This window comes from Lycium barbarum, chromosome 8 (assembly GCF_019175385.1).
Source record: "Lycium barbarum isolate Lr01 chromosome 8, ASM1917538v2, whole genome shotgun sequence".
Taxonomy (NCBI): Eukaryota; Viridiplantae; Streptophyta; class Magnoliopsida; order Solanales; family Solanaceae; genus Lycium; species Lycium barbarum.
In genome coordinates, this window is record NC_083344.1 from 100788861 (window position 1) to 100860949 (window position 72089).

Genomic DNA, 72089 nt, shown 5'->3' on the forward strand with positions numbered 1-72089 from the left:
AAGCGTACACACATTGATTTATACTCAATCATAGCAAAATCATTTTTCATTTGGAAACATAATTACTTTTATATACATAAGCCCCTCGGCTATCAAAATAATACACACACACACACACACACACACACACATATATATATACACAATAATAATATCGTGAGACCATACTACCCACACATGCGTATCTACGAGCCTCTACTAGAGTACTAGACATATGGACTGCACAAGACCCCGTCGTGCCCAAAATACATATACATATACATACACAAAAGAATAAACCAAATAGCCCCTCCGGAATAATGGAGTGCTCCTGTAAATCTGCAGATAGCTCCTACAGGTCTGTACCGTCTCCCTAGCTACCTGTGGGCATGAACACAACGTCCAAAGAAAACGGACGTCAGTACGAACATTGTACTGAGTATGTAAGGCATGAATGAAATGAACATGATAGAGAAATCATAAGTCATAAGGTGAAGATACAACCTGCATAACTTTTAAGGGTGGATACATATCAATACATATATCATATATATAATCATAGGGCATGTATCATTACAGTACATACATCATCGTATCATATCGATCATCATAGTTAACCCGCGTTCGGGTAACCATCATATGCCGCCCATTAGTGGTGATCATGCCCAGCCCTCTAGGCTCGGTGTAAACATAGCAGGCTGCCTTAGCGCTGACATGCCCGGCCATTTAGGCACGGTGGAATCATATGCAGCTCGCCTTCGCGGTGACATGCCCGGCCAACTAGGCACGGTGGAATCGTATCGTCATATAATCAATCATAAACTCATCATTATTACACATCTCATAGGCATATCATAGTCTTATCATAACTTAACATCATCATACATTCATCATTAATCCTACATTAGAACTTGGAGGTAACCATGGCTATGTCGGGGTGACATAAGGTCGTGAACCACCGACTATATTATGGAGTAATCATAATCGTCATGTCTCACTTTGGAGGAACTAGCATTTTAAGGTGAGTGTACACAAGGAAAATCATCAATGAAACTATACTTAGAATCATTCGCTTCATGGACATCTTATATTACTCTAGGATTCTTCATACTTATATTCATCATCGTCATTATCATGCTCGTATCGCATCTCCTTTCTTTATCATGTGCGTAGGTGGCTTCTTATAGTCATGGACTCATAATTTCCGTTATTTAGGAAGTTTGTGGAAAATTAGGAATATTCATGCCTTAGAAGGAAAGGTTTAGCCTTACATACCTTTTCGTTTGGCTACTCTATCGCTTGAACGTTCCTCTCCAATATTCACGTTCCTACCTTCAAGAGAGTTCATACTCATATTAGATAATCGATAACATAAGCGTGTTTGAACTAAAGCTATAGAAATTTGAGTAGCATCTCCTTTATTTATACTACTTTCTCCATATCATGTATCAACTCCCAAACATCAATAACAACATTCATAATATCATCATCAACAAATTTTATCAAATTCATCATTATCTAATCCCCACAATTTCTTCTCAAGGTCATCCATAATCATGATCATAGCACAACTTTACATTCATTCTCATCTAATGTTTCTATAATTCTCTTGACATCATTCATAATGTAATTACAATCTCAAGATATGAATATTCATGATCCATTCCAAACTACTACTCAAAAATGACACTATTCCCACTTTCATGACCCATTTCCTATACCCTTCCACAATCCAAGTGTTTCAACTTTGCAATACCTTAAATAGCATGGAAATACCATAAAACGTACCTTAGATTTTGTACCAATGAGCTTTAAGTGGAAGTACTTCACTTGAGCAAAACCCTAGTTCCACTTCCCATGGAATTTCTTGACTTGGATGAACTTTGATATGTTTCTCACACTTAGTTTTTGTTTATTTGATGATGTTGATCATCAATTTCTTATGAGTTCTTGTATATGGAGTGTGTGGAAGGTTCTAGAGAATTCTTGTGTTGTGTAGAAGAAAAATGAAATGAAATAAATGTGTTGAGGTCCTTATATCAACTTTTAAAAATCTGTCCCGACGAAATTATACGGACACTTATACGGTCCGTATAAGTGATCGAGAAACTGCTTCAACAACCATCCCTTTCTGTGTCAATTTGACGGCACATTATATGGTCCGTATAAATTTATACGGTCCGTATAAGTGACCGTGAAATCACCCCGTCAACTTCTCACTTCTGTGATCATTTTACGGCACATTATACGGTCCGTATAATTTTATACGGTCCGTATAAGTGACCGTGTAATCCCATCAGTGTGGGACTTCTCTGTGACGATTCTGCGGTCCATTATATGGACCGTATAATCGGCTCTTTTCTCCGATCTTGTTCTCGTCACTTCGTTTGATCTCCAATCCTTATGGACCTTCTTGATACTTGTTTAACACCTCATTAACGATCTAAGGGACGTTATAATTCTTCTCTAAGGCACTATTAAATCATCATTAACTTGTTGCTCGTAAATCCTTTCCGACACACAACATATACCTTGCTTTGCTTAACAACTTTCGTCTCTCACCTCAAATGTCTTTGAAATCTTATTTAAAATCATCAAACATTATTTCTTACTTACTAAAACATCGTATACGTCGTGCCTTTCGTTAGTCTACTTACTGTACATCAACGAAAAATTTCCGCGGTGTAACATTTTCCTTCATAATTATGGTTTTTTCATTGTGAAATTCCAGTCTACGAAGGATAGAGATGAAATTCTAACTGATGGGCCTTATACTATGAATAGTGTTCCATTGGTGCTAAAGATTTGGACATCTGAATTTGATTTTGAACGAGAATTCCCTACGACTATTCCCGTATGAGTTCGAATGTCGTATCTACCTTTGAATTGTTGGGGACCTGTTACATTGAGTAAATTAGCAAGTCGACTAGGTGACCCTATTGTGGCTGATGAATGCACCAAGCATAAAACTAGTGTATCCTATGCTAGAATATTAGTGGATATGAATATAATGCAAGAGCTACCAAAAACAATTGAAATTACTTAAACCTCTGGCAGACAATTCTCATAAGCGGTGGTGTATGAATGGAAACCCAAATTCTGTAAGAAATGTATCACCTATGGGCATGACTGCAGAGAAGAGGTAACTGAGCATCCGAATCATGCCCAATCAGAGCAACAAATGCGGAAACAAGAAGCAAATAGAGGTAAACCATCAGCTCAACATTGGATGAGCAAAGCCACTACCCAAGGACCAGTCGTAGCACCACGAACGGCAGATATAGCTAAAGTTGCTGAGGTGGTCAAGGAAGCTGCTAAAGTTACTGATGTGACCAAGCATGTTGCTACTTTTAAGGTAAATCTGGGTGTTAAAGAGGATCCCAAACCAGCTGAAGCATATCCCAGAGTTACTACACCCAAATAGAACATGGCTAGTAGTTCCTCCCCAGCTAGTGGTGCAATGGGTAGCATGTTCTATGCTGCACTAATATAGCAAGGTGCTATACATTTAAGACCAAATGTAGTGACTCCTAGGAACAGGTTTACTTTTCTTACCAAAGAAAATATTGGTACACTTAGGCTTGACAGACCCCCTGATGGGGGAAAATCAGTTATTTATGAATGAACTGGATTTTTTGGAATGTGAGGGGCCTAAATGTGCCCTTCAAACAAAGGGAGATGGGAAATTATTTAGGGAAACATAAAATTTGTTTGGCAGGACTAGTGAAGACTAAAATAAAGGAACCTAAATCCAATGCAAGTTTGAAAAGAGTGGCAAAGGGATGGAATCTCAGTAATAACTATCACCGGGTAGTAAATGGAAGAATATGGATATTATGGAAGGATGTTGATGTTTTTGTGTCAATCTTAGAAACTCATTGTCAATTCATTCACTGTCAAGTCACTAATAGAAGATCTAGTTTTCCTAGCTACTTAACTGTAGTGTATACTAGTAATAACTAAATGGAAAGGCAATCGCTATGGGCTGGTTTATCTAGAATTGGTAGTATGATGAATGATCCATGGTGTATATATGGAGACTTTAACTCACCACTTAATCCAGAGGATAGAATTGGAGGACAAAAAGCTGTTGAGGCAGAAACAAGGGATTTTCAGCAAATTATGGATAGCCTATGCTTAATTGATATGAAAGCTACTGGGAGGTTTTTCACCAACAGATATGTATGGAGCAAAACAAACCGAGCCATTTGCAATTCTCAATGGATGGTTGCATATGGAAATATAACAGCTCGGCATAAGGAGAACTTCTTCTTAGATCACTCTCATATCCATATGTAAATCACGCCAATTGACAATCAGAGAAGGAAACCATTTAGATTCCTAAATGTACTAACTGAGGAGGAAAACTTTATGACCATTATAGCACACACTTGGCAGCAAAACATACAGGGTACTTACATGTACCAAACATAGAAAAAACTACAACTATGTAAAGGGCTACAAAAGCAGCTTAAAATGGATAACATGGGGAGTATTGATATAAAGATTGATACAGCTAGAAATAAATTAAAGGACATCCAAGAATTAATCACAACCAATTGCACCCCTGAGCTACTCGAAATGGAAAAGGAGGATTTGTTGGATATGAACAAGTGGATGAACACCCAAGAGAAAGTTTTCAGACAGAAATCAAAAGCACACTGGATACTTTCTGGAGATGGCAACAACAAATACTTCTTTAATTGCATGAAATCAATGGCTAGCTCAAACAATATTTCCATTATCAAAAAGTGCTGATGGCAGAGAACTAGTACAATAAAAGGACATTGAATATGAGATGCTATCATTTTACAAGGGCCTAATAAGTGCTTCAGCAGACAGAATTCCAACCATAGACCTAACCATCACGAGGCAACCATATTCAATTGCTCAAGGAAAAATTTACAATATGTTCTGAAGCTTCAGGCCTCAAAGCAAACCTTAGCAAAAGTCAAGTATACTTTGGAGGGGTACAATCTCAGGAACAAAGTAATATCCTGGCATTACATGAGTATGAAATAGGAGAATTGCCTTTAAATTATCTTGGTGTTCCCGTGTCCAATAAGAGGCCAAATGTTCAGCAATGCAAACCTTTAATCAACAAAATAACAGCTGGAATCACAAATTGGATGGCAAAGTTCCTATCCTATGCAGGTAGGCTGCAGTTGATTAAGGTGGTGCTATTTGGGGTCCAAGCATATTGGTCTCAACAGTTTCTTATCCCCCAGAAGGTGATCAAGATGATTGAGGCAACATGTAGAAGTTATCTCTGGTTTGGAGAAGCTAGCATAACAAAGAGAGAATTGGTTTCCTGGGATCACATTTGTCTTCCCAAAGGAGCTAGAGGGTTAAACCTTTTAAACTTGAAAATTTGGAATCAAGCTGCACTGTGTAAACTACCATGGGCACTTAGTCTGAAAAAGGATAAACTTTAAATAACATGGGTCCATACATCTATCTATACATAATAGGAGAGGCAAAAGAAGGATAGGATGACAAGTGTCATCACCACAAAAATCAAAATTTAAAAGTATAAAATAAAAATAAATAAAACTACAAGGATCAAATTAATGAACAAAAAAGTAAAAATAAAAATGAGATCACTGGAAATTCAAAAAACCCTACAACAAATTAGATAACTGCACACCATATTATCAAAAAAATAATTAATAAAAACCTAAGTTTGCAAAATTTCAGTTAACTGTACAACAAATCTTTGTAAAATAAAAAATAAAAATTACAGATAACTGCAATCAGAAAGTTATTAGGGGCATTTAATTATAGATGATTCTTAAGTCTTTTTTTTTTTGAGTGGAGGTGACTCAAGTTTTAATTATTGAGTGGAGGTGATTTTTTTTATTAGTGATTAAGGGGTTTTGACCTTGCCCAAAAGTTTTTATTTTGCCACTTTGACCCTTTACTTTATTTTTATGACTTTGCCCCTAAGTTTTATTATTAACACTTTAACCCAGCCAATATAAACCCTAAAATACCAAAATGGGTCAAAAAAAAAAGGCGCCAATAGTCGCACCCGTTTTTGCTCTTTTCCCTCCACTGTTCTTCTTGTTCTTCCTCGGTTCGTTCTTCCTCCTTCTTCTTCTTCTTCCTTTCCATCTGCCTATTCTCATTCTTTTTCCCTCCATTCTTCTTGCTCATCTTCCATTGCTACTTCCCCTGCTTCTTCTTCATCCATTGCTGCGCCATTTTGAAGAATCTACTCAACAAAAGAAAAAAACTAAACCACCAGATTTGCAATTTTTTGGCCGGATTTCGTTCATGTCTACCTGGGCATTACTTCATAAGTATTGTTGCTTCCCCTGCTTCTTCTTCTTCCATTGGTGCGGCATTTTAAAGAATTTGCTCAACAAGGAAAAAAATGAAACCAGCAAATTTTATAATTTTTTGGCTGGCATTACGTCAGAAGTAATTTTCACTCATTTGGTAAGTAAAAAATATTGTTGTTTTGTTTCAATTATTTATCTGGGTTTTGCTGCTGATTTTCCAACAATTTACAGTAGCAATTTTAGTTGTTGCAACAAGTGCTAAAGCCGCTGTCTAAGAGCTTCTAAATTTTTGCAACAACTATTGTAGTTTCTGCAGAAGCTGCTATAGTTTATGCAACAGCTATTGTAGTTGCTGCCACAATTACAACAGATTATGTAGTTGTTGCAACTTCTATACCAATTGTTGCTAAATACGTCGTATAAATAAGTTGCAACAGATTTGTGAGTTGTTGCAAGTAGTGTACTACCTATTGCAACAAGTATCTTACTTGTTGCAACAACTCACTGATCTGTTGGATTCAGCTTCAGTCCAACAGAACCCAAAAACTGGACCCAAAAAACTGTAGCTGACCCCAACAGATTAGTTAGTTGATGCAACAAGTGCATTAGCTGTTGCAACAAGTACTATACTTGTTGCAACACCTCACTAATCTATTGTACATCTTCAATTGTCTTTTGATGAACAGAACTCAAAAAACTGAAGCTGACTCCAACAGATTAGTTAGTTGTTACAACAAGGATAGTACTTGTTGCAACAGGTAATCCACTTGTTGCAACACCTGATTCATCTGTTCCAACAAGTCATTAAGTTATTGCATTTTGTTACTATACTGTCATGACTTTTTTTAAAAAAACGAAATATATTCAGGTAGCATTAACGGGGGACTCAATAACAATAGGTGTTGATTGCCATGGCGAATGGATCGAGAAGAACAATCGATATATTTGGCGATGAAAGGATAGTCACATGTTAGAGACGATAGCGATGAGTGTCCAAAAAGATGTTATGTTTGATGATTTTGTGAACCTAATCATCACCTATTGTGAAATAACTTGTGAACCGAAAAATCTTGCCATCACTTACATGCATAGCTCTTTTGAAAACCAGAGGGTCTTGCCTTTTAAGATAACCGATCAAGATCGTTTGCGTACTTATTTGAATGATGTAGTTAGGCCCATTTTAAGGGTATATATGGTTGGGAGCCCGGTAAAGAACCATAATTTAGGTCAAGACCAATAAGATGTGTTAAATAATAAATTGGATGGGGTGGATATATATATGGATATGGATATTCCAGATAATGGAAGTGGGGGTGATCCGATTACTACACCCAAAGTTGCGAGTAATACACCGTGTGCTACACAATCATCACAGTGCAGCCATGTTCAAGATGATGAAACTGGCTTTTATAAAGGAATGTCATTCAAGAACAAGGAACAACTACCAACTATGTTGAAACTTGCTTGCGTGAAGAAAGATTTTACACTCAAGAAGGTGATTAATTCGCGCACTGTGTATTGCTTTATATGTGTGCATTCAGAGTGAAAGTGGTGGCTGCGGGCTATGAAGCTTTTAAGTTCTGACAGATTTTGTATTACAACCTACGTAAAGTATCACACATGTGGTTCTGAGCATATTACTAGCCATAATCTACACACCACAGCGAATGTCATTGGTGAATACATCAAAGATAGGTTTCCTGACGGTAAAAGCCTATCTACAAAAGATATGAGCCAATCATTCCGCACAGAATTGGGTTGTAAGGTAAGTTATTGAAAGGTCTGAAAGGTCATGGAGATTGCAAAGGCTTTGACAAGGGGGACACATGAGCACAGGTATGCAGTGCTTGATGCGTGCCATTATATGCTTTGTTCCGCAAATCCAGGAAGTAAGACGACATTGAAGGTTAATGCTAATGGGAAGTTCAAGTATTTTTTTGTAGCCTACAAGGCTTGGATGTTTGGTTTTGCGCAAATGAGAAAAGTCATAGCTGTCGATGGGACATTCTTAAAGAGCAAGTACGAAGGAGTGTTGTTGTCAGCCGTGGCACAAGATGCGGAGAATCATGTTTTTCCTGTGGCATTTTGTGTAGTGGACAAGGAGTGTGAAGCCTCATACAAATATTTTTTTGAACAAATGAGAAGCTTTGTAAATGATACCATAGAGTTGTGCATAATTTCTGATAGGCATCCAAGTATCAAAAAGGCGGTTTCAATTGTCTTCCCTTTATCTCATTATGGTTGTTGCATGAAGCACCTTGGGGGAAATCTCCAAACCACCTTTCACAATACGAAGGTCGTATCTCAGTTTTATAAAGTAGCAAATCGTACAATATAGATGAGTTCAATGATCATTTCAATCAAATCAGAGATACTGTCCCTGGGGTCGCCGAACATCTTGAACGTGTTGGATTCCACAAATGGAGTAGGGTATTCTTCCCCGAAAATAGGTATTCATACATTAATTTTTCCAATAAGTAACACATCTGTTGGAACAACTACCTCACTTGTTGCAACAGGTAAGTTAGTTGTTCCAACAACTCGCTTAGTTGTTGCATTTTGTTATGACACAGATACAATAGCTGAAGCTGTTTCCAACAAGTAACACATCTGTTGGAACAACTACCTCACTAGTAGTTGTTCCAACAACTCACTTAGTTGTTGCATTTTGTTCCGACACAGAGACAGCAACTGAAGTTGTTTCCAACAAGTAATACATCTGTTGGAACAACTACCTCACTTGTTGCAACAGGCAAGTTAGTTGTTCCAACAACTCACTTAGTTGTTGCATTTAGTTGTTGCATTTTGCTATGACACAGATACAATAACTGAAGTTGTTTCCAACAAGTAACATATCTGTTGGAACAACTACCTCACTTGTTGCAATAGGTAAGTTAGTTGTTCCAACAACTCACTTAGTTGTTGGAACAACTACCTCATTTGTTATAACACAGATACAATAACTAAGGCTGCTTCCAACAAGTAACACATCTGTTGGAATAACTACCTCATTTGTTGCAACAGGTAAGTTAGTTGTTCCAACAACTCACGTAGTTGTTGCATTTTGTTATGACACAGGTACAATAACTGAAGTTGTTTCCAACAAGTAACACATCTATTGGACAATTACCTCACTTGTTGCAACAAGTAAGTTAGTTGTTCCAACAACTCACTTAGTTGTTGCATTTTGTTCTGACACAGAGACAATAACTAAAGTTGTTTCCAACAAGTAACACATCTGTTGGAACAACTAACTCACTTGTTCTAAAATGTCACTTAGTTGTTATAACATATTTAAACAATTGTTTGATATTTTGCAATAGCTATAATCGTTTGTACGTTAATGAAATACGTTATTGTTTATTTTCACAGGTATAATCTTATGACGTCAAACATTCCTGAGTCGGTGAACTCAATGTTCAATGTTGAAAGAGAATTTTCCATTACCCTTTATTTGATGCCATAAACATGAGGTTTGTAGAAAAATTTCATGAGAGGCGTATGGAGTTCATTGACTCACCAAACATCTTTGCTCCTTCAGTTGAAAAAAAAATTCAAAATTTGTCAACTTGGAAAACAAGTTATTAGCCCCTCAAATAGCCAACTACAAGTTCAGCGTCATCGGTCACGGTGTAGTTGCGACAGTCGATCTGCAAAGTAGATCTTGTACTTGTAGAGTTTTTGACCTGGACAAAATACCTTGTCCACATGCAATGGCAGCGCTTCGTGTCCAATATGGTGACGACTTTGGAAGGCGAATTTATGACTACTCATTTCCATATTATAAGGTGGAGAATTACATAATTGCATATTGTGAGAATTTGTCCTGTGCCTTCTGAAGAATCTTGGGAAGTTCCTTTGGAAGAAGGCGGACTAAGAGGAGGTGTGGAATCGGGGAATCATTTCCAACGAGAAAAAACAAATGCTCCTTATGCAAAACAGCTGGCAAAAAAAACAAACAACATGTCCAAGCCTAAAGGCTCCATAGTTGTAAATTGCATTATGTTTTAATAATAGTTATTTGTTGGAACTTTATGACATTTTAATGTTATTGTTTCTTAGCATGGTAATTTATGTTATTGGTGTTTGTGAACTTGGTTTATATGCTTATGATATGTTGATCTTGTTCAAATCACAAATGTGTGTATTCTTTGTTAATAAATTGTTGAACAGTTTCCTGCAAGTACTGAATTTGTTGCAACAGCTCACTAACTTGTTGGGCTTTATCCAACAAGTAATAGGACTTACTGCAGCAAGTAGTAACTTGTTGCATATTTTGCAACAACTGACAAGTCTTGCTGCAGCAACTAGTTAGTTGTTGAACATATTACAAAAAAAATGGGAGTTTTTAAGAAGTATCAAATTTGTTGCAGCAAATTACATGCTGGGGTTTTTTCAACTAAGTTATGTGTTACAACTTGTTTTATCTAACAAGGGTAAGGATTTGTTCAACAACTTACTCACTTGCTGCAACAGATACTACCCTTGCTGCAACAGATATTACAATTGTTGCAATAGATTCTACATGTGCTGCAACAGATACTGTACTTACTGCAACGAATACTACAGCCGCTGCAATAGATACTACAGTTGTTGCAACATATACCACACATGTTGCAGCAGATACTATACTTGCTGCAACAGATACTACTTCGTTCACCCATATTTAGTGATCAACTTCTTGATTCACCCATATTAGTGATAAAAAAAGAAAATCAACGATATTTAGTAATCAATGTATAAATATTAATCAATTTAATGTATTTTGAGTCAGTAAAGAAGATCTCCTAAGTCAGCATGCACTAAATCGAGTGATTATTAGAATGAATTGATGTGAACTACTTGATTCACCCATATTTGGTGATAAACAAAGGAAATCAACGATATGTAGTGATCAATGTATAATACTTAATCAATTTGATGTATTTTGAGTCAGCAAAAAGGATCTCCTAAGTCAGCATGCACTAAATCGAGTGATCATTAGAGTGAATTGATGTGAACTACTTGATTCACCCATATTTAGAGATAAACAAAGGAAATCAATGATATTTAGTGATCAACATATAATATTTAATCAATTTGATGTATTTTGAGTCAACAAAGAGGATCTCCTAAGTCAGCATGCACTAAATCGAGTGATCATTAGAGTGAATTGATGTGAACTACTTGATTCACCCATATTTAGTGATAAGCAAAGGAAATCAATGATATTTAGTAATCAATGTATAGTACTTAATCAATTTGATGTAATTTGAGTCAAAAAAAGAGGATCTCCTAAGTCAATATGCACTAAATCGAGTGATCATTAGAGTGAACTGATGTGAACTACTTGATTCACTCATATTTAGTGATAAACAAAGGAAATCAATGATATTTAGTGTTAAACAATGGAAATCAACCATATTTATTAATAAACAATGAAATACTTAAGTCACAATGCAAGTACATTGTTGCAACAACTAAGTAAATTATCACAACAGAAGATCCATATGTTCCAACAGATTCCTAACTTCTTGCAACATCTTCAACAGCTGTTGGATTATTTCCAACAGAAGATCCATATATTCCAACAGATTCCTTACTTGTTGCAACATCTTTAGCAGCTGCTGGATTATTTACAATAGAAGATCCATATGTTCCAACAGATTCCTTACTTGTTGCAACACCTTCAGCAGCTATTTGATTATTTGTAATAGAAGATCCAAGAGATTTAGTATCTTGCTGCAACAACTTAGTAACTTTTTCACATCTATTGCAACATTTGCACTAGTTGTTTTATTTTTACCAACAATTTAGGTATTTGTTCCAACATATTTGTGACTTGCATAAAACTACCGAAACAACTTAAACAATATATAAGGGTACTGAGCATAGAATATATATATTAAACAAATTTACATAATGTGTTCATCCACCATAATTCAAATGCAAGCAAAATATAAGAGAAATTGTTTAATGCAAACATAGTTTAAAAGAAATTGTTTATCCCCACATTAGGGCTCCAACACCTTATCAATAATTCCACAAGCCGACCTCCATTGCATCCTGCCCACAATATTGTCACTCAATAAGGTATCGAGCTTGGTCATATTCATGCGGGTAAGCAAAGCTTCAACAAAAGCAAGTGACCAGGAAGAACATGCCTTATTGGTCTCATTGCGGGGGATATCCTTCTTCCGATCAAGCTTCCATGATTCATTCAGCAACTTTTCAGGCAAGTGTGAGAACATGCTACTCTGCTTTAGCAACTTGGGGAAAAAAATCCAATAACGGCTGCATATGGCAGAAGAAAGCACCATCTTCATTACATGGGATGTTGCAATCATAAGCATTTATGATACCCTCCTCAATGATGATCTCAATAGTGAAAAAATGGTTGTCATTAATATTCATGAAAGCTATGATCCTTTTGGCACCAATCCACTCGCAGCCACCTGGGTAGGGTACATTACCTCTGGGAAAAACGAGACCATCATCGTCCCACCTAAAGAGAGGAAGTCTTTGCACATAGGGCACGCCACCTACATGTGTAGACTCATCGGCCAACTCTAAGTACCTGTTGCGAATGTGATGGTAGAAGTTGAGGTCCATGATTCTATCAGAGGAATCATAGTGCTCAGGGAAATTAAGCTACCTTATACGCATCAGCAACAAGATTTCATCTACATACTGCAGTAAAAGTATCAAAACAACCAGTCACTTGCTGCAACATGTAGTTAACTTGTTGGAAAACCTAGTGAACTTGCTGCAACAGGTAGTTAACTTGTTGGAACAACTAGTTAACTTGCTCCAACAAGTTAGTAACTTGTTGTAACAACGATTTAACAAGTTAGTAACTTGTTGTAACAACTAGTTAACTTGCTGTAACAAGTTCAACGAATTAGAGGACTTATTCCAATAGCATACTGAATTATATAGATATATACAAGTGTTGAAACTTACCCAATCCTCCCACCATACGTGCATGTCTGTCATAACCTTGAAGTCTTCGGCCCTAAATTCATGCATTGAGTACATTGCTCTCCCACTCCTTTTGGATTTGATCAAGGTTTCAAGCTTTTTCTTTTTTTGGGGATTTATATACTTGAAAATATCAATTTTTTAAGCACTTGTGGCACAACTTCAGCAGGAGGAGTAGCAATAGACTTCTGTTGAGTACTTGTTTTCCTTGCTCTACAATCAGCAAGTGCTTTGGAATGTTTTTGCCCTCTTGCGAATCCCAATAGGAGTACAGGGTAATCTGAGCTTTTTGGATGGTTGGACACCCTTCTTGGAAATCAAACTCTTTATAGCAGAATTTGTATCTTTTTGTGCCTGAAGCAACTCTTCAACCTTGTTTATCAAACCCTCAATTTTCAGCCTGCAAGTATTGCATTCACAAGCACAAGAATACACCTTGGAGGAACTGGCACCAACTGAAGAATATCTACCCAACCTATAAGGGATATTTGTGGTCTGCCCACCACCACCACCTTGGGGAGTATATCCACCAACTCCACCACCATCATCATCATCTCTTCTTTTATCAACAAGACCTTCCACTGCTTGTTTTGCAACATCAACAACATTATTAATATGAACACCGTCACCATCAACAACAGCAATAATATCAATAGCATCACCAACACCGTCACCAACATTAACATCAACATCACTATCACCATCACCACCATCAACAACACCAGCCCTTATGATGGTTGTGGCTCCAGTCAATTCTATTTTATCTGATCAATAATTCATCAGACATAGATTCCCCAAGCCCTAAACGAACAAGACACGGCATCTGCACCTCTTGTTTTGTCGTGATAAGCCTTGGGTGTACAACTTGCAACAAACAAACAAATATATTCAAATGGTTGGAAGAATTTATAAGATGTTGTAATTGGTTGACTAGTTGACAATTTAACAAATAACTTGATCTGTTGCAGCAAGTGTCCAACTTGTTCAATATGTTCCAAAAAGTGTGTAATCTGTTACAACAACCCCCACATATGTTCCAACAACCTCCTAGGTTGTTGCAGCATATTCTTTAGCTGTTGGAAAAACCAAAATAGTTGTTGCAGCTTCCTCTGACTCTATTCTGATAGTTTTCAACAGATTGTGAACCTGATGCAACAACTGAGTAAGTTGTTCCAACATCTTAGGAGTTGTTGCAACATATTCACTATATGTTAGAAAATATCAGAATAGTTGTTGTAGCTTCCTTGGCAACTGTTTTGATTTTTCCAATATATTCTGAAGTTGTTGCAGCAGATAAATGTATCTATTGCAACATGTAGTTACTTGTTATAAAATTATTCAGGGATATTTTTCAACAGATTCTGACTTACTGCTTCCTTTGGGGGGGGGGGGGTTAAAAGGATCACGATTCATTTTTTTGTTGCTGTTTTTGGCAGTCAACTATCAGGGGATCCTTGGAAAACAAACTTCTTCTGAGTAGTCCCTGACTTGACTCCGGAGGTGAGGAATGGCTTCAAATGCCCAAGCCTAGAAAAAATTATGCCACCAAAAATCAGAATAATCAATAAAGGAAAAGAATTAAAAAGATAAAACATTGAAGAAAGAAAGTTTACCATGAAGGCCCAAGGGAAGCCATAGATGTTGGAAGTCATCACATTAGGGTTCAAAGCTTTCGACAAATATTCAACAATCAACTTAAAACGTTTATGACCCCATAGATAGTTATTGATTGCCTCATGATCCTCTGAGATTTTAATCAAACCAAGTTGTATATTATTCTTTACATGCTTTGCCCAAAGAAAAGAATTCACAAACCAAACTATGCACAATGACTTCTTGTGCTTTCTTGACATAGTTTTTGACTTCAAGTCTGCTAGCAAATTCTCTACTTTGTAGCTCTTTCCAATAACATCCACTAAATCCAAATCATCATCAACCTTGGCTTTGCCTTTCTTGGCTGCCTTGGATGACTTGGGTGTCTTGGCTCCCTTCTTTAATGTAATTGTAGGAAGAGGCTGAGAAGGAGCATGACACCTCAGTCGGGTGATTATAGAAAACTCCTTGATGCCAAAACAAACTAGCATGCCGCAGTAGTTTATCCATAGCTCATCAGTTTTGCAGCAAATAATTCTTCGTTTGAGAAGACCATACACAATGGTCATTTGAAACCTTGCACTGTTGTCCTCAGGAAAATCTAGATACATCCCAAAATATGTGGCCCTGAAGAAACGCTCCAAGCCCTCCTCTTGAAGTATCTTCCTAGAGTAATCAAAGGGCTTGCCCATGACTGATTTTACAACAAGATCACCATTCAAATCACCTAGTTTATCCATCGGCATCTGCACAAGGAACTTCTCAATACTGAAAGTTTTGACAACTTCATCAGTGGAAGACCCGTCAATATCAGTCCTAATAGAAGAATCAACAGCCCTGGTCATCGACCTTTCAAAGGAAGCAGTTTTATCCTCTTCATTTTCTTCTTCAGATTCTTCATTGTCATCATTATTTTCATCATGTTCTTCTTCTTCTTCTTCATTTTCATCATTGTTTTCTTCTTCTTCTTCTTCTTGATCTTCTTCTTTTTCTTCTGCTTCTCTTTCTTCTTTTTCTTCTGCTTCTCCTTCTGCTTCTCCTTCTTCTTTTTCTTCTTCTTCTTCTTCTTCTTCTTTATCTTCTTCATCTACTTGATCTTCTTTACTTTCTTGGCCAGAAACTCTGACTTGAGAGGTTTCCCATTCAGCAATTTGTTCAGAAAGAATATTTGTCTGTTCAGCAAGATCATCTAATGATGCCCCCTTGGCTCTTTTACTAACTGTAGATGATTTCTCCCCTTTTCTTTTTTGTGAAGACATTTTATCTGCACATAGGAGATAAACAAAAACACTTTCAATTGATTTGTGCATCATTTTAAGTAAACAAATAATGAATTTTTACAACAGCTGAAGCATATGTTGCAACAAGTGTGTAATATATTGGAACAACTCCATCATATGTTCCAACAACCTCATAAGCTGTTGCAACAGATTATAAATCTGTTGGAAAATATCAACACAGTTGTTGCAGCTTCCTCAACAACTGTATTGATTATTTCCAACAGATGGATAATCTGGTGCAACAACTGGTAAAGTTGTTGGAACATATGATTGAGTTGTTCCAACAGACTAATCTGTTGGAAACCATCAGAACAGTTGCTGCAGCTTCCTCAACAACTGTTTTAACAATTTTCAATAGATTTTAAATCTGTTGCAATAACATATTCACTTACTGCAACAACCTCAGCAACTGTTTGGGTTTTTACCAACAGATTACTCAACTGTTGGGTAAAAACAAAAAAAAAAACAAAAAAAGGCTAGGCCCTTTTTCCTAAGCTTTACAAGGACAACAACATCTTTTTCACTATCAGCAATATCAGTGTATTACAAACACACAACAGTAAAAAATTGAACAAAATACACACCATTGAAGAGACACCCTGCCCATGCTCTTCCTCTTCTTCTTTAACCAAAATTCATCATTTTCATACTTTAATTTCAAAACCCTAACTTTTGAATTAGAAAAAACATCTGTTTCACTACAAACACACAACCATCACAAGTTAAACAAAATACACCAACCTCAACTGTCAAACAAGTGCTGAAGTTGCTGCAACAACTTACTCATCTGTTGGAAAAAATCCAAAAAAAATTCAAACCCTTTTTTCGAAACCCCAAGAAGAACAAGAACACAAACAGTACCAAAAATCATAATTTCACAACCACATACACTATTTAAGAACACAAAAACCCCCCAACAAGTGGAACAAATAGAGCAAATACGGGTTTTCTCAACCCTAACAGGCCCTTTTTTTGAACTCCTAAGAGAACGAAAACACAAACAACACCTAAAACCAAAATTTCACAACCACATACACTATTTACAAACACACAAACCCCAACAAGTCGAACAAATACAACAAATAAGGGTTTCTCAAGCATTGAACAACAAAATAAAAAACATTGCAGACAAACCCATGTTATTCTTCTTCTTCTCTAACCAAAATCATCATTTTCTCACTTTGATTTCAAAACCCTAACTTTAAAAGAGGAAAAAGTTGAGCAATTTTACCTAAGAGAAATGGAGTGCAACAGTGAAGACAGAGACAACTGAGAGCAGCAGTTCGTTGATTTTGCTTTTGAAGAGGTTGATGACGGTTTCAAGAAGCACAGTAGTTGAGTTTAGTTTGTGGGTTTGAATGTTTGAAGGAGCAATTGACTCGATCGTGTGTTTTGAATAAAAGCTTTGGGATTTAATATGGACTGATGTTGAGTTTGAAATAAATGGGGGGTTGGATTGGATTGGGGTCTTTTTTGTATTTTATAAAAGATTAACAAGTTTGATAAGATACAATTTCAACCCCAATTTTCTTAATCTCAAATTTAATTGGGTTTTGACTTAATGTGGTCCCTACAAGTCATCTCTGGTAATTTCATAACATAAAAGTCACCTCCATTTAAATTTTCAAAGTTATTAATATTAAGCGCATATGGCCTTTCTCTCCCATTTCTCCCTTTCTTTCTTTTCCTCCATACTTGCGACTGCATTTCAATCCTTTCCACCAACGTTCCGACCTCCAATTTTCCCAGGTAAGTTAACCATTTTTTTTAGGTTTTTTCTATTTGTTGTTGCATTTCATATGCACACATGTATAAACTATAAATGATACAAATATGTTTCAGATACATATGTGTTTATGAGTTTGTGGGGGGTAAGACAGGATTTTAAGGACGAAATGGGCTATTTGAAGGTTTATTATGGGATGAAATTGGTTATTTATTTTTTTGTCTTATTTCTTTTGCACATAACATATTTGATGAAAGTCTTGTTCAGACTCTCAAAAGAAGCCAACTTCTTCATCGCTTCCAATTTCTACTTTGCTTCAACTCTAGCCACACTAGAAATAGAGTAACTCAATCATCAAACAATAATCAACAATTTTTGTTTCAATGCCATTTGAAAATAGAGAATAAATTAACAGTCCACAGATCAAACCAAGTAGAGTTAGTTGGTGTCTGGGGTTTCGTCGACGACGTTTGTATTCTATGTTTGCAACGGAAATTCTAATGCCACGCAGATTCCTATTACTCCTATCAATCACGATCTTTATCATACTAGGTAAACTTTTGAGTTCTTATTTTATTTATTTTTCTTTTTGAATTTAATTGTGTGATCCAATTTGAGTACTGATATGTGATAGTTTGTGCTGAAGGTTTATGACAAATTGTGGTAAAAAGGACTCTTGAATGATGTTTATTGATGTAATAAGTAGGTTAGCATATTAATTACTTAGATTTGAAAACAAACATTTATGAGTATCAATTTCATTAAGGTTATGCAATTATTTCAATTTGATAGAACTATATTAAGAAAGGTGATGACTTCCTTCGTTCTTTTTGTATCAGTGTTCAGTGTTCTATTTTTAGATGGTGGCTGTGAGGCGGTGAATAAGGAGAGGCAACAAAGGGGCTGACAATAATGGCTTAAAAACTGTGGAGTTTTGTGGTCGTTGTTCAATGGAGGAGGGATGTTACACCTCGGAAATTTCCCCGCGAACGTACAATGAAAAGTTGCAAGTTTGCACTTTGATCCAGTTGGTCGTAAAGTGGAATACGGCCCGTAAAGTGATTTACGGACCGTAAACTGCTATCGTCCTCCAACCTTTCAAAAATTTCAACTTTCTGTCAAATGCTTCAAATGGTTAAAAACGACTTGGAATACGGACCGTAAATCGAAATACGGTCCGTAAACTAAGTCGTAAATTGCCATGATCTCTAGCAAACCTTTCTGGTTTTGATATGCTTAAATACGGTCGCGAAGGACGGACCGTAAACCAGAATAAGGCCCGTAAAGTGGGTTTACGACCACTGTGCATCCCGACTACTGTTCATAAAAAAAATCAGATTTTGTGATTAATATAATGGACCCTTTTTATTCATTTTCATTTCATTTCTCATCTACACCACTCAAGAACTCTCTATAAAATTCTCCAAACATTTCAACCATAAGAATACCAAGGAAATCAATTATCAACAACATTAAATCCATGAAACAAGGTGTGTGAAACTCAAGTGAAGTTCATCCAAACCAAGAAGTTCCAAGAAAGGTGAAGTAGGGTTTTGGTGCAAAAGGAAGGATTCCACTCTAGGCTTGTTCCACTATCATCTAAGGTAAGTTTCATGACTTCAACATGTTGTTTAAGGTATTGGAAAGCTAAGATGCTTGAATGGTAGGAAAACATAGAAGATAGGTCTTAAAATGGATGAATAGTGTCACAATTGAATGGTAGTTGATGGAATCATAAATGTTGATGTGCTATGATTATGAATATGTTGAAAAGGATGCTTAGACCATGAAATAAGTATTATATAGGAGGAAACGCAATAGTGAGTTATAAGTATAAATGTGGAAAAATTAGAGAGAAATGGTGGATTGTGGTTAGTGCATGTAAATGATGATTGTTGATTTCAATATTGTGAACGTTGTTGTGAGCGTTTGGGAGTTAATATAGAATATGGGAAAAGTAGTATAAACAAAGGAAGTGCCGCCCAATTTTCCTAGAAATAGTAGCACGTTTTTATAGTCGATTAACTAACGTTAATGCGAATTCTCTCTTGAAGGTAGAAACGTGACATTGAAGGAGAACAAGCAAACGATAGCTTAGTTAAACATAAAAGGTATGTGAGGCTAGTCCTTTCTTTCTAATGGCATGAATCCTGTGGTGTACTTTCTTTCTTATCCATGAACTTCTTAAGTCCCGAAAGATATGAGCCTATGTCCATAATTGGTTACACAAGGTAATCAGTTAAAGTTTAATGATTCTAATGATGTTATTTATTGTTTACACTCACCTTATATGCTAATCCCTTCAAGGTGAGGCAGAATGTCAATGATTGCTCCATAATGCAATCGGGGGATCACGACCTTACGTCACCCCGATAAAATATGGTTGATCTTGAGCCTTATGCATGTATTATGATAAGTTAAGAATATTGTGATGATATTACTATTACACCACGCCTATTTGGCCGGGCAGTCACCGCCAAGGCGGGCAGCTATGCGATACACCATGGCCAGATGGCATGGGTAACCACCACTAGTGGGCGGCATGAGATGTTACCCCGGACGCGGGAGGCCTGGACGCAGGCTCATGTTATGATTATCACACCGATCCGATATGGATGGGCAGTCTATACATGATGCATATATGATATGATGATGAGCATAAGTAAGACAGCATGACTTGTCTTCTTTATACTTGACAGTCAAATTCAGATGTGCTATACTGATATCTTCTTTACATCATTGTCTTATTTCGTTGTTTATGCCTCCCATACTCAGTACAATGTTCGTACTGACGTCCGTTTTCTTTAGATGTTGTGTTCATGCCCACAGGTAGACGGGGAGGAGAGCTCGATCCAGATCCGTAGTAGCTGTCAGCTGATTGGAAGCCCTCTATTGTCCCGGAGGTGCTTATGATTATTCTCTTGTGTGTATATGTATAGCTATGCATGTGTATTTTGGGCACGACGGGGTCTTGTCCCGTCCCTATGTTCAGTACTCCAGTAGAGGCTCGTAGATACGCAGTGCGGGTTAGATGGTCTCACGAGGTCGCCACTGTATATATATATATATATATATATATATATATATATATATATATGTATGTATGTATTATTTTGATATCCTAAAGGCACATGTATATGAAAGTATTTTGTGTTTTCATATGAAATATGATTTTCCTACGCTAAGAGTATAAAGATGATAAAAAGAGCATTAAATGAGTAAAACGAGCGACAGAACGAGCGGTGCTCGGCGGTTAGCCCCGAGTACCCGTCGTGGGCCCTAGTTGGGTCGTGACAAGGGACAACTGGGTTATTTTGGTGAAGATGATAAATAAGTGGCTGAATTCCGATCTTCATTGTAGCATGTGTGAGAAAAAGAAGATCCAAAATGGTGAATTGTTCTCCAACAAAAAAAATCAATGAAGAATCTCTCAAATTTTCACCCACAGGTAAACATAATATTTTCTCCTTTCTTGGAATAATTTATGTAATGTGGTTTCAGGATTTGTGGTCAGATTTGAATGTATTCCATAGCGTTCTCGGGATTTATGGAGAGTGTTTGATTTCCACATTGCATTATCGGGTTTCTAAGTTTGTTTCGTCCTGTACTATGTACACTAGGATCGATCACCTGTTTCATTTAGATTCTCCAGCAGATTTAGTTTCACTTTTTGGCCTAGATGTGGTGCAGGTCTCTTTGCCTCTCCTACTAGATATAGATAGATTGTTTCCATATACAAGTTTGAGATATTCTTTACCCATGAATTGTGTTGTATTGAAACTCAATTTTGATTCATGTGTTTAATTTCTTTTTTTCCCTAGAGCTTTTAATGTCACTTTTTTAATAACTAGGCCATTAAAGATGTCTCTTTGAGAAGGTGTTACTGGTATGACTCTACAAAAATTTGATTTTGCTTCACTAGAGCATGGTAAATGGTTTATGTCCTCTACGAAGAAACTGACTATATATAATAGGAAAACGATCTTGAGAAGTGGTAAAATTTTCTTTAGTAAATCATCGAGATTATTATTGTTGCTGTTAATTTTATAACATTGTTCCAATTGTTGTTTGACTTATTTCATGCTATTGTGATGTTGTATAAATATAAGTGCCACTCCTTCTGCCCCAATTAATGTGATATCGTGTGACTAGATGCGGAGTTTAAGAAAGAAATGAGGACTTTTGAAACTTGTGGTCTAAAACAAACCATAGATATTTGTGTGGTTGTAAATCATTTCACCTTAAGATTTCTTGCAGTGAGTTTACAATTACCGGTTGGGCCATTTCTCCCATATTTAATCTATTGCTTGCGTGAATTCCACTTAAATGTGTGGCATATCGTCCTCATGGATTACTATCATTCATGTTCTTTAGTCATTTAAGCTTAGGTGTCTCAAATCTGCTTATGAGGAGGATTTATAGGACTCCACTGTTCCATTTGCTTGATAACTGACAGTAACACCACGAAAAAAACTCATGAACCATGTATCTTAGTGGGAATTTCATGGGTTTATTTATAGTAGCTACCTATGCTTGGGTTCTAGAGAGCCTGAAAATTTTCGCCCCATTCTTTGGGCTGTAAGAAGCTCTCCTGTAGATGATCTCCAATCTTCGATAGTAATAATAATGTCGCTAACAATCTCTCTCCAGTTCACTCTCTTTTGTTTAGTTTTTTTTCAGTGTGTTTCTGGATGGTATAAATTAGATTTTATCCGGAGGAAAGAATAGTTGTATGCTTCATTAGAATATTTTTCTGATTTCGTTTCTATTAACAGTAAGGTCTGCATCATGCGAAAAGTGAGGTCTCTAGATTTCTTGAACTCTCAAGGTGCTTAAGCACACTCCTTTGCAATACTGTTTTTTCTTTATTTTCTATTTTCTTACGAAAATATAATAGTGTATGCTTCATTAGGATATTTTCCGATTTCGTCTCTATTAACAGTAAGGTCTGCATCATGCGAAAAGTAAGGTCTCTGGATTTCTTGAATTCTCAATGTGCTTAAGCACTCTCCCTTGCAATACTCTTTTTTCTGTGTTTTCTATTTTCTTATGAAAATATAACCGGTAATGCACTTTGTTGCCTCCCTCCTCTCTTCAGATCAACTCTTTTTGAATTTGGCCATGTTTTCTTGATACCTCTTTTATTGCTGCATTATAAGATGCACTTTAGATTTCACTATGGGAAAAATTTCAACTTTTTTATTTTTTTATGTTACCTTCTCAAAAAAAAATCAATTTTTTTCTTTCAATAGTGTTAAATTTGCATTTTGCCATTGTCCAAATCTCTTGAAAATGGATGTAAAAGAGACCTTTAATTATTACTGACAAACTAAAGGTCCTATCACTATAACATCAACATTAAATTCATAAGTTATTAATGCTTGCTCATTATTTTCCTGCTTATTGGTGGTGGTTTCTACAACTAAGTTACAAAAGATTTATTTTACCTAAACTCCTAATAGTTTCTCTTCAAAAAGAACATATGAATTGCCTTGCTATACCTCTTTTCACCTTTTTTGTGTGTTAAAATTGAGCTAATCTTGAACCAGACAAATGTTCTTCTTTATTGAGCCATTTGCAGGTTTATTTCTTCTGTCATAGAAAATATTTTCCACTTCATTGCTACCTGTGATTCCTATGTTGTATATAGTGATTGGTTTCATTTTCATCTAATTATTGTATTGCGTATTCTTTGTAGGACAAAAAAAAATATTATCCTCTTTTACTAATAGGATACAAATAAGTATAGTAAGTATCCGGAAGTGGAGTATTCTATTAAAGAATCACTTTAACAACCTTTAATTTATTTTCACGTATAAGAAGAGTATTAATAATTGACTTATAAAGAGAAAATAAATGATCTCAGTCACTTAACAAAAGCCAAAAGAATTCTTCACTGGCCATTAAACCTGAATGTGGTCGTTCGTTTCAACCTTCATTTTTCAGTGTTATCTTCTGATGAAGATATAATTTACTTGTGATGAATGAAAGATTCTGGTGATAATGCTTTTTTAGTTTGACTGCTTCTTTCATTTTCGTGATAGCATTTTGCAGCTGGTTATATTTTTACTTAGATGTGCAAATATCGTTGTACGCCAAAATAAAATTTTCCACACTTTTTAAGGTAATTATCGACTTCCCTTTTAAATTGATTGTGTCTTTGACTTACATATGTGCATATAGGGAACAACAAAGAAATTACTTCATCTTCTTCAGAGATGAAGTTCCACATAAAGAATCTGCCTACTGGATGCCAAAAGAAGCTCGAATCGATGACGACTAGAAACTCCGAGATTTTTTGACAAAAGGAACATAGTGACTATTACCAGCTTCTACGCCATCTATTGCTGCTTACATCTCTGGGATGTAATCTCTGATTTTTTGGGTAGTTTGAGTTTACTATTGTCAGAAAGTCGTTTACCTATTTAATGGCTTATTTATAATTCTAAAGATTTGAGATTTTGTTTATGGTTCTCTGTAATCTTAAGACGGTGAACGTGATACTATCTTAATTCTTTACTATCATTGCCTTTAAAGATATCTTACCAATGTGCATATCTCTATGTTGATGATAATACGGGGTGTTTGATTTTTCATTTGATTTACCTCATCATTAACTTTACAGCATAGGAAGAAACAGATACAAGAGAGATAAAGTAAGGACACTTCGCAAAGCTAAAAGCAGCATTTAATTTTGATAGAGTAGTCATATAATCTTATTAAAATGAAGTCGTCATATAATTTTAATTTAACTAGGGGTATTATATTTGAGGCTTTTCCTTTCACTTTCAAGTGGTTAAAGTCTTAACTCTCAAAGATGAGAATTTAACTTACATAAGCTGCTAACGTAAAAAAATCATTATTAATCCAGTGGTAACATGCCTTTTATTCATTGTAAATAATTCATAGTCGAATTACGAGGTTTGTTTAATCAACAAAGATTATTAGTTCTTTTATAAATTCAAAAAATATAACTACTCAGCACCATCTTCAATGTTTTCCACGACCGCGCAACGTGTTGGTACAGATATTAGTACTACATAAAACAACAGAATTTGAATGATATGAAAGTTCCTACTCAAGCATCATGGATGGTTAGGAAAATTATTCACATGAGGAGCTATTAGGAGACATTGGGAGATCAAAACACATTATTGAATAGAGGCAAGTTTCTTATAGTTGCGGCTTACAAAAGATTGAGAGGAGATGTACCTAATATGGCATGGAAGCAACTCATCTGTCACAACCTTGCTGAACCTAAACAATTGTTTATACTTTGGCTACAACTACATGGTAGGCTGAGGACCAAAGATCTACTAATCTAACATGGTAGGCTGAGGACCAAAGATCTACTAATCAAATGGGGAATTTCAGTTGCTGCAAAGTGTATTTTTTGCTCCAGTGTCCCAGAGAATGCTGCTCATCTTTACTTTGACTGTCCTTACACTCGAACTCTCTGGAGGAAAATGCTTGAATGACAGAACTGGAAGAGGTCAATTCTGAATTGGGAGGCTAAATGGACATGAAACAGATGGCAAGGGGCAAGAATGCTAGAGAAACTGTACTCAAGGGCAGTCTAGCTGCTATGGTTTACAGCATTTGGACTGAAAGAAATGCGCGAATATTTCAACAAAAGGAAACTCCTATGGAAGTGTTGCTCCATCAAGTCAAGCTGGCACTGTGTATACGGAGCAGGAATAACAATAGGCTAATGAACTGTATTGCAAATTTCCTGTAGTTTTGGTTTTGTGATTTACTCCTATGGAGTTAGAGGATAGGTTAGGCTGTGTTTTGGTTTTGTATCTGAGAAGGGAGGAATAGGCTTTTCTCTCCCTTGGTTATGTATTTCCTACACTCAGGGGCGGACCTATGTAGAAATTTTGGGTGCTCCGGCACCCATTAAATTCAGTTACGGAGTGTATAACTGTATAGAAAATATAAAGGAAACAGATATAAATAGTTAATAGAGCACCCCCGAACTCAAAATTCCTGGATCCAGCACCCCCGAACTCAAAATCCTGGGTCCGCCTCTGCCTACACTATGTGATTAATAAAATCTCTTTCAATTCCCAAAAAAAAAACAAAAATTGTACCACATTGGATGAGGAAGTAAAATCTAGGCTTTTATAACCCAGCGTGTAACTTAACATGATGTCATGATCTGAAGTGGGGTCCGTCAGCAATTATAATCTCGGAAGTTGTTTGGCGAGTATGAATATTTGTAAAATTCTTCTTTTTCACAAATATTTTACACAAAATTGTTTACATATAATATTCATATGGATTTGCCCGCGAAAATTTTGTAAGGAATTTTTTTTTATTTTTTTTTTGGCAAAAAAATTTGCAAGTAACTTACATGGGAATCAAAATTCCCAGGTAAAATCTGGGGATTTAGAAATTCGCAGGTAATAATTAGCCACTTTTCATCGGATTTTTTTTTTGTAAGAAAATCCGCAGGAAACTTAGTTACTTGCGAAATTTCATGTATAGTCCCCAACAAAATCCCTTGTAATTTGCACTTTTCTAGTAGAACTTATGCACCATAGGCGGTCTTATCTTATACCAGGTAAGGTACTTTTGTCTTCAACTATGATTTTTTACCAATTTTAACTATACCTGGATAAAATAACTGAATGACTAAACTACCCCTCAACCCTTTTTTCAATTTTTTTTTTATACACAATCTTATTAGAAACGGTAAAGTACTTTTGTCTGCAACTGCGATTTTTTAAAAAAACTAACAAACATGGTGAGAAAATTGTTCTTCTTCTAGCTTATTACATGAAATAGGAAATCCCACAAAAATATAATACTACAATTTTTGTACAATAGTCAACTAGCTCATACGTACTTCGACTATCTTATTTATCTATAATAGTCACTGCTTCTTTTTTCTCAGATTGCTTTGTTAGGGCTTTTTCGCTTTCATTAGTTGCATTTTTATATTGCTTTGAGCTATTTGTACTTATCTGACCTTTTCTCTTCATGTTTTCTCTTGAGCCAACAGTCTTTCGGAAACAGCCTCCCTATCTTGGAAGATAGGATAAGGTCTGCGTACACTTTACCCTCTCCAACCCCACATTGTGGGATTTCACTGGGTATATTGTAGTCAACTAGCTCATACCTTTAACCCAATTTAATGAAATAGAAAATCCCAAAAGAAAATCAAGGGTATTGTTAAACAAGGATTTTTGTACAACTTTAAACAGAACACAAGCTTAGGTTATACATGGCATATCTAATTTTTAGTACAGTAAATCAAACACTTGATAAAAAAATAATCCTAGCATTACAATCCTTGTATAGTAATTCCTACATTACAAATTTCTGTATTGCTAATTCCTGCATAACTTGTCTTCTTACCAAACGACCCATTAGAGGAAGAAACAATCTTAAACAACTCAGGAGGAGGAGGAGGAGGAGGAGGAGGAGGAAATAGAAAGAAAAAAAAAACCTATTTTTTGGGGCTCTTTACAAGTCTATATTGGGTGAAATTCACTCTATGTGTCAAACTCACCAAAAAATGTCTAATTGGAATAGATTTCAGATAGTGTAAGTGCCCAATAAGAACACTCTAAATTTAGATGTCTAGACGAAAAATCGTATCAATTTTAGGTGTTTTCGTATGTGTTCAGCCTTTACTATACGTGACAATGTAAATGTGTTAAAAAGCAACGAATTTGAATATTCCCATTTTGCAAATGTCAGCCAAAATTAAGAACAAGTCAGGTGTACAGATGTGAAAATAATAAGAAAGGAATAGCATCACAGGAGAAAAAGAAAGTTGAGAGGACTATGGTGACTGAGCTTTCATTAACTAGGGCGTTAGTTCCAATTACATTAAAAAAAAATGAAAACTCAATGTTTTTTTTTTTATTAGAACATAGAAAGACAGGTCAATTATATTAATTTTCCAAAATTGACCTGCCCTTTCCACTTTACAACACACCATTAGTAGGATATTTTTGTTATTACCGGAAAAGAAAGACCTATTTTTGAAAACTGTTTACTTCTTTTCATCTTCAAAAAGTCTTGTGATCATAGAAACTCAAGAACTTGATAGAACTCAAGCTGATGAAATTGCAACAAAGGAAAGTGAAGAAAATTTTCCAAAATGGGTTTTCTCAGATATACACTTCACTTGATCGATTTCCTTGCTTGTTAAATTTATTTTCTTTCTCCATTATCTGTTGTTTGTTAAAAATGAAACTTGGGACATGAAATCTTGCCAAGTTGTCTTAAATAAACAAGACTTTAGCTTTGTCTACCTTTTTTTCTCCCAGCATTGTACGTATATGCATGAGTCTACATATTGGAGTATGCATATTGCATGTATTCATACTCTCGATTTTTGGTCTACCGTATTTGCAGGCCGGTACTTGCTCTGGGTTATCCTAGTCATTAATTGTCCTTTGTCCTTTACAAGTCTATTTTGCACATAGTATGTGATGTTACAACTATTAGGTAGGAAAAGTAAACAACCGATAGTTGAGGTTTGAGTTTTGCTACTCCCTCTATCCCAATTTATGTATGTAATACAATTCGGATTTCGATAATATAATCTTTGAGTTTTTTGAAAAATAATTTACATAGTTAGAAAATAGATAAAAAGTAACATAAGTTACAGTAATAAACATTTGAAAATATTTAAATAGCGAACGAATAAATCGCGATCAAATATTTTCTTGTTTGACTCTCGAAATTTGACAGAGGGAGTAACTCGTTAGTGATAGTTTAGGTAGAAACCCTCACACCGGACAGTTCAAGTAAAAAAAAAAAAAAGTGACACTTGAGGTGTGCTTTTTACCCTTATCCCTTTAAAATATCCCAACTTCTATTTCGTGTTGTTGTCAACTATTAGATTACCATAAGTCACCTACTTTTATACCCGATCAAATAAATAATTAACTAAATGATTTCAAAGTGATTTTTTTTGTTTTAGTGTAAGCATTTTCCTCATACAGACATTTCTTCATAGAAAATGTTTTCTAATGAAACATTTTTCTCCATGCCAAATGCAGTGGCCGAGCCAAGAATTTGAACAAGGAGATTAAAAAAAGTAAAAATGTGGCATCTAAGATTTTATACTATGTTAGAGCTCGAGGGGATTCAACAATTTCTATATATCGGAAAAGTTGTTTTATCCTTTTATCTTAGTGTAATATTCAGGCGGAGGGAATTCAATTGGGCCCCCTTCACTAAAGGTAGCTATGCCCCTGGCCAAGCGCACCCTAAGGCATAAAAAAGTTTCAAATATTGAATGCTTTCATTTCCAATGTTGGTTGCTGGTGTAATAACTTTGTTTGTTACTGGTAATGTTTACCAATTCTTTTGTGGAACCGCAGATGTGCTTCAATCCGAGCGATTGAGACTAGCCCCAAGTATCACATGAGGAAGCTAGTCACATATTGGACCATCTTTTCCTTTATTTCTCTGTTCGAGCACGTATTTGAGAAGCTTATTGAATGGTAATGTGCTGTACTCTTAGCTGGCTACATTAAAAGGGCCATAAATTTGTAACCTTTATTTTATGTGTATTCCTTTCATAATCCTCTTTAAATCATATGGAAATAGGAACTCTTTGAACATTGACGCTTGTTAATTAGATTAACTTTCTGTAAGATCATTGAATAAATTTTTTCTCTGTCTTGAAGAAAAATTAGGCTAAACTCAAGACGTTAATGATTAATGAACTTATGATATCCTCAATTAGTGGCCTTACCTGGTAGGCAGATATCTACTTGATATTAAACCCAACAGAACAAATATATGCTTCATATCCACATTTTTGTGCTTGTACCCTGCTCATGTAATTACACTTTGTTTCTGGATCCATACCCTTACATTGACTTATTGAATTGTGACAGAATCTTTTTCAAGTGAACCTCAAAGTGTTATAATGCACTTATTTCAGTTACTCGTCTATGTTGGTAGTTATATGTCTGTTCTAGCTTGTGTTTCTTAAATTCCCTTGGTGAGAAGTTGAGGATTTCAAGAGCTAGTTTGCTGAAGCATATCAAGAAAAATTGTGCAATATACATGGTTGGCAGGAGAAACTACGCCTGTTGCATATACTAATATCTTTTCATTAACTGTGGCCATATATTAAATTAATAACCATATGTTGGTTGGTGATACCGCAGTTTAATGGTGCATGTTATCTTTATCAAAATCTCATTCGTCCATGTTTTCCGGTTAAACTGCACGATAGTATCAGGCAGTTTAATGATTCCTGTTATGTTTACTAACGCCTTCTATATTTTTGCTTGTCTGTCATCCTCCAAACTGTTACTGACTGGTTTAACAAGCCAATGGAGGATCCATCTCTCAAGAATGAAACATTTCTGGCTGTGGCAGAGAGGTGTCTCGAAGAAAATGGATCTGATGCTCTCGAGAAACTTATTGCAAACAAGGTATGTCAGACATTACTTCAGCAAGGAGTAGCCAGTTCATTACCGAAATGGACACGCGCTTGTTTTGATGCTACATCGGTCAGTTATACAAAAGTTGAGACTGCTAATTGAAGAAAATGTATGACTACGTATTCCACTGGATTTTATAGCAACTTCAGGCTTGATTGTAATTATCATGATCTCCTATTTGCAGTCCAAGGATTATACTTCGGATCATCATGCAGAAGAGATCAAGCCTACTGATGCTAGTGCTGAAGAAGGAGCGCTCACCCCCAACCAGGTGCCTCACCGGTTGTTCATAGATCCCTGTACTGTATGAAACAGTTTTAACTTCTTGTGCTGCTGTTTTATTGGCATTTTCATCCCATTTGAAATGTTGCATTAGCAGTTGAGTACAAGTTAAATGGATTGCATATATATGACATCATGCACTATTTTTTGTGATTTGCTTATTTCAAGCAAATTCATAAAATGATGCGCTTGCACAGAAGTAGTGTACCTGCCAACCCTTAGACTATTGTATGTACAGGAGGAAGAGGTTAATGTACTAACATTATGCAGTTATCAGTTTTCTCAATTAAAGCATCAAATCTGTCTGAGTTTTCCTTTAGTTAACAACAGAACTAATTGCTTGTTCTTTTCTAGTGAAAATCTTTTTTCTGTGCACATGCTTTCATTCCTTAAAATCCCATAAATAACAATCATAGTTTTCCTAATCAGACAGAACGTGAAGGAAGTGGTCCTGTTTGGGAAGATATCACAGTGATGGAGAATATGGCAAAACATGAAGCAGCGGAGCCCAAACAGGTTATATTTCTTAACCCTTGAATTTCCTTAGTTACTTTTTTTTTTTTTTTTGGGATATTATGTGTTCACAAATATTGCTCTAGATTCCTTGATAGATGAAATATTAGACAAGTTGCTAATTGATGATTGATGACAAGGAGAGCTTGAGATGAAGCTTACTGTATATGAAAACAAAAATTAGGCTCATCCTCTCATCGATCAAGCTAAATGTGCAAGATGGCAAATGATATACACACTGAATCAAGTACACTATCGTTTAGAACGAGAGGAAACCTCGTATATGCTGTAATAACCGCCAAGCAACCTGAAATTTAAACTGGTGCATTTTGTAAAATTAATTCTTTTTGAAGTTTGCATTAGATTCAGATATCTTAGTATGGTCTCAAGCCTCTGTTTCTCCTGTAGACATTTGAAGCCATTAAAAAAGGGAGAGAATTAATGCTCTTAAATATTCTTAAACATCAGTACCACCTGTATTCTAGCCTAGTTTTTGTGCTTTTATACTCAAACAAAAGTAATCTGTATGCCAGTGATTAAGATGTCTGTGGACCTGCAGGTCAAAAGTGTGAAGGAAAATCCAATTCAGATTGAGAAGAAAACGACAGGAGTGCTGGTCATGGAAATGGTAATTCCAGCAAATGCTGAAGAGATTAAACTTCCAGAGATTATATCTTCAAAGCAAGTTCAGACAGAGTGGACTTGTGCAGTATGTCAAATGACAACCACCTCGGAGCAAAACTTGAAGTCCCATCTTAACTGAAGGAAACATAAAGCAAAGTGTAAAGGGCTGAAAACTTGCATGCAAAACGGCCAAAAGTGAAGGAAGCTCACCTGTTGCAACTAAGTCAAATCAGCTTAATCAGGAGCAAGTAAAACATGCAGCTGCAGCAGGATTGAAGCACGGTGCTAATGAAGCAGCTGAGCCCAAACAGGTTATTATTTTTTAATGCCTTGGTCATTTTTGGGATATTATGCCTTCACAAATACTGATCAGCCCAATAGAGAAGATCTTAAGCAAGCGATTGTTCAAAAGGGGAGTAGAGCATGATGTTCCATGAGAATAGCTCATTAGCTGCTAGTGATACTCTTGTTGGTCAAGTTAGGAAAAGTGCGGGTGAGGCTTAGCTGTACATGAAGACAAAAAGATTAGGCTGATCAATCAAGCGAAATGCGAAAGATGGCAATTGATACTGCACTCTGAGATCAAGTAACATTATCATTTAAACTTAAGAAGAAACTCTGTATATGCTAAAACAATCACTGAGTAACCCGAAAGTAAACTGGTGCACTTTGTAAACTTTCCTGCTATGAAGTTTGCGAGATTCATTTATCTTAGTTATATTCTCTAACCTCAGTTTCTCCTGTGAACATCTGAAGCCACTAAAAAGGGAGAGAATTGAAGCTCTTAATTTTTTACTCTAGCCTAGTATTTATTTTTCTATAATCAAGCAAAAATAATCTGTATGCCAGTGATTAAAATGTCCTCCGTGGAACTGCAGGTTAAACGTGTGAAGCAAAATCCAATTCAGATTGAGAAGAAAACAACAGGTGTGCAGATAAAGGAAACAGTGCTTCCAGCAGATGCCGAGAAGGTTAAACTCTCAGAGACTGATTCCGTAAAGAACGTCCAGACAGAGTGGACTTGTGCTGTATGTCAAGTGACAACCACCTCAGAGCATGACCTGAAGTGCCATCTTCTAGGGAGGAAACATAGGGAAAATAGTGAAGAGCTAGAAACTCGCAGGAAAGCGGCCAAAACTGATAGAAACCCACCTTTTACTTCTCAAGTATGCCAGACAAGCTTAAGCAGGAGCAAGTAAAACATGTAATTTCAACTCAAAGAAAGCACAGTACTAATGAGAAACCTAAAGAAAAGGTCCAACTAGGAGCTACTGGACAACATGAAAAGCAGAAGCAAGTGAAGAAATGGTGGTGCTAGTCATAATTCTAAGCTGTGGTGTAGTTTTTGTAACATTAGGTGCCCTGGCTAGATTGGTATGCCTTCACATCTTAACGGTAGGAAGCACTTGGCAAAACTTCAAGAAACGATTGGTGGAACGTGGGGTTTGGATGCAAATATGCAGTTTTACCCGCGTATTTGAAGGTGTTTGGTGTCTTTTTGGGGATGTACTGTTGAAGCAACTTTGTTCTATTATCCATACTGAAATTTAATTGCTTGATCACTGGAAAGGAAAAAAGAGGAAAAATCTATGTCAAAAGGTGGAATATCGTTGTGTATAGTCAGTTGGTATGAGTAAACAGAGCCTCTAATTTTAACTTGGCTTTTTGTTTCTTCATGTCTATTTTATGTAGTTGTCCTTTCTGCTAACTTTACCAGCTATAGAGGTTTTGCCGCAGCGCTAAATGGAGTTTATTTATAGTGGTACGAAATGAAGAGCTAAACGTACATAAACATTAAAAGCACGAAGAAGTGAGTTCTGGATGAATCCAAAGGCTTCCAATGTTTTTCTTGTAATGAATCTTTGTAACTAAAGTGGAAACAAGCAAGAAATGTTATTGCACTTCAAATGCGGACTGGTTGCAAGACTTGAACAATATTTAAAATCCTATAATAATAAGAAGTGTCCTTTTCATTTGTCTCCCCTGAATTTTGCTAAGTTAACCACAATACTCCTAGAAACACACGTAGGTTGCCACTTCAGCAGCTCATTATACATATTATCCATGTGCACAACTTTAAAAACATAACCCATTTTCGTGGCCCACGCTTAAAAAAAAAAAGAAAAAAAAACAGCCATGATGTACCATATCTACGTGACGGCACTTTAAAAAATAATTTATTTTCTGGCCTGTTTGAAAAAAAAAACATTATGGGTGAAATATCAGCCATTAGATGTGGTCGAAAAATGGGTTTTAAGTGATATATTATGTTAATGGAGATACTGACGTGACTAAATTTACAAGTTGACAATATAGACGTGGCAGCCTACTAGCATTTTTTTCAGGATCATACAACATTTTCTGGTGTTTATTGTTTTCTGTAATATATAGGTCTATATACTTGAATTATTTTTCGATCACAAAAATTAGTAGTTCGACTTTCGTTCGGTAAATTGAAAGTTAAATGATCATCCGTGAAATTAACCCTAAAATTTTATGTTAGTACAACCTTGATATTACTGTAGGTAGACGAAGTATAGTTCACATCTATAATCACTTGCTTGCATCTGACCTGTTAGCTAGGGAAAATGGAGGTGTTTCAACTTGCTGTCTGTGGGCCTCTTGACAGTGAAGGAGGACTTCCAGCCAAGATAAACTGGTGGAGGAAATGGAATGAGCTAGCATGTGTGGATAAATTGGTAAATTATGCCCATTTCTTGAAGAAGAAAATTCTCAAACATGGTAATATGGTATATTGTCTAAGTCGTGGAGCTTTAGACTATATTCTTAAAAGGGTCATATAATCAGAATGAGAGATAGATTCCAACTTACAAAATATTAGAAATAGCAACAGTTATCAACTAAATGTAGGTGCTGCTTAAACAAAATGTACCAGTATATTCCTCAAAGAATTTCAAAGTCTTCATTTCCCCTTCAAGAATACTCTAATTTTTGAATAGTTTGGAACAGACCCGGGGGTGTTTTGGGGGGCGGGGGGGGGAGGAGTTATGTAAATTCAGAGTAGACTGTAGGGACGTGAAACTAACTCTCAATAACTTTATGTACATAAAAGACTAAAAGTTGACCAAGACTTTAGACTGCTCTTTGGAAAGATGATAAATGTTTTCCATAGGCATATAGATTATTGTATATATTCAATTGTCTAACTATCTAATTAACATTACTATATGTAATAAGGGACAATCCAAGGGTTTTGTCGTCCCTGATTACATGTCAACCATTTGGTTGGGTAATTTACTAACTAAAAGGATTTGCATTTTGCTAGAATTGGAATTTAGCTATGCATTTGTTGTTGTACATTATTTTGTGAAAGTTGGACTATTTATGGAGTTAGTGATTGACACACTAATCAAGATGCCTTTTTTGGTTGCAATGGGACAAGAAAAAGTATCTTCTTATCAAGTCTCTTTCCAGCCTCGATTTACTAAATTATTACCTTAGTTGCCCTCAAACATTTCTGTAAATTTAGACATCTCTCATGACATTTTAAACTCCCCAAAAAGGCATAAAAGGTGATGATGCCAGCAAATGTTGTACGCCATCTTTTTTTCTTGTTACAGTATGCACAAAGTTGAATAATTCATGAAAAATTGTATATTTGGAGCAAGAGCCTGTTTGGATGGGCTTATGTCTATAATTTGTTTACAGATTATAAGTTAAAAAAAATAAATTGGGGTGGTTTAACTTATTTTTTTTGGCTTATAAGTTGTTTTCAGTTTATAAGCTGCTTTAGATAAGCTAAGTCAAATGGGCCCAATTATTTTTTGAAGCTTATTTTAAGCACAAAATGACTTTAAGCTGGCCAGTCAAACACTCAAAAAAACTGAAAACAGCTTATAAGCAACTTATAAACAACTTATAAGCCAATCCAAACAGACTCTAAGTAACTTTGAGAAAATGTTCTTCAAGATCATTTTTGTCAAATCTTATCAAACTTACCTTGATGCTATTTTATGTTCCTAAGAACATTCTGATTTATTTTAGAAATAAAAATTGAGTTCTTAATCCCAAAAAGAATTTTTTTTAAGCTGAATGACATTAAACAATGAATGAATTTGATGTTGGTATACTCATCTTTGATATTGGATTCTATTTAGGACAACATTACTACTCTATATATGGGACATAATACCCATTTTTGTAGTCCTCACATGAATTTTCTTGATGTTACTTACCATTTATCATTTGCTATTTAAACTTTTATTCGCCTGATAAATGTAAAGTATATTTTGTTTTATTTTCTCCTGTAATTTTGTTTCGTACATGCTTGCAAACATTAGTAACTAACAAAGTTTTCACTTAAGATGGGATTAAATTTTAATTTAAAAGAATAAACACAAATAACTTATATCATTGTTAAAATATTTTAAAATGTATCAAAAATGTAAATTATAGTCCTCCCATCTCAATCTAAAACTGAATTCCAAAGTAAGGTTATCTAATTTTATGTGCGCATAATTTCAACATAAAATTTACGTAATAAATGAATATATTAAAAGAGGAACTATAAAACATTTGTTTCATATATGTTCTGAAAATATTAGAAAAAAAAATTAGTTAAAGAAAATGCAATTTGATCTCCGGACAATCATAATATTAAACAATTGCAAAAAAGTATATTTTCACTTTTTTTTAATATTAAAATACGGGATAGTCAATATTTTATATAATTTAAGATAAAAAATAGTTAAGTTTAGCATGACAAAATTATTGCAATCTACATTCCATAAAAAAGTTCATTAAATTTAAAAAAAAAAATGAAAAAACGTTACGGATTTTTTAACATGCATCTTGGCTTTTCAGTATTTTTTGTATGATTTAATTTGAAAGAACATCTACAAAAGTATCTTGTAATAACAAGGCTTTTAATTATTTATATTTACTTATAAGTTAACTTTATTGATTTCATCGTACAACAATATTATAGCATTATCTATTTTTGACACTAATTGAGTATTGGAAGTTCATTTTGAAAAAATGATTGAGTTAATATTTGCTCAATTCAGAGAAAATTTTACATATTAAATTCTCAATTTCGATCATTGGAGAATATAATCTCAATAAGTTTTAGTAAAATAGAAATTAGAAAAGCTTTCACTTGTTTGATTTTTGTTTTGAAAAGTCTAATATATAAACTAAGAAAATTATTTTCCTTTAACTTTCAGATACCTTTTTGTACTTTGGAATCTTTTAGAAAGCGTTAAACTAATATTACTAAAACAAAGAAGTAAGAGCCAATTATTTTTTTTTTTAAATAAATCTAAAATTAATTTTTAACGTCGATTTGGGCTCGGGCTTAGCACGAGCCAAATGACACTAGTATTTGTATACGGTAAAAACCGGGTCAACGCATGACCGATGACGCTGGGGCCAAAGATAGTTCCAAATGGGTACGAGCACGTTCAATCTTTGCTCCACACTGGAAATGATGTACCGGACACAGCTGACCCGAACCAAAATAAGCATGTTCATTCGTCCGGATTTTCTTGCCCCAGATAAGCGTGTCCATTGGTAAGGATAACCAGTTGTGAGGTTGCCACGCGTCATAAAACCGTTCTGCTATTTGCCTTGACAACCGTACGGGTGTCAGACCGTACGAATCAGCCTTATCCTTTTTAGGGTTTTATTCATAAAGGTTTATTGTGTTGTATTGGGGGCCCACAAGGGAATCCTATAAATAGAGGGCAAACCTCCCCCTTTTGGCAAAGCTTTTTTTTTCATAATACATCCTTGTAACCATCTGAAGTATAAAATTACTTTAAAAAGTATTTTGATCCGGATTCATTTTGTTCATCATCAACTGGTCCAATCCATCTTCATATCCTATGCATATTCAGCATATATCGTTTGCAAATATATTACTTATACACGTATATATATAAGTATAATCACATACACTTCCATAGACGTTTCACACTAACTTAAAAGATTAAAGTTTATCCACATATCCTATTTAACCACATACAAATTTAATTGTTACCCGTAATTCAAGGTAAACAGTTTGGCACCCACCGTGGGCTTAGGATAATAGTGGTGGTTTAATCTTTACTTCTTTCTTCCACCTACTGATTGAAGAATTTGCGGATTTGCACAAAAAACGTACGAAATGGCAAGCAGTGGTCACTCCGGTCATGTGAACAACAACGAGATAGTAGCTGAAAACAAAAACAACAACAGGTTATGAAATCCACCTGCGGATCCAGCCGACCCAAATGCTGTCAGCTCGAGAGAAGGCCTCAACCGGCAGAATACCGTCAATCAGGAGAATGCCGCTTTCCCGGCCACCGATCCTTTGAATACTCATAACTCAATTACTTTGTCTCGGGCTCAAGGCCGGAAAACACCGGATATTTCGGATGAGATTAACTTACGTTTAATAGTTGAAATGCTACAGGAACAAGGAACCGCCATAGCCGAACAGGGGATTGCCATAGCTCAGCTTCAGAGCAAAGATGATAAGGTAGCTCCGGCAAGGCCAAATGGGGTTACCGAACCAAGGCGGAAAGAAGCACGGATTGTCAAGAGCAACAGATCCGGAGCTGGTTTGTCTACTGAGGTTTTGAAGATGCTCGAGACCTTGACAAAATGGGCTGATTCAACGGAGAAGAGAGTGGAAACATATAACTCCCGGGTGGATCAGATCCCGGGGGCTCCGCCGATTCTGAAAGGACCGGATTCAAAGAGGTACATTCAAAGGCCTTTCCCTCCGAGTGCGGCTCCGAAGTTGATCCCGAAGAGGTTCAAGATCCCAGATATCCTGAAATACGATGGTACGACTGAACCGCAGGAACACGTGACTTCGTACACCTGTGCCATAAATGTCAACGATGTCGAAGAGGATGAAATTGAGTCGGTGTTGTAAATAAAAGTTCGGAGAAACCCTTTCGAAGGGGGCGTTGACATGGTATGACCATTTGCCCGAGCATTCTATCACTTCTTTTGAAATGCTCGCAGATGCGTTTATCAAGGCTCATGCCGGAGCCAAAAAGGTGCAGGCCAGAAAGGCAGATATATTTAGAATCGCCCAAAGAGACGATGAACTACTACGTGAATTTGTGAACCGCTTTCAAAGAGAGCGAATGGAACTGCCCCTGATTCTGGAAGAATAGGCAGCGCAAGCTTTCACCAAGGGACTTAATCCCCGAAGCTCGACTGCCTCATTTAAATTGAAGGAGAACTTGTTGGAGTACGAGGCTGTAACCTGGGCAGATGTCCATAATAGGTACAAATCTAAGATTCGGGTAGAGAATGATCAGCTTGAACTTTCCCCGGGACCCATAAATATGAGCAAAAACTCTGAGAGATTGAGAAAAAATTATAAACCGGAGACAAGACCATCAAGGGAAAGGTACCGACCATATTCCCAACCAGAAAAGCCTAGCTTTAGGTCGGATAAATCAAGAAGCGGTCCCAGTCACTTCTCTAATAAAGCCGATAAACGAGCTAAGCATCCGTCAAACAGTCGAGGCCTGTCATTTAGAAGTGACGCCGGCAGTTCGGCTAGCAATAAAGACGTACCGAGGATATCGAAGTACGACTTCAACATCAATAGCTCGGACCTCATCTCGGCTATCGAGCGTATCACAGAGGCTAAATGGCCAAGGCCATTAAGGTCCGACCCGGGACAACGGGACCCGACATGGTATGCGAGTATCATGGGACCCACGGGCACAGAATTGAAGATTGTCGTCAATTAAGGGAAGAGGTGGCTCGCCTATTGAAAATGGCCACCTTCGGGAATTTCTGAGTAAACGACCCAAAGGCCATTACAAAGAAAGGGAGAGCCACAAACGAGCCGAGCCGGTAGAACCTCAACACGTAATCAATATGATAATAGGGGGAACGGATGCTCCACGAGGATCGGTGATGAAAAGAACAAAGGTCTTAACTGTGCGAGAAAAGCGGACCCGGGACTACTTACCCGAGGGCTCCATCTCATTCAATAACGAGGATGCAGAAGACATCATTCAACCACACAATGATGCATTGGTAATTTCTATCCTTATATTTAAATCACAGGTTAAACGTATTTTGATTGACCCAGGTAGTTCAGTCAACATTATCCGATGGAGAGTGGTGGAGCAATTGAAGTTACTGGATCAGATTATCCCGATAGCCCGAGTACTCAGTGGGTTCAATATGGCAAGTGAAACTACGAACGGTGAAATTTCTTTGCCGGTCAACGTTGATGGAACCATATAGCAAACAGTGTTCTACGTCATCGAGGGAGATATGAAGTATAATGCTCTGCTCGGAAGACCATGGATTCACAACATCAGGGCAGTACCATCGACACTACATCAATTGCTGAAGTTCCCAACCCCAGAAGGGATAAAAACTATCCGAGGAGAACAGCTCGTAGAAAGGGAAATGTTCGCGGTCAAGGAAGCATCCCTCTTTCCGGAGAAATCGGGTCAAGGAGATGATGAATCGATCAAAGGCAAGAACACCAAATAGCAATTAAAGAATATAGGTTTGAAAGTGGAGCAGATGGAAATGGACCCGGCTGATGAAGAGGATGATTTCGGCGTGCCGAGGTCATTTATATTACCAGATGACTCGGATGCAACCAAATCTACTGTGAAGGAGCTGGAGCAAGTCATTTTGTTCATGCATCTACGAGACAGAAAGGTATACCTGGGCACGGGGTTAACCTCAGAGCTCAGGAACAAGTTAATTAAATTTCTTCAAGCTAATGTCAGTTGTTTTGCATGGTCCCATATAGACATGACAGGTGTATCACCGAAAATAACAACTCATAAGCTCAGCCTGGATAAAAAGTTTCCCCCGCTGAAGCAGAAAAGGAAACCAATGGTCGAGTCAAAACATGCCTTCATAAAGGATGAGGTAACAAAGCTTTTGAAAATAAGCTCTATCCGGGAGGTAAAATACCCGGACTGGCTAGCCAACGTGGTCGTGGTTCCGAAAAAAGGTAATAAATTTAGAATGTGTGTTGACTACAAAGATCTGAACAAGGCCTGCCTGAAGAATTCATTCCCGATGCCTCACATCGATCGAATGATCGACACGACGGTCGGGCATGAGATGTTAAGTTTTCTCGATGCTTACTTCGGGTACAACCAGATCCGGATGCACCCGGAGGATGAGGAGAAAACTTCTTTTATTACCCGATTCGGGACTTATTGTTATAATGTCATGCCATTCGGTTTAAAAAATGTCGGAGCAACTTATCAACGCCTAGTTAACCAAATATTCGAAGAATAGATTGGAAAAACTATGGAGGTTTATATTGATGACATGTTGGTTAAGTCCCTAGAAACAGAGGACCATTTAAAGCATTTGCAGGAGACTTTTGATGAACTTTGCAAATACAACATGAAGCTGAATCCAGAGAAATGTGCATTCGGGGTCTGATCAGGAAAGTTCTTGGGCTTCATGGTGTCGAATCGGGGATAGAAATCAACTCGGACAAGATCAAAGCTGTAGAGGGCATCGAAGTGGTGAACAATGTCAAAGTCGTGCAGAGGCTCACCGGAAGGATGTAAGCTTTGAACCGTTTCATTTCAAGGTCTTCGGATAAAAGTCATCGTTTCTTCTCATTGCTGAGAAAGAAAAATGACTTCGTTTAGACACCGGAGTGCCAAAGGGCTCTGCAAGAATTAAAGCGATACTTATCGAGCTCGCCCCTACCGCACACACCGAAGGCAGATGAACAGTTATTTCTATACCTTGCAGTATCTGAGGTAGCAGTAAGCGGTGTTTTGGTCTGAGAAGAAGCAGGTACGCAATTTTCTATCTATTATGTGAGTAGGACGTTAGGGGATGCGGAGACCCGATATCCGCACCTCGAGAAATTAGCTTTAGCATTAGTAAGTGCCTCGAGGAAGATAAAACCATACTTTCAATGCCACCCTATATGTATAGTGACCACTTACCCATTAAATAATATCATGCATAAATCGGAACTATCGCGCAGATTGACCAAATGGGCCGTTGAGATCAGCGGCTATGACATTGAGTATAAACCTAGAACGTTCATTAAGTCTCAAATCTTGGCCGACTTTGTAGCAGACTTTACACCCGGTATGACACTCGAGGTAGAAAAGGAGTTCTTAATAACTTCTGAAAAGACCTCGGGCATCTGGACCCTTCATACAGACGGGGCATCAAACCTAAAGGGAACCGGGCTGGGCATTGTTTTAAAAACTCCTGCAGGAGAAATTATTAGACAATCAATCAGAACAATAAGGTTTACTAACAATGAAGCCGAGTATGAGGCTATGATTGCAGGTTTTGAATTGGCCCGAAGTCTGAGTGCCAAGTAATTGAAGCAAAATGTGACTCTCTGTTGGTCGTGAACCTGGTGAATAGCGTCTTCGAGGTCAAGGATGAGCGAATGCAAAGATACTTAGAGAAAACACAGGTGATATTGCATCGGTTCAAAGAATGGATCATGAAGCATGTACCCAGGGAACAAAATAACGAAGCAGATGCATTGGCCAATTTAGGCTCTTCGGTCAAAGCGGAGGACTTCAACCCCAGGAACGTAGTCCAATTAACGAATTCGGCAGTGGAAAACGGTCATGCTGAGATAAACACGATGGGCCTAACGTGGGATTGGCACAACAAATACATTGACGACTTACAAGATGGGAAACTCCCGAGCGACCCGAAGGAATCACGATCCCTCCGAACCAAGGCAACCCAGTTCTGCTTGGTAGACGGTCAATTTTATCGCCGGTATTTCTTTGGACCTTTGGCTAAATGTCTGGGTCCCAGAGAAACGGACTATGTGATGAGAGAAATCCACGAGTGTACCTGCGGTAATCACTCTGGTGCGGAAGCCCTAGTCTGAAAAATTATCAGAGCAGGTTATTACTGGAACCGAATGGAAGAGGATTCAAAACAATTTGTCCGAAAATATGATGGTTGCCAAAGGCACGCCCCGATGATTCATCAACCAGGGGAGTTGCTGCACCCGGTGTTATCTCCTTGACCATTCATGAAATGGGGAATGGATATTGTCGCCCTTCTGCCATGGGCCCCAGGTAAGGCTCGTTTCATTTTGTTTATGACTGAATACTTCTCAAAATGGGTTGAAGCGCAGACTTTTGAAAAGATTAGAGAAAAGGAGGTCATTGATTTCATATGGGACCATATCATTTGCCGTCTCGGCATCCCTACCGAAATAACATGTGATAATGGCCCTCAGTTCATTGGCAACAAGGTCAATAACTTCCTCGAGGGATTGAAGATCAAGAAGATCGTGTCTACCCCATATCACCCGAGTGCAAATGGACAGGCGGAATCCACGAACAAAATCATAATTCAAAATCTGAGGAAACGACCTGAAACGTCAAAACACAAATGAAGGGAAGTGCTGCCGGAGGTATTATGGGCTTACAGAACGACGGCAAAGTCAAGCACGGGGGAAACACCATTTTCATTAGTCAACGGGGTTGAACCTTTAATCTCCGTAGAAGTTGGCGAGCCAAGCTTATAGTTCTAATATGCAACCGATGGCTCAAACGAGGAAGCCATGGCCGTAAAACTTGACCTTACGGATGAACTACGCGAGAATGCGCTGGTCCGTTTAGCGGCTCAAAAGCAACGTATGGAAAGATACTACAACCGGAGAGCCAATCTTCGACATTTTCAAGTTGGGGACTTAGTACTTCGAAAAGTTACCTTGAATACCAAGAACCCCGATGATGGGAAATTGGGAAGGACCGTACAAGATAACCGGAGTAACGGGCAAAGGGTCGTACCAGCTGGAAACCATAGACGGACAACAGCTGCGCAACAGCTGGAACGTGGCTCATTTAAAGAAGTACTATTGCTAAGGTATGGGCCGTTGACCCTTGTGGTTGGTTTTTATTAACCTACCCTTTCTTTTTGCAGAAGTAATGTCGAGATAGATCCCGAGAAGTTAGAGTTAGGACTGAAAACACGTGTTGCACTATTTTCCTTAGCTTGGTTTTGTCCCGAAGCGGGTTTTCCAACAAGGTTTTTAAGGGAGGCAACAAGTACAACATGTTACCTTATGAAAACGAGGCGAAATGCCCAAAGCCGAAGGTCTGTCATCCACTGGGGACTGGATAGTGTTTTCCCGTTCATACTTCACAAACAAATACTAGGGGACTATCATACCCACATCGAGGTTAGAAAAAGAGTTCAGCTTACCGAACCAGAGGAAGAAAACGAAGAAAAAATCTACTTCGAAATGGTCTTCGAAATTTGTGCTTTTTATTTCCGTGTAAGCCCGAACCTTCTGTGTTAAGCTTCAATATAAGGATCAAACGAATCATGTCCGGCTAGTATTTGCTATGGCAAGAACAGAAAGAATCGAATGAAATCCTTAAGTTGTGTACAAACATTTGCAATATGAAGCAGTGTTGTGAAAAAAATACATCTTGGATATGTCCTTTTTATTAATTATACCGGGGACTATTGTCAAAATTTGGCAAAAGGCAGCGAGGTCATATTAAGCCGAGCCCAAAATCTTTTAACACCCTTGAATGGGGACTGCCGTCATAAGATTGACAAAAGGGTAGGGATCCAGGTGTCCGAACCTAATCCATTACAAACAAACGGTCGGAAAAGGTTCAAATAATTAAAAAATCCTCGACCCAAAATGCCCAAGATGATTCGGAGACGTCTGAATTCACTAAGCATAAATAAGCCCCGCGAGCGAATCATTCGATAAAATCCTCCGTTAAAAACAAACCGAACGAAGTAAAGCTCGTAACCGATGAGTTAATATAAGCTCAATTCAGATAAAAGGATTAGTGTCGAAGCTCGATCATTTTATACGAAACAAACTTTTAAGACAAGTATCGTCAAATGTACTCGGACCAAACATTGAAGAAAATAATGACCGAAAAAAGAAATATGCATTTCATATATGGTCAAATAAGCCGAGGCTTTACACTTAGAATATTTTTTTTTTACATATTCAAAAACAAAACAAAAGCTCTTATAGGCCCCGATCTACTCGGTGTTAGAGGAACCCGACCTCTTGGAAATGGTTTCCTCGGAATCATCCTCGGAACCAGCATCGAGAGCTTGCTTATCCTTGTCCTCGATCATCCTCGCATCAAGAATTCGAGCCGGGATATCCTCCATACCCCGTTCAACACATTCGAGGGTCATCCTCCTAGATTTCCACCATTCATACGCGGCCAAGAGAGTAAAACGAGCCTCGGCGGCCACTATGTCATTGAGGGCCTCATCCAGATCGGCCTCAGTTTTCTTCAGCTTCTCCTCCAGCTCAAATTTCATGGCAGTCAGAGAGTTTCGAACCTCATCGGCAGAGCTAAGCTCGATTTGGAAATGATCGCTGGCTAAAATAGCTTCCTCCAGTTGGCTCTTAAGCTCATCATTGATCCGGGCACGAGTCTCAGCTTTTTCTTCTAATATCCTCAACCTCTCCTTCTCGATGGCCCTCTCAGCCTCAAGCTGCCTGGACTTCTCTACTGCTTTCTCAGCATCAACCTTGACCGAATGAAGCTCACCCCGCAGTTAGGAGATTGTAACCTCGAACTCGCCGAGTTTGGAGGCAAGAGTTGCATTATCCTGGCCAAGGTTTATGATATCCTGGTCCAGAAACCTGTTCTTTTTGACCGCATCATCGAGATCAGCCTTGGCTGCCTCAAGCTCGGATTGAAGGTTCGGAGCAGGGACTGTCTGGCTCAGCTGGTCCTCCTTCTCCTGTAAAAGCATCTTAAACTTCTCGATCTCCCGGCTCTGGGTATCTAGCTGGCCTTTAAAATTCTCTACTTCGCGTTGGGCTCGGATGAAGCCTTCATTTACGAGCACAAGACTCTGCAAAAGAAAAAAAAATTGGCTATAAAATTGATTAACAAAAAAAGAAAATCGCGCGTTAATGCTGTCGAAACGCATAAGACGCTTACCCGATTACCCGCATGCATGCCATCGTTTATAAGACATTGCCATGGGAGTCCCTCCATCTTCTCCTTGTTTGAATCAGAAATGAGGGGGCTTAGGTAACTTGCAACCCCCACGGGACGCGATAAAAAGTTGCAATCCTAGGGGACGATGACCACAACCGACCTAATCCGCCTTGGTTCTACACTCGGGACGGGGAAATGTCAATAATTTTTGACCTCGCACCTATTTCGGTGGATCGGTTGGCAGCCCTTGTAGCTCGTGAAATGTGAAGGTGACTAAAACTCGAGGCTTCGACCGTAGCAGGAGGGGTACCGGCAAACATATCACCGAGGGTATCTGGCCATGATGAAGAAGCAGGAGGAGCCAGATCAGCTCCAGGAGTATCGACAGTTGGAAGTGCCTCGGCCGTAGTAGCTGGGTCAGAGCTAGACGTCGGGTCTGTCACTGCGGTAGCTTCAACTTCTGGGGGTTTCAACCATTTGGATAGCCTTGGCTTCCGAGGTTGGATCGGACCTTCTAGGCCTCTTCACTAAGGGCGCTGCCTCGGGTGAAGCATCACTTGAAATTTCAATAAATTCAATTGACCTTAGGGGAATCGGAGCTTGGACATACTCGGAAACCGAAGGAAAAGGAACTTCGTCCTCCGCACCTGTAATCGAGGTTGGGATAGTAGTTTCTTCCTTAGGAACAACGGCAATGAAAGGATCTGCACCAACTCTTCGAAGAACAATATCGAGCTCGGACTCGTCCCTCAGGTTTTGAACGTTACCCCTCGACCTTTTCTTTTTCTTCTGATCCTTGGTTGAGGTCTTCTTTGCCTCTTTTCGGCTGCAGCAATAAGTCGGGACGATCCAGTCGTATCAAAATCTGAGCTCGGTGTTGCTGGCTCATCCGTTGGTGTGGGTCGTAGCTCCACAGATCCTTTAGGTAAACCTGGACATCAAAAGAGTTATAAAAAGAAAAAGCAAAACAAGAAGATGCGATGAGTATCGAATTAAGGGGAAGATTACCATGGTTCTGTGCAACCCGGTCTGCCGATCGTCATGGGGGTGTTGGCTAATGATTGCCTCAACCCACTCGGGGAAGTTCCGGACAGCGGAAGGAATCCATGCCTCGGCTAAAAATATTGAACAAAGTTAAAAAAAAAAAGTACGCTTCAACGCATACGGAGGGAAAACGTTTGAGGAACTTACGTTAGTTATTCCACTTTTCCGAAAAGGGCATGTACTCGGCCGGAATGATGTCTAAGGTCCTTACCCGGACATAACGTTCCAACCACCCTCGATCTCTATCCTCATTGAGGTTGCAAAGGATCGGGTTTCGGCCTCGTTTGGCGACCTTTATCACATCAGAAGATCCTCAGACAATATAATCGGATAAGGTGTGCCAACGTAAACTCCTTTTTGGCATTATTTTCCAGTAGGCGGAGGCAGGCCACGATCCTCTTGACAATTGGCCCAATTTGGGATAAGCACACATTGCAGGTCCAACACATTTCTAGAATAACCGGATCGATCGAAGGATCGAGCTTGAGTGTGAACGGGTATATGTAAACGTACAGAAACCCTTCCTTGTGATCGGTGATCGACTCTCCAGCACCGGGGGAAAATACTTGAACCGGACGTTTGTCCCATCCGCAGTCGGCTCGAACCCAAGGAAGAAGATCCTCTGTAATTGACGAGGGGTACCGTCTCACGTCAAAACCCCTATCCGCAATTTGTACCGCGTTCTCAATGAAAATTCATGGTTGTAATTGGGTTTGGCCAGTATAATATCCATGGCAGTTGGCTCCACAAGGGTTTTACCTTTGGTTTTTGAAATAGGTTCGGCACCCGGAGAAGAAACCGAGGGTACTTCCTAGGAAGCAAAGTCGGTGTTGGCTGACATTTTTAGTCAATTATGAATTTATGAAGAAGTTGGTATGAATATTTGAAGATCGAGATGAAGGAATAAGCTTTGAAGGTTTGAAAGATTAAAATTTCGGGTTGAACGTATGAAGGTTTCGGGTCAGAAAAGGATGAAGATTCGAAGAACAAGCAAGCTGAATTTTAACCGATGAGTCAAAAATTTAGAGAAGTCAAAAGTGAAAAGTAAAAAGTAAAAACGCAACTGTAACCCTTATATAGACAGTTCACCGAGGCGGTTACCGACACGTGTTTGAGAATTAATGAGACATGACTTGAAGAAACATGGGTTGAGGTGGTTTATGAGGTTGGCCATTGGGAATGTGGCACCTGGCCGAAGTCAGAAGGACGTGACGTTAAGGTTCCCGCCTATTTTGAAGATAAGAATGAATTTACGAGACCACCGGTTTGAGACTCTTCCACTTCCCGTCACTCCGGTGAAACTCTGATCCGAAAAGTGTAGGGACTATCTGTATATGGTAAAAATTGGGTCAATGCATGACCGATGAGGCTGGGGCCAAAGACAGGTCCAAATGGGTATGAGCACGTTCAATCTTTGCTCCACACCGGAGATGATGTATCGGACACAGCTGACCCAAACCAAAATAAGCGTGTCCGTTGGTCCGAATTTTCTTAGCCCAGATAAGCGTGTCCGTTGGTCCGAATTTCTTAGCCCAGATAAGCGTGTCCGTTGGTCCGGATAACCAGTTGTGAGGTTGCCATGCGTCATAAAACCGTTCCGCCATTTGCGCTGACAACCGTACGGGTGTCAGACCGTATGGATCAGCCTTATCCTTTTTAGGATTTTATTCATAAAGGTTTATTGTGTTGTATTGGGGGCCCACAAGGGAAACCTATAAATAGAAGGCAACCCTCCCCTTTTTGGCAGAGCTTGTTTTTTTCATAACACATCCTTGTAACCATCTGAAGTATAAAATTACTTTAAAAAGTATTTTGGTCCGGATTCATATTGTTCATGTACTTTGGTCCGGATTCATATTGTTCATCATCAACTGATCTAATCCATCTTCATATCCTAGGCATATTCGGCATATATCATTTGCAAATATATTACTTATACACGTATATATATAAGTATAATCACATACACTTCCATAGACGTTTCACACCAACTTAAAAGATTAAAGTTCATCTACATATCCTATTTAACCACATACAAATTTAATTATTATCCGTAATTCGGGGTAAACAATATTGTCCAACTATGGCTCTCTTTGCCTCTTTAACTGCTCTCAACTACCTTGTTTTCCTTGTTATCATAATCCCTTTAGTCACTTCACTATCCTTCAATTTGATAGTTTTAGACCCAATGATCAGAATGTAATATATGAGAAAGATGTTTGTCCAGCAAATGGTGCAATCCAACTCACTACAAACCAGCTCAATCGTGCTATAAATGCGAGCACGAGGCACATATTCGAAACCACTGCATCTCTGGGACAAGGCCTCGAGAAATCTCATAGATTTCAGTACACATTTCTCCTTTAGCATCAATTCACAAGGAAGAACAAGATATGGTGATGGTCTTGCCTTTTTCCTCGTGCTTGCAGGTTCAACAATTCCTGAATAACACAACCAGAGGTGGAAGTCTTGGCCTTACAAGTAATACTCAACGACTGAATGCGTCAGGTAATCATTTTGTTGCTGTGGAGTTTGACACCTATCAGAACGTCCAGTATGATGATCCAATGGGTGATCATTTAGGTATAGATATCAACTCTATGCAATCTGTTATTAATGTGACCTGGTATAGTAGCATTCCAGATTGTAGGAGAACTGATGCCTGGATCAACTATAATTTAACCTCAATAAATCTTAGTTTTGTCTTCACCGATTTCCAACTCTGAGGGAATACCACAGTCACTGGCCGCTGAGCCTATCTTACAATCTTGACCTGAAGGAATATTTGCCAGAATGGGTCACTTTTGGCTTCACAGGTAGAGCAGGACTTGTCTTTGCGTTACAAAGCATCTATTCTTAGAATTTTACTTCTTCTTTAGATAATAACAACATGACAGATCCAGGGGTAGCCTTACCAAACACCAAGCTAGAGCATGTACCCAGCAAAACTAATTTAGGACCTGTGGTCGGATTGATTTCTGGTGGTTCTTTTTTGGTTGCAGTATGTGTTTTGATGTTGTTTGTATATTGAAAAAAAAGGAAAGTGAGAGAAGATGAAGAGGAATTTATCTTTAATAGTTCCATGACCGATGAATTTGAAAGAAGCACAGGACCAAAGAAGTTCTTGTACAGTGAGTTAGCTAGATGTACAAACACTTTTCGCAGGAAGAGATACTTGGTGGGTGCGAAGGGTGTTTATAAAGGATGTCTCAGATAATCCAATTCCTATATTTCTGTTAAGAGGGTTTCAAGGGATTCCAAGCAAGGAATAAGAAAGTATGCATCAGAAGTGAGGATCATTAACCAATTAAGACATAAACATTTGGTGCAAATTATCAGCGGGTGCTATGAGAAAAGAGAGCTTCTATTTGTCTATGAGTTTATGCCAAATGGAAGCTTGGATTCCCATCTTTTCAACGGAAAAAGCCATTTGACATGGCCAATAAGATTCAAGATTGCTCAAGACTTAGCCTCGCCGTTGCTATATCTACATGAAGAATGGGAATTGTTATATCCCGTATTTTGCACATTCGGAAAAATTCGAAATAGTTGTGACTTGTAAGAAATAAGGTCACATGTTGATTTTATTTAATATATATATGTTGTTCATGAAAAATATCGACGCGGAAATATGGAGGAAGGTCAAGGGCAAAATGGGGAATTTTGGAAATTTATTTCAGGAATTTTAAAATAAGACCCGCAACAATTTGGGCTTAATGAAATGAAATGAAAAAAAAAAGGAAAAAGAGGCCCAAAATTTGTTGTGAGTGGCCGGCCAAGGAAAAGTCTTATAGGCCCAAGCCCATGACAAAAAAATAAGACTAATTATAAGGGAAAGGGGTCATTCTTTCTTCAACACAATAGAAGCTTCAAGAAAGAAAAAAAAAATAAGAGCAAAAGAGAAAGGGCCATTCGGCCACTACAAAAAATTAAATTAAATTGTGGAGCTCAAATATTTGATTCAAAACTCATCTCCTTTGAATTCCTATTAAGTTGGAAACCCTCTTCAAGGTGATACAAATTTGGAAGCAAAAGAGTACTTTTTTTACAAAGTACAGAATTTGGAAAAGGTAAGAATTCTACTCTTTTTAGCTTGGAAGAATTTTATATATATGTTGTAGTATGTGAGAATGAATGTAGAGTATGAAAATTTTGTGTCATGGGTATGTGTGTGTGTGGCCGAAAATGGGTGTTGATGGAGGGGAAGGATCAAATTTTATTTATTATGTTAATTGTGTTGTAATTGCCTTTTTATGCAAATGGAAGAATTCTAGTTTAAGTTGGCATGAAAATTGTTGTTAAGTTGTTATAGGAAATTTTGTGATTTTATTGTAAATTTATGTAATTATGGAAATGGAATTGTTAAGGTGTAAATTGTGGTTGTTGTTGGTGAAATGGGAAGATGAAAAATGTGTTGTGAATGTTGTGTTAAAGGTTGGAGATTTCGGATGAATTCTAGTCTTGGTGGATTTTTGTATACTTTGTAAAATGGTATGAAATGCGTTTGAATTGCACTTGAATGATCTTGAATTGGTAGTGGACATGTAAGAATCGATATCGGCTTGAAAATTCGTGATTAAATTGAATGTTGATGAATTATGTTGGAAAGGAAGGTTACTAATGTGGAATGCGTTTTAAATTGGTTTTTGATGTTATTGGTTTGGTTGTTGGTATTGTTGGTATGATTGTTGATGAATTTGGCCGAGTTTAATTCTCGGGGATGTTGAATTTACAGGGGAGGTGCTGCCGAAATTTCGGTAGACAAATACTAATTAGAATTAAAAATTCTAAGTACTAGTAGCTAATTTTTGGGTAATTGATAATATTATTGTAGATATTGGAGAGCCCGAGACTTGAGTCGGGATTTGTTTGGCGAGGGATCGAGATTTGGTAGTGAGCGATCGAGGTATGTAAAACTTACCGTTCTTCCTTTTTGGCATGACCTTTATGCAATAAACAAATGACATATATGTATGCTCCAAAGAAATATTCTACTCCTAGAGCCACTAGGATGGCCTATGTCTTTGATTTCCATAAACTATTCCATATGATTTGTCACATGCCTATAATGTTTGAAATATTAGTCGATACGTTCCGGATGTGGTTTGAAAAATATTTGATATGGCCTAAGTTTGGATATGTATATTTCGGATATGTGCATATGATTTTAATGCTCCGTTTGAAGTACCCTATAATGTTATTTGAAAGTTCCTCAATATGGATGATACTAAATTTTCAGAAAATAACCTATGATGTGTTTTTCAAAAGTTTTGTAATTCGAAAGTTCGTAACTTTTGTATACTAATTCTGATGGACTCGATGCTTACTTTGAGCCTTCTAATATCAGTATGTATATGTATTTATTCGTCGAGTCTTGGAATTCATTTAAATATGTATATGCATATGGTTTTCGCACTACTCCGCTCGTGCCTACTACTATGATATCGTTCGCCGGATCCCGGGCCGGTTTTGTGATCGTGCGCACTATGTGATATTCGGCAGTATGATGTGTTACGGTTCCCGAGACCTCGCCGTAGGGCCGGGTACCGCTTATATACGGCGTTATGATGTGATATGACATATGATGTGTTCTGATGATGCGATATGTTCTGATGATATGATATGTTCGGAGATTGTACGGAGATTTGAAACTTTCTGGAGTATGATGTGTTGTGGCGCCAGCGTCGGAGTGACGACCACGTTCCCGAGCCCTATGCATGATTTTTATTTGCATGATATACATATATATTTTCAGCACAGGTTTTGATATACCGATTCTGTATCCATATTCTGTACTCCACACTTCAGTTATGATTCTGATTTATGTATTTCATGCTTTGCATACTCAGTACATATTCCGTACTGACCCCCTTTCTTCGGGGGCTGCGTTTCATGCCCGCAGGTACAGACGTTCGTTTTGGTGATCCTCCGGTATAGGATACATATTCTGCCACGTGGAGTATTCCTTTTTTATCCGGAGCTCATATTTTTGGTACATATCTTCTGTTATGCATATCCTGTATATATGTGACTATTTGGGTATGGCGGGGCCCTGTCCCGCCATATGTTTCTGTTATGGTTTGTAGAGGCCTGTAGTCATATTTGTGGGTCATGGGTCATGTTTGTTCGTTGTGATTATGATCTGCGTCTTAATGCGGTCCCGTTTGCTATTATGGCCAAAACGACCCATTTGTCTGTATATGTGTGTATACTTGGGCGATGTGTATTCCGCCAACTTATTGGATTTGATGTGATGTTTTGTACGGGCGACCACTTAAGACGACATTTGTTTTTAGCATCTGCTAAAAAAAAAAATTTACGTATGTTAAGTTTGACTAAGTCTTTGATATGTCGATCCGATACGTAAGTCTGTTTGGGTGTCCAACTAGGGCACCAGTCGAGGCCTACGGGGCTGGGTCGTGACATATTGCATGGTGCATAGGGACATAAAGTCGAGCGATATTACGTTGGATTCCAATTTCAATGCCAAACTTGGGGATTTTGGGTTAGCTAAGCTGGTTGACCATGAAAAGGGATCCTAATCAACAGTTTTGGAAGGTACAAGGGGCTACATGGACCCTGAATGTTTCATCACTGACAATGCTAGCAAGGAAACAAATGTCTATAACTTTGGTATTTTCGCATTAGAAATAACTTGTGGAAGGAAACAATAGTTATTCGGGACAAGGTCGGAGTGGTTTCAGTGGCGGATAAGATGAAAGACGCGATACTGAGATGGTTCGGGCATGTGAAGAAGAAGTGTGAGGATGCGCCAGTTAGGAGGTGTGAGAGATTGGCGGTCGCAGGAGTTAGGAGAGGTAGATGTAGGCCGAAGATTAGACAACACATGGCACAACTGAGGACTTGACCTTAGATAGGAAGATTTGGAGGTCGAGGATTAGGATAGAAGGTTAGTAGGTAATTGAGTTTTGTCGCGTTTTGTGTGAGAGAGGTGTGGGGCTAGTCTTTCCATATCCTCTTCTCCTATTCTTTGTAGTATTATTTAGGTACCGCGTAGATCATTATTCATATGTGTGTACTACTATGTGTTGCTACATTTGTTTTGTATTTTGATATTTTGCTTTCTTATATTTCTTGCAATTATGCATTGACTACGTTTCTTTTGAGCTTAGGGTCTATCAGAAATAGTCTCTCTACCCCCCACAAAGGTAGAGGTAAGGTCTGCGTACATCCTACTCTCCCCAAACCCCACCTGTGAGATTACTGGGTATGTTGTTGTTGTTGTTGTTGTTCTTGTAATATCTCATAAATTATGCCCGCATGACTTTTGGTCTTAAAGAACTACGTTCAATTGCTAAAGGATAAAAATTAAAGACCAGCCCATTTGAAGGGAATTTCATGAAATTTCTTCAATATAAATTTAATTGTTATTGTAAGATTCCAATTTTAGGGGTAAAGAGTGTATGCGGAAGCAAAATGCTCTCTTGAAAAGACAAAAGTGTTAAAAGAGGAACGAATTTGAAAAATTCCCATTTTGCAAATAAAATGTCGGCCAAAGTTATTCCCACTTTGCAAATAGAATGTGGGCCAAAATCAAAGAACAAGTCCTTCGTCATTAAGGATTTGAGAGGACGAGCATTTCATTTCGAAAGTCAGTCGTACATATGTGGAAATAAGAAAAAATGAATAGTAGGATCACAAAATTTTGTAGTATTCCCATAATTTTTTTTATCTCTTTTTACCTGTAATTAAAGTATTAATTACTTTGCAAATTTTGACCCATTTTAGTAAATTTTAAGAATTTTAAGGACTTTTGTGATGCTACTAAAGATGAGGATGCCATGAAAAAGGTTGTGCCCCCACAAAGCACACTCATACATATTTGGGTCTTTTATGTGAAAATATTACTATTTAAACTTATTTTAAATTATATTTTTTCTTAAGAATTTATTATAGACACGTAATAAATTATCATGTCATTTAAATTCTATCTTAATATAGGCCAAATTATTGAGTTAAAATGTTATTCTTATAATATTATTTATCATTTATCATTTGCTATTTAATTTTTTATTCATTCGAATAAACATATTTTTTTTAATTTCTTGGACGTACGTGCTAGCAAACATAAGTAATTAACAAAATTTCACTTAAGGTAGGGCTAAGTTTTAAATTAAAAAGTAGAAACAAATAACTTATATCATTATTAAATACTTTCAAAAGTATAAAAAATGTAAATTATAGTCCTTTCGTCCCAATCGAAAAATGAATTTCAAAGTAGGGTAGTTAATTAATCAAATTGTACGTGCACACACTTTCAACGTAAAATGTATCTAATAAATTACTACATACTAAAAGAGGAACTATAAAATATAATTTTGTATGTGTTCTGAATTTTTTTTAGAAGAAACTGTAGTCAATTGTACGTGCACACACTTTCAACGTAAAATGTATCTAATAAATTACTACATATTAAAAGAGGAACTATAAAATATAATTTTGTATATGTTCTAAAAAATTTTGAGAAGAAACTGTAGTAAATTGTAAGAGTATATCTTTTACTTTTTTTAAAATTAAAATATTTTGCAAAATATGGGATATTAAGGTCTTATACAATTTAGAACAAAATATTTAAATTTAACATGAAAAAAGTTATTTCAATGTAGATTTCATAAAATGGCTTATTAAATTAAGAAAATAAATTATTTTAACATGCATCTTTTGGAAGAAAAAAGAAAGCTTAAATTAGCAACAATTTAATTTCATTGACTTTTCAGTATTTTTTTGTGTGGTTTAATTTGAAAGGAAATCTACAAAAGTATCTGTCAATATCAAAACTTTTAATAATTTATATTTATTTATAAGTTAATTTTATTGATTTTATCATTTAACAGTATTTTTTAAAGTGTCAAACTGATGTTATAATAATAAAAAAGTAAGAAAAAAAATATATATTTACAAATTTAATCATTAACGTCAATGACACTAGTTCAAGTGAGAAAACGAAAGTTGCGAGTACTATGGTGACTCAACTTTCATTAATTGGGCTGTTAATTACAATTCGCCAGAATCACACATTTAAATTAGAAAAATAAAATGAGAACTCAATGCTTTTATTTGATTGGATCGTAGAAAGACGTGTCAATTTTATACTTTTCCAAAGTTGGCCTATCTTTTCCACTTTACAACACACCATTAGTAGGATATTTTTGTTATTACTGGAAAAGAAAGACCTTTTTTGAATACTCTTTACTTCTTTTCATCTTCATAAAGTCTTGTGTAGTACAGCGTGTCTGTTCCCTTCCCTCTGATCATTGGAACTCGAGAACTTGATAGAACTCCGGTTGAGGAAATTGCAACAAAGAAAAGCAAAGAAAATTTATTTTTTCCAAATGGGTTTTCTCAGATATACGCTTCACTTGATCGATTTCCTCGCTTGGTAAATTTATTTTCTTTCTCCGTATGTGTTGTTTGTTAAAAATGAAACTTGGGACATGAAATCTTGCTAAGTTGTCTTAGATAAACAAGACTTTAGCTTTGTCTACCTTTCCCCCCCCCCCCCCCCCCCCCCCCCAACATTCTACGTATATGCATGAGTCTACATATTCAAGTACGTATGTTGCATGTATTTATACTCTTGATTTCTTGCTCTACTGTATTTGCAGGCCGGTACTTGCTCTGGGCTATCCTCTGTAAGTGTGTGAACTCCCCATTACTCTATTTTGCACATATTATGTGATCTTACAATTCCATATTTGGATGGAAACCCCTTTTCTTTAATTTACAAATAACCAAACTTCTACTATTTTGTATCACTTGTTTCTTTCTTTATATATATATATCCGACCAAATAAATAATCAAGCAAATGATTTCCCAGCGAATTTTCTTTACTGTAAGCATTTTCCTAAAACAATTTTTTTTCATAGAAAGTATTTATCTCCATGCCAAATGCAGTGGCGAAGCCAAGAATTTGAACAAGGCGATTAAAAAAAGTAAAAATGTCGCATCTAAGATTTTATCCTATGTCATATATATCTATATATATGGAAAAAATTGTTTTATCCATTTAGCATATTTTAATATTCAGGCAGGGGGATTCAATTGAGCCGGCTTCACTAAAGGTAGCTACGCCCCTGGCCAAGTGCACGCTAAGGCATAACAATATTTCCAGCATTGGTTAACTGGTGTAGTATTTTTGCTTGCTTACCAATTCTTTTGTGGAACTGCAGATTTGCATCAATACGAGCGATTGAGGCTGGCTCCAAGTATCACATGCGGAAGCTAGTCACATATTGGACCATCTTTTCCTTTATTTCTCTGTTCGAGCACGTGTTTGAGAAGGTTATTGAATGGTAATGTGCTGTACTCTTAGTTGGCTATATTAAAAGGGCCAAAAATTTGTGACCTTTATTTTACATGTATTCCTTTCAGGATCCTCTTTAAATCATATGGAAATAGGAACTCTTTGAATTATTGACACTTGTTAAGTAGATACTTCAGTGAAGATCATTGGGAAAATTTTCTGTCTTGAAGAAAAATAAGGGCAAACTCAAAGACATTAACGGTTAATGAACTTATGATATCCTCTACTGGTGGCCTTACCTTGTAGGCAGATATCTACTTGATACTAAACCCCAACGGAACGAGTATATGCTTCATATGCAAATTCTCATGCTTGCACCCTGCTCAAGTAATTACAATTTGTTTCTGGATCCATACTCTTATATTGACTCATTGAATTGTGACAGATTCTTTTTCAAGTGAACCTCAAGGCCTTATAATGCACCTGTTTCAGTTACTCGTCTATATTGGTAGTTATATGTCTGTTCTTGCTTGTGTTCTTAAATTCCCTTGGTGAGAAGTTGAGGATTTCAAGAGCTAGAGAGCTTGCTGAAGCATTTCGAGAAAAATTGTCTAATACATGTCGGCATGAGAAACTAGTCCTGCTGCATAAACTAATGTCTTTTCATTTACTTTGGCAGGGTTCCTCTGTGGCCATATATAAAATTAATAACCATATGTTGGTTGGTGATGCCACAGTTTAATGGCGCATGTTATCTTTATCAAAACCTTATTCGTCCATGTTTCCTACTTAAACTGCACGATAGTATCAGGCAGTTTAATGATTCTTGCTATGTCTACCAATGCCTTCTGTATTTGTGCTTGTCTGTCAACCTTCAAACTGTTACTGACTGGTTTAACAAACCACTGGAGGATCCATCTCTCAAGAATGAAAGATTTCTGGCTGTGGCAGAGAGGTATCTTGAAGAAAATGGTTCTGATGCTCTGGAGAAACTTATTGCAGACAAGGTATGGCAGACGTTACTTTCGCAAGGAGCAGCCAGTTCATTATCGAATTGGACACGTTTACTTTGATGTACATCAGTTAGTTACATAAAAGTCGAGACTGCTAATCCATATCAGTAGCCAAAAGTTAGATTGCCACCGTTACGGAAGCAAATGTATAACTACATATTCTACTGGATTTTATAGCAACTTCATACTTATCATGATGTCCTATTTGCAGTCCAAGGATTATAGTTCGAATCATCATGCAGAAGAGATCAAGCCTGCTGATACTAGTGATGAAGCAGGAAAGCTTACCCCCAACCAGGTGCTTCAGCTGTTGTTTCTAGCTGCCTGTACTGTATTAAACAACTTTAACTTCTTGTGCTGCTGCTTTATTGGCGTTTTCATTATATAATGATTTGGAAAGTTGCATTAGCAGTTGAATACAAGTTAAATGGTTTGCATATATGTGATATTGTTTGGTAATGCCAACATCCCGCCTATGGCGAGGCCCGGTTGATGGGCGGGGGACAGGGGCGAATTTACTATGTAAATTACGGTGCACGTGAACCCATGGTCTCTCCGTAAAACTAGGTGTCTTATGTACATATTTTCTAGAATTGATATAATATTAACTGGTAGCATCCATGCTCCAAAAAGGATGAATGCAATTGGGTGAATCATGAATGTTGAGTTATTTACCTAGAGGATTAGGGATCAATTCCTACTCTTTTTTTGCTACTCTTTTTTTGCCACTCTTTTTTCTTTTCTTTTTTTATTTAGTGGTGCGCCCATCTTTTAGAAATCCTAGATCCGCCCATGGCCGCGGATGACGTAAGTCGGCATCATAGTCTAACACGAGCACACCCACTTGCTTGATGGGCTAGGTTAAGAAATGAAGTTGCACCCTTGCTATCAGCTATAGCTTTTGGCATGATGGTAAGCGCTTGATCCTAACATGTTGTATCAGAGGCACGATCATGAGTTTGATTCCTAGGAGAACAACATCCGTTTTTTTTTTCTTTCTTTTTTTCTTTTTTTGGGAGGGAGGGGCGGGTGGGTGGGTTGTTGGCTAACACCAACATCTTGCCTATAGCGAGGCCCAAGACGGAGTCATTATCGAACATGTTGCTTGATGGTATGGGTTAAGAAAGAAAGTTGTGTTTTTTGGTACCAGATATAGCTTTTGTTGTGCTGGTATGCGCTTGATCCTAACAATGATATCATGGACTAATTTTGGAGATTTGCTTATTTCCAGCAAATTGGTGAATGCTTTGTTTGCATAGATGTTGTGTACCTTCCAACCCTTAAACTATTGTTTGTACGTGAGAAGTAGGTATGGGTTAAGAAATAAAGTTGTGTTTTTTGGTACCAGCTATAGCTTTTGTTGTGCTGGTATGTGCTTGATCCTAACAATGATATCATGGACTAATTTTGGAGATTTGCTTATTTCCAGTAAATTCATGAATGCTTTGTTTGCATAGATGTTGTGTACCTTCCAACCCTTAAACTATTGTATGTACATGAGAAGTAGGTTATTATAATAAACATTATGCAGTTAGTTTTATCAAATAAAGCATCAAAAAGTCTGAATTTCCTTTTGTTAACAACAGAACTAATTACTTGTTCGTTTGAATTTATTTTTGTCTCTTCACATGCTTTCATTCCTTAAAATCCCATAAATAACAAACATATTACCCCTAATCAGAGAGAATGTGAAGGGAGTGATCCTGTTTGGGAAGATATCAAAGTGATGGAGCATATGGCAAAACATGAAGCTGCTGAGACCAAACAGGTTATATTTCTTAACCCTTGAATTTCCTTACTGCTTTTGGAATATTATGTGTTCACAAGTATTGCTCTAGACGCCTTGATAGATGAAACATTAAACAAGCTACTAATTCATGATTGATGACAAGAGGAGAGCTTAGGTGAAGCTTACTGTATATGAAAACAAAAAGTAGGCTCATCCATCAAGCTAAATGCGCAAGATGGCAAATAATAATGCACATTGAATCCAAATGCATTATCATTTAGGCCTGAAAGTTAAACTGGTGCATTTTGTAAAATTAATCCTTTTTGAAGTTTGCATTAGTTTCACGGATCTTAGAATGGCCTCGAGCCTCTGTTTCTCCTGTTAAGATTTGAAGCCATTAGAAAAGGGAGATAATTAGTGCTCTTAAATATTTTTAAACATCAGTACCACCTTTATTGTATCACAGTTTTGTGTTTCTGTATTCAAGCAAAATTAATCTGTATAACAGCGATTAAGATATCTGTGCAACTGCAGGGATATCCAATTCAGATTGAGACGAAAACGATAGGAGTGCAGGTCAAGGAAATGGTAGTTCCAGCAGATGCCGAAGAGATTAAACTTCCAGAGATTACGTCTTCAAAGCAAGTTCAGACAGAGTGGACTTGTGCAGTATGCCAAGTGACAACCACCTCAGAGCAAAACTTGAAGTTCCATCTCAACGGAATGAAACATAAAGCAAGGTATGAAGGGCTGAAAACTTGCAAGCAAACAGCAAAAAGTGAAGGAAGCTCACCTGTCACAACAAAGTCAAATCAGCTTAATCAGGAGAAATTCAAACATGAAGCTGCAGCACGATCAGAGCACATTGCTAATGAAGCAGCTGAGCCCAAACAGGTTACTCCATCCGTTTTGATCTGTTTGTCTTAGTTTGACTCGGCACAGAGTTTAATAAAATAAGGGCAAAGGTGCAAATATACCCCTCAATTTTGCGATTTAGAGCAGATATACCCCTTGTTAAAAAAGTGGTGCATATATACCCCTGCCGTCACACAAATGGTGCAAATATACCCCTGCCGCTACACAAATGGTGCAAATATATCCTTCTTGCTGCCAGAATTTTTTGAAAAATCATTTAGCTTATCTTTTAATTAAGAAAATATCGTGTGGCTTTAAAAAATAAGTCTACCTTTTTTTTTTTAAGTAGACTTATTTTTTTTTAAGCCACGAGGCAATTTTTTTTTTTCAAGTGGGTTGTCTCGTTCGTTTGAAAAAGAAATCTCCTTGGCTTTAAAAAAATAAGTCTACCCTTTTTTTAAAATGAACCAGAAAAAGAAAAATACCACATGGATTTGAAAAATAAGTCTACTGAAAAAAATAGGTTTGACTTTTTTTTTTTTTTTTTTTTTTTTTTTTTTTTTTTAAGGCCACTCGGCATTTTTTTAATTAGAAAATAAGCTAATAATTTTTTAACAAATTCTGTCAGCAAAAGGTATATTTGCACCATTTGTGTAACGGCAGGGGTATATATGCACCACTTTTTTTTTACCAAGGGATATATTTGCACCATTTTCCAAAAAATAAAGACTTTTGAATCTTGTAGTCTTAAAGAAAAGATGTGTGTAATGTACCAAAATGCCCTTTGAATCTTGCGTGCTTAAATATGCCATGTTGGATATATTGGGGGTAAAGAGTTACCAAATATAAAAAGTGACATTCTTTTTTAAGCAGACCAAAAAGGAAAGTAAGATAAACAAATTTAAACGGAGCGGGTATCATTCTTAACCCTAAAATTTCCTTGGTCCTTTTTTGGGATATATTTTTTATGACATGGGAACCCGCAGCCGCTACCCTTCGGGTGCGCACAGGGTAAACCCAGCTCCTGGATGTAATTGTTGAGCAAACAATAAAGGTAGATCTTAAGCAAGCGATTGATCAAAAAGAGGAGAGCTTGATGTTCCCATGAGAATAGCTAATTAGCTGCTAGTGATACTCTTGGTGGTCAAGTTAGGAAAAGTGCAGGTGAGGCTTAGCTGTATATGAAGACAACGATTTAGGCTGATCAATCAAGCTAAATGTGGAAGATGGCAATTGATAAGGGACACCGAGATCAAGAAGCATTATTGTTTAAACTTAAGAAGAAGCTCCATATATGCGAAAACAATTTTGACCCCAGTTTCTGCTGTCAACATTTGAAGCCACTAAAAGAGGGAGAGAATTGAAGCTCTTAATTCTTTTAAACATTAATATTGCCTCTGTTCCAGCCTAGTATTTATTTTTCTATAGTATGCCAGTGATTAAAATGTACCCTGTGGAACTGCAGGTTAAAAGTGTGAAGGAAACTCCAATTCAGATTGAAAAGAAACCAACTGCTGTGCAGATCAAGGAAACAACACTTCCAGCAGATGCTGAGGAGATTAAACTCCCAGAAACTAATTCCGTAAAGAAAGTTCAGACAGAGTGGACTTGTGCGGTATGTCAAGTGACAACTAAGTCAGAGCATGACTTGGAATGCCATCTTCGAGGGAGGAGACATAGGGAAAATTGTGCAGTGCTGAAAACTTTCAAAAAAACAGCAAAAACTGAAAGAAACCCACCTTTTACTAATGAAAAACCTAAAGAAAAGGTCCAACTAGGAGCTGCTGGACAACATCAAAAGCAGAAGCAAGTGAAGAATGCTGGTGGTGCTACTCATAATTCTAAGCTGTGGTGTAGGTTTTGTAACATTAGGTGCTCTGGCGAGATTGCCATGGCTTCACATCTTAATGGTAGTAAGCACTTGGCAAAACTTCAAGAAACAATGAGTTTTACTGGTGGAACGCGGGCTTAGGATTATGCAAATATGCAATTTTACCAGGGTATTTGAAGGTGTTTGGTCTAATTTAGGGGACGTGCTGTTGAGCAACTTTGTTCTATTATCCATATTGAAATTTAGTTGTTTAATCACTGGGAAGGAAAAAAGAGGAAAAGTTTATGTCGAAAGGTGAGATATCACTGTGTATAATCAGTTGGTATGAGCAATCAGAGCTTCTAATTTTAACTTGGCTTTTTGTTTCTTCATGTCTGTTTTATATGGTTGTCCTTTCTGCTAATTTTACCAGCCATAGAGGCTCTGCCGCATCGTTAAATGTGGACTTTATAGTACGAAATGAAGAGCTTAAAGTACATAAATAAGAAAAGCACAAAAGAAAAGTGCTGGATGAGTCAAAAGGCTTCCACAGTTTTTCTTGTAGTGAATCTTTGTAAATGAAGTGGAAACAAGCAAGGAATGTAATTGTACTTCAAAGGCAGACTGGTTGCGATCCCATAATAAGAAGTGTTCTTTTCATTTGTCTCCCCTGAATTTTGCTAGGTTAACCACAATACCGCTCCTAGAAACGCAAGTAGGCTGGGACTTCAGCAACTCGTCTTGCATAATATCTACGTGACACAATTTTAAAAGGGCAGAATTGCCCTTCTTTTGGGGTGGTCTTTAAATTTTGCCCCTCATATTTGCGGTCTTTAAATTTTGCCCCTCATATTTGTGGTCTTTTAAGTTTTGCCCTTAGCTTGGATACCTGAGGTTCTGGGTTAGAACTCCCGCTCAGGCATAAAATAAAAAAATAATTTCGCAAGGCAGGGCTGGAGAGAGTGTATGCCGGATCCGGCATAAAATCCTTAAGGAAAAACTAAAGTTATGCCGGAAGGGGCATAACTTTTCGTCAAGGCATAGTTTAGTTATGCCTTATGAGGCAGACTTTTAATTAAGGCATAGCCAAAGTATGCCTCATAAGGCAGAACTTTTCCTTAAGGCAAACTTTTAGTTATGCCTTAAGGAAAAGTTCCGCCTTATGGGGCATACTTTTAGTTATATTTTATTGGGCACGCTTTTAGTTAAGGCATAACTAAAAGTATGCCCCATAAGGCGGAACTTTTCCTTAAGACATAATTAAAAGTTTGCCTTGAAAAGTAAAAAAATATATATATATGTTTCAAGGCAGAGTCTACCCCCTCCGGCATAACTTTAATTTTTCCTTAAGGATTGTATGCCGGATCCAGCATAAAGTCCTTAAGGAAAAACTAAAGTTATGCCGGAGGGGGCATAACTTTTCGTCAAGGCATAGTTTAATTATGCCTTATGGGGCAAAACTTTTCCTTAAGGAACTATGCCTTATGGGGCAGACTTTTAATTAAGGTATAACCAAAAGTATGCCTCATAAAACAGAACTTTTCCTTAAGGCAAACTTTTAGTTATGCCTTAAGGAAAAGTTTCGCCTTATGGGGCATACTTTTAGTTATATTTTATAGGACACACTTTTAGTTAAGGCATAACTAAAAGTATGCCCCATAAGGCGGAACTTTTCCTTAAGGCATAATTAAAAGTTTGCCTTGAAAAGTAAAATATATATATATATATATATATATCTCAAGGCAAAGTCTGCCCCCTCCGACATAACTTTAGTTTTTCCTTAAGGATTGTATGCCGGATCCGGCATACACTCCCCCCAGCCCTGCCTTGCGAAATTATTTTTTTATTTTATGCCTGAGCGGGGGTTCGAACCCAGAACCTCAGGTATCCAAGCGAAGGGCAAAACTTAAAGAACACAAATATGAGGGGCAAAATTTAAAGACCACCCCAAAAGAAGGGCAATCCGTGCAAAAAAATGCTTTTAAAAGCGTAACATATTTTTTGGCCCACTTATAAAAATAAAAGCAGCCATGATGGGGTCATTCGCACAAATGCCCCTATTTCGGGGTGATCTTTAATTTTTGCCCTTCAGCATTTTTGGCGCGGCATAAATTAGATTTCGCAAGGCATCTATTACGTTTAATTTGCATATGTGTCATAACATAAACACAAATTATGCCAGACAAGATACATCTTGTAACACTCAACATGATTTGAAAAAGGCACAATTTTTGATTTTGTCCGGCATAGTTTACGTTTAACTTCGACATATGTATCATACATCCATAGAAATTATGTCGGACAAGGCAAAACTTTTAACACTCACATAATTTGAAAAATACTGCAATACTTATGCCGCATAACTTAGTTCCTACAGAATTTATGTCGTGCGAGGTAAAAGTTATGTTTACAGAATTTATGTCGTGCGAGGTAAAAGTTATGTTTCTAAAGATAAAAATGATACATAAATTATGCCCTGCGAAGAAAGTCTAGATATTTTTATTAAATAATTAGTTGAGACAAAAATTAAAGACTAGTGCATTTAAAGACCACAGATATAGCAGCATGCTTGCATTTTTCAGGATCATCTATTGAGACCGAATACACGAAGATCCTATTCTAGTCTAATAGTAATGGTTTAGTCTATTTATGGTACAATTGTAATTATGGTAAATGTAGGATTTATAGTCCTATTGCAATAGGGTTACCTTATTAGACTAGGGTAAGAAGGACCTTACCTGTATATAAGGAGGTCATTATAATAAATATAAAGCAGAAAGAATTCTCCCATCACTCTTGTCTCTCTAAATTCTCGTCCCTATCTCGATTTTAACATGGTTTTAGAAAGAACACAAAACCCTAAAACAATGGCAGGTGCCGGAAAGGAAGAAACCAGCGATAAAAGCAAAGAAATTGCCGGTGAAGAAAATAAAACCCAAAGAAAAACAATCTCTCCCTATGACATTATGTCGAATGATAACCCTGGAATTGTGATGACACATTGAAGGGTGAGAATTATGAAGAATGGGCTAGATCCATGAGGATAGCCCTAAGAGCAAGAAAGAGGTTCGGCTTCGTTGACGATATGATCAAGAAGCCGAATGAAGAGTCACTGGACTTGGAAGATTGGTGGACTATTAACTCATTGTTGGGGTCGTGGATTCGTAGCACCATAGAACCAATGCTTTGCTCAACAATTTCACATAAAGAGGAAGCGGAATAATTGTGATGAGCATCTAAGAGAGTTTCACCGTTATTGATGGCCCTCAGATGCAATAACTAAAGAAAGAACTTGTGGAGTGCAAGCAGAAGGGCAGGACCATAGTGGATTACTATAGAAAACTCACTAAGTTATGGGAAGAATTGGCAAATTATGAATAGATTCCAACTTGTACGTGCAGAAAGTGCAAGTGCAATCTAGGAACGGTCCTAGAGGCCAAAACATAAGAAGAAAAAGTGCATCTTTTCCTTAAGGGGTTTGAACTCCATAATCAGTTCATGAATACATGTCTCAGCATAGTAATGTTCAGTATTCCAGTGTTATGTCTTATAGTATGATTATCAGTTTCTTAATATAAATTATTGAATGTTGAATACCAGTATTGGGCCCGAGGCCACAGTTTGTGTATAGGTATACTTGGGTCTGAGGCCACAGACTTTTACACTTACTTTTGGGCATGGGGCCACAAGATATACCTCAGTTATAACAGGTGATTTTCAGAACAGGGAGTACTTATGACTATACTTTTCTTGTTCAATTCAACAATCAGTATGTTTCAGTTTTAGTATGTTCATGCATATTGATTTGGGATGCCCTTTCCCGAGCACCTCACAACTATTTGTTTCTTTCAGTTGGTTTTACATACAAGTACAATTCAAATGTACTTACGTCTCTTTTGTCCGGGGCCTGCATTTCACGATGCAGGTATTGATTTACAGGATGACGGATCTGCTCGCTAGGATCCTTGTATCAACTGTTTGGTGAGCCTCAGTTTCCTTTGGGGCGTTATCATATTTACAATTTTTCAATATTAAACAGTCAGGTATGTCGGGGGCCTTGTCTCGATTTACAGTTAGTACTTCATTATTCTTTAGAGGCTTCATAGACTAGAATATCGATTAGTATTTAGCAGGCTTTTATGTTAGCCATGTTGGCTAAATTTTTACACGTCAGACTTATTTCACATTTATGATTATTCAGTTAGATATTTTAGCAGCTCAGCATGTTTATATATTATATTCCATATCAGTATATGTTCTATGTTGATTCAGCCAGCCATGTGGTTCGTTCGTTCAAATGTAGTAAGGCAGCGAGTGTCGTGTTACAACCAGGCCATGGTTCAGGGCGTGGAAAAGTTTGGTATCGGAGTACTAGGTTCAAGTGTCCTAGGGAGTCTATGAAGCCGTGTCCAGTGTGGTCACTTTTATGTGTGCGTACGCGCCACAAAATGTAAATAGTTGACCACCAAGACATTTAGAACTGTCTCATCTATTTCATACTTTAGATTATGCAGTTAGAGCCGTACTTTCAGGAACTCTTCTAACTCGTGCGTATTATGTATTTCAGAAATGCCTGCAAAAAGGAAGTACACCAAAAAAAGTCATTTACTAGCCAAAGAGCGAATGTTGATGCTTCCCGAGAAATGGACTCTCAGTCTCAGGAAGATCGCACCAAGGTTTAGGGACTTGCGTTGGATTCAATGCCCCCGACTGGAACCCCATAGGCTATTGAAAGGCCAGCGGGAGGTCCATCATACAGTTACTCCGCCGCCCAGTGCTTCTGATGTCGATGTTAGAGGAGTTATTCAGTTGCTTACCCAAATAGTTAACACACAAGCTCAATGTCAGGGAACGGCTCCGAGCACAGGTACTCATGAGGGGTCGTCCAGTTTTAGGATTAAGCAGTTTATTCGTATGAACCCTCTGATGTTCACAGGGTCCAATAAGGTTGAGGATACGCAGAACTTTATAAATGATGTTCAGAAGATTTTTTGTACATGCATGCTACCGAGATAGAGGCAGCAAAGTTTGCAGCTTATCAGTTAAAGGATATTGCTAACATTGGGTATGAGTCGTGGGAACAACCTCGAAGGGAAGATGTGTCTTCTTGGACTTGGGTTGAATTCGCAGATGCATTCATTGAGCATTTCCTACCGCTAGAGGTCAAGGAGGAAAAGGCCTTTGAATTCAAGAGGCTCAAGCAAAATAAACATGAGTGTGAATGGGTACTACCTCAAGTTCGTTTCGTTCGTCAAGTAAGCTCCGCATACGGTTCTCGATATAAGGACTAGAGTTAGGCGTTTTGTGTTGGGTCTTGAACCCTACTTGCTTGGTGATGCTAATATTGTTGCTCAAAATAAAAGATAACCATTAACAAGATTGTTGCTTTTACACAAGGTAACAAAGACAGAATGAAAGAAGAAGAGAAACTGCTGAAAGAGAAAAACAGGGACTTTACCAAGAGAGCTACGACCATAGGTATCTTCAACCATGGGGCATCTCAGGGAGGTGAAAATCATCAGTTCTTCAAAAGTAGGTCATTAGGACCTGGTCCCTCTACAATCAATGCCCCAGTCCCGAGGTCCAAGTTTAATCAGAAAAGTTAGAATTTCATAGCAGCAGGCTTACAGTCACAGGCCAGTATGGGCCACAGAGGTTTTTAGCACCCTATTTGCAACAAGTGTGATAAGAGGCACTCAGAAGTATATCGTTCGGGCATGGATATTTGCTTTGGGTACGGTTAACTGGGTCACTATCTAAGGGATTGTCCATCGGCAAGACAGAATACTGGAGGTAATATGAGTCAGTCCACAAATTCAGCAGCTCTTCTCAATTCTCAAGCCCAAGCAAGGCATGGTGCAGCAAAGTTCGATAATACGGGCAGATGCCAAAATAGCTTGTATGCACTAGCAGGTCATCAGGACATAGACGCTCGTGCAAATATTGTCACAAGTATATTAACAATCTTCACTTTTGATGTTTATGCCCTTATGGATCCAGAATCCACCTTATCTTATGTAATCACATTTATTGCTAAACAATTTGGGATAGAACCAGAGAATTTGCATGAAATCTTTGAAGTGTACACTCTAGTTGGAGAGTCAGTTATAGCTAGATGTGTGTATAAGGATTGTCCAGTTATAGTCTACCACTGCAATACTGTAGCAGACTTAGTAGAATTAGAAATCGTAGACTTTGATGTAATCATGGGCATAGACTGGTTGGCATTATGTTATGCCACAGTGGATTGTAGGACTAAAATAGTAAGTTTCGAGTTTCCTAGTGTACCGATTTAGAATGGAAGAGTGATGCAGTGGTGCCCAAGGGTAAGTTTATTTCCTATCTTAAAGCCAGAAAGATAATCTCCAAGGGATATATTTATCACTTAGTCCATGTCGGGGATACAAATACCCATACTCCAACTCTTTAGTCCATACCTATTGTTAATGAGTTTCCAGCCTTTCTAGAAGACCTTCTCGGAGTTCCTCCTAATAAGGAGATTGACTTTGGAATAAGCGTACTTCCCAACACCAAGTCAATATCTATTCCGCCATACAGAATGGCTCCAACAAAGTTGAAAGAACCAAAAGCCCAGTTGAAAGATCTTCTTGATAAGGGATTTATAAGGCCAAGTACCTCGCCTTGGGGCGCACTAGGCTTGTTTGTCCCAAAAAAAGATGGATCCTTGCGTATGTGCATTGATTACTCAGTTGAACAAGGTTACCATCGAGAACAAGTACCCACTTCTCAAAATCGATGACATATTTAACCAACTTCAGGCTGCCCAGTGTTATTCCAAGATTGACCTCAGATCAAGGTACCACCAATTGAAGGTTAAGGAAATTGATATTCCTAAAATGACTTTCCAGACTCGTTATAGGCATTTCGAGTTTTTGGTGATGTTGTTTGGATTGACGAATGCACCAACAACTTTTATGAACTCATGAACATAGTCTTCAAGCCTTATCTTAATTTGTTTGTCATTGTTTTTAATGATGACATTTTGGTGTTTTCCCGTAGTGAGGCTGCCCCTGCAGAACATCTCAGAATAGTGTTATAGACACATCAGGATCGCAAGCTTTATGCAAAAATTTTGAAGTGTGAATTTTGGCTGAAATAAATGGCATTTCTAGGCCATGTCATTTCAGGTGCAGGCGTGAAGGTAGATTGTCAAAAAATTGAGGCAGTAAATAATTGACCCAGACCCACAACATCTGATATTAGAAGTTTTCTGGGACTAGCAGACTATTAAAGTTGTTTCGTAGAATGTGTTTCCTCGATCTCTGCTCTATTGACTAAATTGACTCAGAAGAAATTCTAGTTTCAATGGTTAGATGCTTATGAGCGAAGCTTTGAAGAGCCGAAGACAACGTTGATTTCTGCTCTAGTTTTGACACTACCAGAGGGAACCGAAGGGTTTCCGGTGTATTGTGATGCTTTAGGAGTTGTTCTTGGATGCGTCTTAATGCAGCATGACAAGGTGATAGCTTATGCATCCAAACAACTTAAGGCTCACAAGAAGAATTATCCGACTCATGAATTAGAGTTTGGTAGTATGTGGTTTTCGCACTAAAGATTTAGTGTTACTACTTATATGGATTTCACATTGATATTCTCACATATCGCAAGAGTCTTCAGTATATTTTTCAAGCAAATGAAGTTGAATCTTAGACAGGCTCGAATTGATCAAGGATTATAATGTGGATATCCTCTATCATCCGAAGAAAGCGTGGTAGTTGATGCTGTTAGTCGGTGTTCCATGAGAAGTTTAGCTCATGTTAAAGAAGGCAAGAAAACTGTGGTGAAGGAATTCCACCACTTAGCTAATCTTGAAGTTTGACTTTTGGACTATGAAGATGGTGGGGTTGTTATTCAGAGCAGAGCTGAATCCTCCTTAGTAGACGAAGTAAAGAATGAACAGTTTAGTGATCCCTACTTACTATAGCTAAAAGAGGGGATTCACAAACATAAGATGACAGCTTTTGTATAAAGGGGAGATGACGGTACCTTAAGGTACTAAGACAAATACGTGTATCAAAATATAGATGGACTTAAAGAGAGGATCATGTCAGAAGCTCACAATTCCAGGTACTCTATTCAACCCAGGTTCCACAAAGATGTATCATGACCTCAAGGAGATTTATTAGTGGAACGACATGAAAAAGAGCGTTGCAAATTTTTTGGCCAAGTGTTTGGATTGCCACAAAGTGAAAGTCGAGCACCAGAGGCCTGGTGGGTTGGCTCAGAACATAGATATTCACATTTGGAAATGGGATATGATAAATATGGACTTCATAATATGTTTACCTTGCTGATTTTGGAAACATGATTCGATTTGGGTGATTGTAGACCAACTTACCAAGTTAGCGCACTTTTTGCCTATGAAAACCACAGATTCAGTAGAAGATTAAGCCAAACTATATATTCAGGAAATCGTCACACTACATAAGACTCCTGTGTCCATCATTTCAGATCGTGGTGCTCAGTTTTCAGAAGTGATTAGGCACAAGGGTGAATCTTAGTACAATTTTTATCCTCAAACAAATGGGTAGGCAGAACACACTATTCAGATGCTTAAGGACATGTTGAGGGCATATGTCCTATATTTCAGAGATAATTGGGATGTTCACTTACCACTCATTGAGTTTACCTATAATAATAATTATTATTATCACTCTAGTATCAAGATGGTGCCATTCGAAGCTATGTATGAACGAAGGTGTAGGTCGTCAATTAGTTAGGTTTGAAGTTGGTGAAACAGCGTTGTTAGGACCAGATTTGGTCCATCAGGCTATGGAAAAAGTCAGGTTCATTCAGGACCATTTGAAAATGGCTCAGAGTTTCCAAAACTCCTATTCAGACATGCGGCGTAGAGACTTAGAGTTCCAGATTAATGATTAAGTGTTTCTAAAAGTTTTGCCTATGAAAGGTTCTATGAGATCTGGGAAGAAGGGAAACTTAGCCCCCGGTAGATTGGGCCATACAGGATCGTACGAAGGATCGGGCAGGTAGCTTATGAGTTAGAGTTGCCACAAGAATTGGGTATTGTACACCCAGTGTTTCATGTGTCTATGTTGAAGAAATTCATGGGTGACCTATCTCTTGTTGTCCCTACAGAGATCGCAGGGGTTAAAGATAGTTTGTCTTACGAAGAAATTCCAGTAGCTATTCTTGATCGTCAAGTTCGTATGTTAAGAACTAAGGAAGTTGTTTCTGTGAAAATGTTATGGAGAAATCAGAAAGTTGAAGAGGCTATGTGGGAAGCCAATGAGGGCATGAGGTAATCATTTAGCTTAGTGTTTATTCAGTCAGTTCAATAGTCATTTAGTTCAATGTTTATTCAGTTCATTAGTCATTCAATTTTGTGTTTATTCAGTCAGTTCAGTAGTCATTTAGTTCAATGTTTATTCAGTTCAGTATTTATTCAGTTTAGTATTCATGTGTTTATGTCAGTTCAGTGTCCGCATGTTTCCATCAGTCATGTTTATGATCCAGAGTTAGCCTTAGTTATAGCCACGACAATCATTCAACGAAGAATGATCCCGAGAGGGAGATAATGTAACACTCTATAAATTCAGTTAGGTGTGAATGTGTCAAATGAGTATTAATGTGACATTTTAGCCATACGAAGTCTCATTTGGATAAGTTTGTGTGAAAATATGTGTTTCAGAATCAAGATGAATAGTGAGTGCATAAGATTATATAGAATCGATTAAGTTTACAGTTGTCCTTCTAGCCCAATTTCGTGAAAATCCTTTGAGAATTTGGAAAAGGTTTCTTAATGAAAGTTGTAGCTCTTCAAAATATCTTTCCGT

General features: G+C 37.4%; 2 protein-coding genes, 1 long non-coding RNA gene and 1 pseudogene across 8 annotated transcripts; all 4 read left to right on the forward strand.

The window, feature by feature from the left end:
- Positions 1 to 17695: 17695 nt before the first annotated feature.
- Positions 17696 to 24390, forward strand: LOC132606441 (uncharacterized). 3 transcript variants are annotated; one of them, XR_009569873.1, is made up of 5 exons: positions 17696 to 17845; positions 18662 to 19426; positions 19877 to 19933; positions 20631 to 21270; positions 24006 to 24389. It is a non-coding gene; the product is annotated as an uncharacterized LOC132606441 (long non-coding RNA). The 3 variants fall into 3 exon arrangements; XR_009569872.1 differs by having other exon boundaries at positions 19877 to 21270; positions 24006 to 24390; XR_009569874.1 differs by lacking the exon at positions 17696 to 17845 and adding an exon at positions 17853 to 18374 and having other exon boundaries at positions 19877 to 21270; positions 24006 to 24390.
- Positions 24391 to 29305: 4915 nt separating this feature from the next.
- Positions 29306 to 33339, forward strand: LOC132606442 (uncharacterized). 2 transcript variants are annotated; one of them, XM_060319940.1, is made up of 5 exons: positions 29306 to 30313; positions 30429 to 30515; positions 30956 to 31042; positions 31599 to 31974; positions 32542 to 33339. In XM_060319940.1, the coding sequence occupies exons 1-4, from the start codon at positions 30134 to 30136 to the stop codon at positions 31800 to 31802; spliced, it is 558 nt and encodes a 185-aa protein (XP_060175923.1). In that variant the 5' UTR covers positions 29306 to 30133; the 3' UTR covers positions 31803 to 31974; positions 32542 to 33339. The 2 variants fall into 2 exon arrangements, with proteins under 2 accessions (XP_060175923.1, XP_060175925.1); XM_060319942.1 differs by having other exon boundaries at positions 29306 to 30235.
- A 15538-nt stretch (positions 33340 to 48877) lies between these two features.
- On the forward strand, positions 48878 to 49462 carry LOC132608018 (agglutinin-2-like; annotated as a pseudogene).
- A 6358-nt stretch (positions 49463 to 55820) lies between these two features.
- On the forward strand, positions 55821 to 62646 carry LOC132606443 (uncharacterized). 3 transcript variants are annotated; one of them, XM_060319943.1, is made up of 8 exons: positions 55821 to 56002; positions 56229 to 56255; positions 56794 to 56916; positions 57547 to 57874; positions 58092 to 58178; positions 59562 to 59648; positions 60144 to 60503; positions 61930 to 62646. In XM_060319943.1, the coding sequence occupies exons 1-8, from the start codon at positions 55956 to 55958 to the stop codon at positions 62434 to 62436; spliced, it is 1566 nt and encodes a 521-aa protein (XP_060175926.1). In that variant the 5' UTR covers positions 55821 to 55955; the 3' UTR covers positions 62437 to 62646. The 3 variants fall into 3 exon arrangements, with proteins under 3 accessions (XP_060175926.1, XP_060175927.1, XP_060175928.1); XM_060319944.1 differs by lacking the exon at positions 56229 to 56255 and having other exon boundaries at positions 55851 to 56002; XM_060319945.1 differs by lacking the exons at positions 55821 to 56002; positions 56229 to 56255 and adding an exon at positions 56322 to 56685.
- Positions 62647 to 72089: the final 9443 nt, after the last annotated feature.

Excerpts from the sequence above, each read along its gene's own strand:
- LOC132606442 (XM_060319940.1), top strand. The coding sequence starts at position 30,134 with ATGGAGGATCCATCTCTCAAGAATGAAACATTTCTGGCTGTGGCAGAG. Across the intron at positions 30,314-30,428 it reads CTTGTTTTGATGCTACATCG|TCCAAGGATTATACTTCGGA; the intron begins GTCAGTTATACA and ends TCCTATTTGCAG. Across the intron at positions 30,516-30,955 it reads GAGCGCTCACCCCCAACCAG|ACAGAACGTGAAGGAAGTGG; the intron begins GTGCCTCACCGG and ends TTTCCTAATCAG.
- LOC132606443 (XM_060319943.1), top strand. The coding sequence starts at position 55,956 with ATGGGTTTTCTCAGATATACGCTTCACTTGATCGATTTCCTCGCTTG. Across the intron at positions 57,875-58,091 it reads AGAAACTTATTGCAGACAAG|TCCAAGGATTATAGTTCGAA; the intron begins GTATGGCAGACG and ends TCCTATTTGCAG. Across the intron at positions 60,504-61,929 it reads AAGCAGCTGAGCCCAAACAG|GTTAAAAGTGTGAAGGAAAC; the intron begins GTTACTCCATCC and ends GTGGAACTGCAG.